At 41.3% G+C, this 72,089-nt stretch overlaps 1 protein-coding gene across 1 annotated transcript; it reads right to left on the bottom strand.

Moving 5' to 3' along the window:
• Nucleotides 1-37,181: 37,181 nt before the first annotated feature.
• Nucleotides 37,182-43,675, bottom strand: LOC311591693 (uncharacterized protein). Its single transcript, XM_084771600.1, has 3 exons — nucleotides 43,612-43,675; nucleotides 40,277-40,548; nucleotides 37,182-37,988 (listed from the first exon to the last, which is right to left on the bottom strand). The coding sequence occupies exons 1-3, from the start codon at nucleotides 43,634-43,636 to the stop codon at nucleotides 37,227-37,229; spliced, it is 1,059 nt and encodes a 352-aa protein (XP_084627726.1). The 5' UTR covers nucleotides 43,637-43,675; the 3' UTR covers nucleotides 37,182-37,226.
• Nucleotides 43,676-72,089: the final 28,414 nt, after the last annotated feature.

The following is a 72,089-nucleotide window of genomic DNA, read 5'->3' as shown; positions in this document are numbered from 1 at the left end:
GAAATTTCTCTCATCTTCTTTCTGAATTGCTCTTCTTTGCCTCATAGTAACTTTGGAAATGTATTGTGAATTATGGATCCTTCTCAATCTCTGTTTTGTTTTGTGTTCAGCTATGTATAGCTTCCTCTCTCTGAAATCGGTCTCTACAAAGCTCTCCTAGTTAAACTGCTTGTGAGTTCCACAAACTGACCTGTGATGAATTGCCTCTCACCTAGCTGAGTCTCCTGAACTGACTGAAAAGAACGGACTAGAACTCAGACCTCCATGATGCCTGAGAGCTGGGAATAATGGAGTGTTTCACCGTACCCTGGAGCTAAGCTTTCCTCTACCTGAAATTTGCTTTATTCTGCCTTCGCCTTGAACTCGGACATCTATTTGTCTGTCTCTTGGGATTAATGTAATTTCTGATTTCCAGCTGGCTTAAAAAGAGTGAGAAGAATTTTGGATGTGATCTCTTTCCAGTGTAGCCATGTTCTGATTTGAAATTTCTGTATACAGGTGGGGTCACTATCAGAGTGCAGGGTGGGCTCTGTTTTCAGTACTAAATCTACTATGCAGTGGGACACTCTCATTATTCTCTGTTCACCACTGCTCTATATCGGCATAAGCTACACAGTGGTTTGAAGTCCACATTAGCTCTGTTACTGAGCCTCACCAAGGCATTTTTGATAAATTTTGTACTAATTTGATAATGTAGTTAACTTTAATCCTTTTGTAGGTATCAAGAAACCTTCACATGACTTAGCAAAGTAAACTTGGGCCTTCCATGACACAGGTTTCCTGCACAAGTAAGAAGAGAGATGAAGCTTCCATGTTCACCCAGGTGGAAGTAATGAAACATTCAGGAAACACACTTCATGGATCCTGGGTTGGAGTAAAAGTTGTGCATCCTCTCAACAAAAAATCCAACAGCAGCTCTCTGTGGCCTCCTATTCATTATATGGCCAAGCAGTGACCAAACATTCCGTGATCTGGCCTGTGCTAATAGAAGAGTTCTAGGACAACTGTGGGACTGTAAGGGATCTCATTTTCCAGGGAAAAAGATTTAGGGTCTAGATGCTCCATGTACAAATAGCATGATAGGGGTGGTATCATGGCTGAAGAGTAGTTGCCAAAATTATCTAAGGCTGAAGAGGCAAATCCCCATCAAGAAGGGAGGAACTATTTGAGTGTTGTGGACTATCCTTTATCCCAGTCTATAGGAGGCAGAAGCAGGTGGATCTCTGGGAAGTGATGGCCAGACTGCTCTAGGTAGAGAAACTCTGTCTCAGTTTTATGAAGAGAGAAAAAAGGAGGAGTATCAGCCATGTCAATATAGAGCAGTAAAGGTGGGCAGTGTGCTGCATGACGGATCATTTCTTGAGATGGTCATCAACCAGTGGTGTCCACATTTCTTCTGAGTTGAACTCTTCACAGTGCAGGAGAACCAAGAGTTTTTGGCTAAGAAAGAGTTAACTCTTGTGTTTCCAAGCAAACAGGCAACCCCATAAGGTGGGGCTGCACACAGATTGAGGATCAGGGTGGGTGTCAAGTGTGCAACAGGGGATTAAGGGTGTGGTGGTGGGAGTGTCCGGGATGAAGAACCTATTTAAGGCCTGATTCCTAGAGTAGAGCTTAGAACTTGAGGTTGGATCTTCGAAGTCTGGAGAGCCTCCTGATATCCAAGGTGAGTTCGCTTGTAAGAATTCTGTGTGGAAGAGAATGTGACTGCCTGGAGCATGTATTCTTTTCAACATCTAGCTGCAATGAGTAAGAGTTATTCTTTCTCCATATGGTCCTCATCACAAGCTCTCGTTTGTTTTAATTAGCTTGGCCTTCTTGATGATGTAAAATAATATTTTAAACTGTTAAATTCATCCATGTGATGGCTACCCATGTTGAATATTTGTTTGTTTGCTTTCTTACCTTTTACTAATTGCGTATATCTATGTAATCCCGACTGTCTTTGATCTCTCTGTGGAATCCATAGTTGGAAGGACCTCAGAGATAAACTAATATTTCAGTCTTCCAAGGGTAGTATTGAATGCCAGAAAACAACAGTGAAAGGGTGTTAAAACCACATGTTTATTATCTATCATCATCTCCACCTCCCTCCACCCCCCACAACCACCGCTTTCATTAGCAGCATCTTTCTTATTATTTTATGAAGCATGGATTCTCTGAGAAGACCTGGATAGTCTGAAATTTTCTCTGAAGACCCATCAGGCCTCAAATTCCAATAGCCACATTTCTCTGCCCCCTTACTGGTGGGATTAAAGTTGTAATTCAGCCTATCTTCCTCCAACTGCTTGTTCTTCAAATTCAATGTTAAAATTTTTAGTATTTTGTAAATATTAATCATTGGATTTTGTTGTTTGAGAAAACTTTTCTTTGAGGATGACACACACAAATTCTAAGCTCCATAAAATGGAACCAATGACAGAACAAAGGTGAGATGCCACCAAAGTGCAATGTAAGAAAACATAATTTTGGACTTGTTACTTTTATGTTGAAAAACACTGGGTAGACCGGACGTGGTGGTGAATGCCTTTAATCCCAGCTCTAGGGAGGCAGAGGCATGCAGCTTTCTGTGAGTTTGATGAAAGTCTGGTCTGCAAAGTCAGTCTAGGACCGCCAAAGAAACAGAGGAACCCAGTATCAAAAAAAAAAAACAAAACAAAGATGAAGAAAGAAAGACAAACACTGGGTATCTGAAGGATACTTTAGTTTAGGCACAATGATCAGTTGAGAAGTTGCTGGATTTTGTTACCTCTCTCTTTATGTTTCTCTCTCTGTCTCTCTCTGTCTCTGTCTCTCTCTGTCTCTGTCTCTGTCTCTGTCTCTGTCTCTCTCTCTCTCTCTCTCTCTCTCTCTCTCTCTCTTTCTCTCTCCCTCTCTTTCTCTGGTATTTACTAATTTACTAACCTTTGACAAAAATGAATGAAGCAGATGTTCACAGTCTCTTGATTTAAGGAAGAATCAGGAGTAATTTTTTTTGAGACTGGGAATCTCTGTGTACCTTGCCTGGATGGGCCTTAGTTTGTAGACCAAGCTGTAGTGGAACTCACATTGTATCCAGAGTGCTCTGATTAATGGTGTGTGCAATTGTGCTCAGCTGAAAGAAATCTTTTCGAACTGTGTGTGTGTACCTGAGACTTTGGGTGATGGCATAGGGGTAGGAATGAAGTCTGAAGGCACCCATGTAGCAGATGTTTGCTCTCATTTACCTCTAGCCAAGCTTTCCTCTCGAAATTTTATCATTTCTTGTTTTCTGTTCTCTCTTTGCTTTGGTCTTTAGGGATGGAGATTGAATTAGGGTCATTTTCATGGTAGACATGGGAAGAGATGAATAAAAAACATAAATTTGTTACCTCCATCCCCTGTTTCTCCCCCATCAAGAAAGGGTTTGTTTGTGTAGTCTTGGCTGTTCTGGAACTCTCTTTGTAGACCAAGCTGGCCTCAAACTCAGTGAGATCCAACTGCCTCTGGACTATTGGGATTAAAGGCATTTGCCACCACATTAGCTCCTGCTTTTTTCCAATGAAAAGATTTAAGTCCTTTGCATTGCTTATCTCAAAATCAGTCTATCACAGATTGCTTTTTATTTAGTCTCCATCCAGATTAGGAGATAAGTGCCCACCTTTGTGCTGGGGTGAGAGGACTTGCTACTTTCACAAACACTGGTGTCCAGAAGGAGAAATACCTGACCCCACCTAGAAACTGATAAACCTGTGTCTTAGTCTTGGGAGTTGGGATTTAAAGGGTGGCAGTAATATACTCTGAGGCAGATACCTTTTGACCCCTTTTAGCTGGCATCCACGATAGGTATCCTACATAATTGGGCTTCCCTAGCCAACATTCTATAGCCTTGTAACTCTTGCAGATATCCCTCCACAGTCTTTTTCAACTGTTATCCCATGAAACCTCTAATGGTAAGGCACAAAGTCTGCATTTGTTGTCTTTAAAACTTGTAGGAAAACGGACCACTAATGTTGTCTGCTGTAACCTCCCACTGGGTATGTACATTAAAAGCTAAGATGGCTTCACTCAGCTTTGCCAATTGGAAGCTAAAGAAAACATCGTTCAGATTCAAGAGAATATATACTTGTTTCACTGGAAGCATCAGATTCAGGAGAATCAGAGTTTGCAGGTTTCTTAATAGGCTGGGGAGCCGTTTTCCAGGATGACTGGCTGGGAATCAGACGTATATATATGTCTGTGTGTGTCTGTGTGTTTGTGTGTGTCTGTGTGTGTGTGTGTGTGTGTATAGGAGGTAGTGCAGGAAGGAGCTGCAGTGACCTTTTTATGATTAGAGTCACACGTACTATTTCTTTTTAAACTCTGGCCAGCTGCTTTAAAACAGCTGTTCTTGCTGAAACTTCCCTCCTAGTCTCTCAGTCTGAATTTTCTCTCATCCTCTTTCTCAATTGTTCTTCTTTGCCTCATAGTATCTTTGGAAATAGGTTATGAACTTATGGATCCTTCTCATTCTCTGTTTTGTGTTCAGCTATGTATAGCTACCTCTCTCTGAATCCTGTCTCTACAAAACTCGCCTAGTTAAACTCTCTGTGAGTTCCACAAGCTGGACTGCCAGGAACTGAACTACACTTCACTGCCTCTCGCCTAGCTGAGTCAGCTGAACTGACAGAAAAGAACTAACTAGAATTCAGACCTCCATGATTGCCTGAGATCTTGGATTGACAACATGTGTCACCACACCCTGACATGAGATTATTTTATCTAAAACTTGCTTTATTCTGGGATGGCCTTTATTCAGAGATCTATTTGTTTGTCTCTTGGGATTGAAGTTATTTCTGCATTCCAACTGGATTAAGAAGAGCTAGAAGATTTTTGGATGTGATCTCTTGCCCGTTCAGCCATATTGTGAATTGAAATTTCTCTTTACAGATGGGGTCAGTATCAGAGTGTAGAGTGGGCTCTGTTTTCAGTACTAAATCTACTGTGCAGTGGGACATTCTTATTATTCTCTAATGAAAACTACTGTATGTCATCATAAGCTACACAGAGGCTTAAAGTCCAGATTAGCTCTGTCACTGAGCCTCACCAAGACATTTGTGATAAATTTTGCACTAATTTGATAATGTAGTTAACTTTAATCCTTTTCTAGGTATCAAGAAATCTTCACATGACTTAGTAAAATAAGGTAGGTCTTCCATGACACAGGTTTCCTGAACAAGTTAGAAGATAGGTGAAGCTTCCATATTCACCCAGGTGGAAGTAATTAAACTTCCAGGAAACACACTTCAGGGAGGCTGGATTGGAGTAAAAGCAGTGCATCCTCTCATAAAAATACAACAGCAGCTCTCTGTGGCCACCTATTCATTATAGGGCCAATCTGTGACCAAACAATCCATGATCAGGCCTATGCATATAGAAGATCTTAGGGGCAACTGTGGGACTGTAAGGGATTTAATTATCCAGGGAACAAGATTTAGGATCTAGATGCTCGATGTAGAACTAGCATGATGGTGGTGGTATCATGGCTGAAGAGTAGTTGCCAAAATTATCTAAGGCTGAGGAGACAAATCCCCATCAAGAAGGGAGGAACAAAGTGAGTTTCGTGTCCTTTATCTCAGTCTAAAGGAGGCAGAAGCAGGTGGATCTCTGTGACATGATGGCCAGACTGGTCTAGGTAGTGAGACTCTCTCTCAATTTCATAAAGAGATAAAAAAGAAGGAGTATCAGCCATGTCAATATAGAGCAGTGAATCTGGACAGTGTGCTGCATGAAGGCTCATTTCTTGAGGTGGTCATCAACCAGTGGAGTCCACATTTCTTCTGAGTTGACCCTTAATGGTGCAGGAGAATGAAGAGGTTATGGCCAAGAAAGAGTTAATTTTTGTTGTTCCAAGCAAACCAGGCAGCCATATAAGGTGGCGCTGCACACTGAGTGAGGCCTCAGGGTGGGGTTTTAGGTGGGCAAGAAGGGATTAAGGGTGTGTTGGTGGGAGGGTCCTGGATGAAGAACCTATTTAAGGCCTCATTCCTGGAGTAGAGCTTCGAGCTTCGAACTTCAGGAGGGATCTGGGAAGATGGCAGAGCCTACAGAAATCCAGGGTGAGTTTTCTGTGTAGATGAGAATGTGACTGGCTGGAGGCTGTACTCTTTTCAACTTCTAGCTACAATGAATAGGAGTCTCTCTTTCTCCACAGGGTCTTCATCACATGATTTTTAAAAAAAATTATCTTGACCTTTCTGATTATATAAAATAAAATTTTGAAATGTTTGTTTGTGTCCATGTGATGGCTACCTATGTTTAATATTTCTTTGTTGGTTGGTTTCCTTTTTACTAATCTGGGAAATCTATATATTCCAGACTGTCTTTGATCTCTCTGTGGAGTCCATAGTTGGAAGGACCTCACAGGTATCCTACTACCTCATGCTTCTAAATGTGGGAAAAAATGCCTGAAAGCAGCAGTAAAGGGGTGTTAAAACACGAGTTTAATATTTATCATCTTCCCCACCACCACTGCTAGCAGCAGCAGCAACAGCAGCACTCTGTATTCTCTGAGAAGACCTGGATATTCTTAAACTTTCTCTGTAGACCCATCTGGCTTCAAATTCAGATATCCACATTCCTCTGCCTCTTTAGTGGTGGATGAAAGTTGTAATTCACCATGTCCTCTGGCCACTGCTTTTTCTTGAAATTCAATGTTAAAATTTTAGTATGTTGTAAATACTAATCATCTATCTGATTTTGTTGTTTGAGTAAATATTTCTTTGAAGATGACACACAGATGTCTAATCTCTACAAACATGGAACCAATTTCAGAACAAAGTAGAGATACCACCAAAGTACAATGTAAAAACCATAATTTTGTACATGTTACTTATATGTTGAAAAACACTGGGTTTACCTGGCATGGCGGTGCACGTCTTTAATCCCAGAAGTCGGGAGGCAGAGGCAGGCAGATTGCTGCAAGTTCGAGGCCAGCCTGGTCTACAAAGTGAGTTTAGGACAGCCGAGGATGGACAGAAAAACCCAGCCTTGAAAAAAAGTCTCACTGTGTATAAGAAGGATACTTTAATTTAGGCACAATGCTCATGTGAGGAATAGTTGGGTTTCATTACCTCTCTCTCTCTCTCTCTCTCTCTCTCTCTCTCTCTCTCTCTCTCTCTCTCTTTCGCTATTATACTTACTAATTTGCTATTTTTTTTTATAAAAATGAAGGGAGTAGATATTCACAGGCTACAGATTAAGGAAGAATTTGGAGTAGGGAAGAATGTTTGTTGTGTTTGAGGAAAAGTTTTTCTGTGTTATCCAGCTGTCCTGGAAAGTGACACCCTGGAACTCTCAATGGTCATCCTGTTTTAGCAACTTGTCCCCTAGGATTAACAGAAGGCTCTATGCCATGTGATTAAAATATTTTGTACAACATTCTTTTAATAATGGGTCAACTCCCATTGTGGTGTGACTTACATATGTTGTTTTATTATTCTCCATTAAAAATGACTATCTTCCCATCATTACATCATATAAGGGACAATATAAATGTATATATAACACAATCAATATATAAATATTAACATACATGGCATGCTTAATATCTTGTTTCATTCGAATAGAGTATACTGTGTTCATATATGCACATTGTGGTTTGAATTGTTACTTTTAAAGATTTATTTACTTACTATGTTTAAAATGTTCTGCCTGCATGTGTGCTATCCTAGCAGAAGAGCGCACCAGATCCCACTATAGATGGTTGTGGTCCACCATATGTTTGTGTGAATTGAATTCAGGATCTGTGGAAAAGCACCCAATGCTCTTAAACTCTTAGCATTCTCTCCAGCCCTGGTTGTAATCATTAACTGTAATGAATTTTTTCTTTGGTGTGCTTCATATGTATTTGATTTTTACATTTTTCTTATTTAATCAATTTACAGCCTGATCACAGCCCCTTCCATTTTTACTTCTCAGCCCAGTTCTCATGAGCCCTCCCCTCATTCTCCTCTCCCCATCTCCTTAGAGAAATAGAGTCCCCTGTGGTTACCAACACAGGTGGGCATATCAAATTACAGAAGGACTGAGGGCATCTTCTGCCAATGGGCCCAGACCAGGCAGTCCAGCTATGGGAAAGGGTCCTAAAGGCAAGCAACAGAGTAAGAGACAATCTTTGCTCCACCTGATAGTGGACACACATATAGAACAAGCAGCATATCTGCCTCAAATGGGAAGTAAGCAGCCTTAGTAGAGCCCATTTGTTCTTTGTAGTTGGTGTTGTGGTCCATGTGAGCCACCATGGACCCAGTTAATTTGCTACTGAAGGTGTTCTTCTAGTGCCCTGACTTTTCTGTCTGCCTCAATTCTTTCTCCCCCTCTTCACAGGACTCCCAGAGCCTCACTTGTTTTTAGGCTGTGGGTCTCTGAATCTGTTTCCATCATCTGATGGAGGAGCCTTTCATAAGACCGTCATGCTGGGCTCCTCTCTGTAAGTTTATCAGAGTATTATTAGAAGTGTTAGAGGTAGGCTGTCTGTCGTGGGGTGGATCTCCAGTTAGGCCAGTCCTTGTTTTTCAGTCCCACAATCTCTGTTCCATCTTGATCCTACAATTCTTTAGGTTGAAGCCATTGTGGGTTGAAGGATTGTGGGAATTTTTCTGAAAATGATAGAAGCTTATGTGGGGTGGCTGTAGAGATTAGGAAGAGCTGGGGATGGAGAAATAATGAAGTTAAATACATATTCACATTAATAACTGACTGGTTTTATTTTGAGGAAGGGTTTTCTCTAATTTCCAGCTGTATTGTAAAGTCTTATGTAGAACAGCGTATCCTGTAACTCAGAGAGGTCCCCTTGCCTTTGCAAGGTGACTTCTAGGATTATATGTCATCTATATATCATGTGACTAAAATAATTTCACAAACAGTTTTTCCAAAAAAAAAAAAAAAAACAAAACAGTAATTGTTTTTCTGGGTTCCAAAGTTGGCTCACCCAGTGAAGGCACTTGAAGAGAAGAGATTTGAAATATGTCCACTGTCATAAACATGTGGCTTCTCACCCCCAATATGATATAATAGCGAAGTTAAAATATTGAAAGACATCTCCATGAACCTTCTGTGTAATTAAGGCTTAAGGTACTGGTATGGAAACAAGGATGAGGCCTGAATGTCCTTCTCTACAAAGTAGACATTGGCTCTGACTTGCTTCTAGCCATGCCTTCCTCACAAAACTCAATCATTTTCTGATTTCTCCTTTTTTATTCAGTCACCAACACTAGTGAGAGAAATAGATCTTATGCATAGTAAAAATGGAAAGAGATGTCTTAATAATATGAATTTATAGTCTCCACCCTTGGATTTTTTTTCAAAGAAAAGCTCTTGTCTCAGTCCTGGGTGTACTTGATGTCACTCTGTAGTCTTGGCTGATCTTAAGCTGAGAATTCTCCACCTGCATTAATGAAGGAGTTGGGAATACAGGCTGTCATTCCTCTTCTGACCCTTATGTAGTTTTGATAACACTAAGTGTTTGTCTCATTTGAAAACCTAGAGACTCACATAGAGAAATTTTCTGTTGTTTGAATATTTTATCTGTAGAGCTGATGTGATGATTTTCTCTCCTCACAGGTTCCCCAGTTGAAGAATGTATTCCAGTAGGACCACATTGTAGTAGGCTTCCATATCCACCAGTGTTTCGAATTCTGCCGTTTAATTCATCCTACCCAAGCAACTTAGGACCCAAAAGGTTCCAAGGCTTCCACCCGAATTTCCAAATGTCTTCATATGCACTCATGGACACAGGTTTTCAAATGCCACAAGAACGTGCAAAAAATGGACGTCTCCAAAGGACTCAATATCCTCTAGTGGCCACAGGATTTCCTACACAATCAAGCCTCCAAAGACATCCAGATTTGACAAGCAACTTAGATCACCAAATGTCTCAAAGTTTTCTACTTCCTGGAGGATCCGGGAATCAGACGCATCTCGAAAGGCATCTAGGATTTCAAAGCAATCAAAATCTCTACATGTCCCAAAGGGCCCTAGAGGCTCAAGCAACCACCAAACCACCAAGTCTCCAATGGGATTCAGAATATCAAAGGTACCAAGTTCCCCAAGTATCCTTTGGATCTTCAAGTAAACCATGTATCCTTATGGACCCAGATCTCGGAGGGAACTCAAGTCGGCCAACATCAAGAACTAACCCAGTTCACTCAATACCCCATATGCCCTCATCTTCCTCAGAAAGGTCTGACAATTACAGTGAAGTTCACCTCAGTACTCCAAGGCAAAAAAAGAGGCGTCGAATTAAGTATTCCGAAGAACAAAATCGCCAGCTGCAAGAGTATTTTGATGAGTGCATGTACCCAAGCAAAGAGCAACGCACAGAGCTAGCCCAGAATCTTGGAGTGACAGACTATCAGATCCAGGTATGACTTTTTCTTCAATCTTTCCCCTTGCACACAGAGTATTTTTCCTGTCAGCACCTTCACTGTTTTGGAAATCCCTCTCACTTTGTGCCTGTACAATCCTGGGAGATCATGCCATAGATGTTGACTGTAGATGTTTGTTCATCCAGGGCTAGATATGGCATTCTGCTTGTGCATGGGTACTTAGTTAGAGACACATTATCAGTATGTAGAGTCTCTGGGACCCAGACATTTATGTTTCTAGTAAAGACATAGAAAATCTTGGTGGTTACCCTAGGATTTGAGTGTTAGGTGGTATCTATCCTGACGTCCTAACTCTTTTTAGGCATCTACTACAACTTCCTATTCTGACCCAGGCTGACACACACAGGTCTTCCTATAACTCCTCTTTTTGTGTTTCCAGATCTGGTTCAAGAACCGCCGCGCTATGTACAAACGTAAAAATCTCCATTGTGACGGCCAAGCTCCTGCTGCTGCTGCTGCTGCTGCTGCTGCAATCTCTGGGAATTTTCTAGGAAGAGCGACCCAGAATGACCCAGCAGTAGCTGAGTGTACCTCCACTGAAGCTAAACTCGCTATGGAAGCTGCATTCCAACAAAAAGATGGTGCTGAGGACTCAACTGCAGATATTCAGGAACTCTGGAAAGAAATCCTTAAAGATCATGGTATAACAGAGGACACGATGGATCTTATTACATCACACTCTGAATGAACACATTGACCTTGGACTGGTTGAGGACCAGAAATCTGTAAAACAAAGAAGAGGGGTGGTAGTGAAAGCCATTAGTCTTCTTTTGTTTGTATAGATGCAATATCGTCTGTACTCGTTTCGTGACACTGTTATCAACAGAATGATAGGGTTTCCAAGGCTACTTAGAATATTCATCACTTATTGTTAAATTATACATTAAATAAAAGTACAAAACCTCTTTTTATGGTCTGTTCTTTCCAGATTCTGTTAGAGTTGCCTTTCCGTGTGTGTGTGTGTGTGTGTGTGTGTGTGTGTGTGTGTGTGTGTGTGTGTGTGTTGTGTTGTGTCTTGTGTGCCTATATCCATAGAAACTAACATCTGGTGCCTGGGAGGTCAGACAATGTTTTATGAGCTTCTGGGATTATAACTACTGACAGTTGTGAGGCAGAATACATGTGCTTGCAACTTAACTCAAGTCTTGTGCAGAAAGAACTTAGCTTGATGATTCCAAAGATGACTAATTGCTTTATATCTTCAGTGGAAATATCTAAATTAAAAAGGCTGTGGTGTTCTTAATCCTTTGCAAAACATGTTACCATTTTAAAATTTGTCTTTCATGTTTCAGTAGATAAAAGCAATATAATGGCTCACTATCAGCTTCAATTCTATTTCTAGTGTTTACTATGTCCTATTCTTGCCATCGAGGACAGGGTGCCCACCTTCTATATTTATATGAACGGAAAATGTTCATATACATAAAATAAAAGTACTATTTGAACTAACTAAATGGCCTAAAGCTGGCCCTTCATAAACTAAAACAGATTTATTTTGTAAAAGTTTAGTGTGTCCATGAAACTCATAGCTCGCTGGTGTGTACAAGTTATAGTTCCACATACAAGAATATTTTTTCTTTTTACACCCTGATTGTAACATCTGTAACAGTGTCATGTCACTGTACTCAGATAAATATGCTTTGGTGACTTGGGGCCTAAATCTGCATTGTGTAATCCATTCATAAATTTTTATATAGTTTCTATTTTATTATCTTAAGCAAGTTTGTTATAATATATTCACGGTATATACAGATTATAATCTGCTTGGTCTTCTTTTTTTGTTCTGACCCTCTCTCCCTCTTTAACTCTATTTTTCTCTTAGATCTCTTAACAGCTGAGGTCGTCCTGCTTGACAACAACCAATTAGGTCTAATCTGGATAGCCTGCTTCCTTTTCCTCTCAGTACCCCTACTGCCCCCTCTGTACAGGGGAAGTGATCAAAAGGCAGGAAATAGATGTCATGTCAGGAGCAGTCAACCCTGCTTCCCTACATGGAGAATAAGTTGTCCATCTGCTACATCTGTTGTGTTTTGTTTGGTTTGGTTTGAGACAGGGATATTCTGTTACCCCTTGGAGTCTTGGCCTAGCATTGTAGACCAGGCTAGCCTTGAACTCACAGTGACCCTCCTGCCTCTGCCTCTGGAGTGCTGGATTAATTGCATGTGCTACAACAACTGGCCTCATCTCCTGCATCTGAACAGGAGGTCAAGTTTCTCTGCTTGCAAACTCCATGGTTAGTGAAACAAATTGCACAGGTTTTCCAGCCCTGATAGCCTCCTGGGGGAAGTCTTGACATCACTATCCTCAACATTCATTTCACAACACATCTCTTCACTCAGAGTATGGCTGTGAGTCCCAGCATATGTCCACCTACCACTCTGGATAGAGTCTCTCAGAGGACATATGTGTTGGGCTAATATCCACTTGTATGTGAGTATGTAGCATATGTGTCTTTCTGGGTCTAGGTTACCTCATTCAGGATGATTTTTTCCAGTTTTATCCATATAGCAGCCAATTTCAAGATTTCCCTGTTTTTGGTAGCTGAATAATATTCCTTTCTATCAATGTCCCACAGTTTCTTTATCCATTCTTTGAGGAAGGGACATCTACCTTGTGTGCCAATTCTGGGTATTACAAATCAAGCTGACAGGAACATAGTTAAGGCATGAACATTCATGGGGCTTGGGAGGCCAAATGAGAGTAGCATTCAGCAGGATTGGGATTATAGGTGTTTTGAAGGTGACTTTTCATTGCCTTCAAGTGAACGCAGGTCCCTTACACAGGTTCCTTGAGTATTCAAATAGATCTGTAATACTATTAAATCATCTGTGGGAATCATTCACACCCCTCCATAATGCATGGAGACCATTGAAAAAAAATGTTCCCTTCTTTAGTTAACTTTGATGTCACTGTGCATTCAAGCCACATGGAGACTCATTTACCAGCTGCAACTCTGTTTATACATGTTCCTATGACCACTCTACTGTCTTGGCTTACACTGTGTATCTTTGGTGTACTTGTGTGCAGTACGTTTATTTCATTTCATCTCCTATATATAGCAAAGTATTTGTCAGCACCCTGAGTCTCTTTTTCATCTATCTCAGCCTGTCTGTGTATCTATCTATCATCTTCCCATTAACACACACACACACACACACACACACACACACACACACATGTATGTTATGGACCTTAGTGATGTATCTGCTTCTGGGATGAGTGCAGTGCTTGAAGGAATGCTACAGCAGGGAACTTCTGGCAATCTGTCCTTGGTTGACTTCAAAGGGACTTCATTGACAGTCAGCCCTTGAACTAGCAGTTCCTCTACTTCATCTCTCCATGTAGCTTTGCTCACATGTATGTACACTGATCTTTGGCCTTCATGTGATGGTAGATAACCTTAAGAGCGTACTATTAGTCCTGTCAATGGAATGCCTGCATAGAGTGTCATGGAAATTTTCCCTGTTGTTTAATGGTTTACTGCCTTTTCACCACAGTTTAACTGGAGCCCCGTTTTGTCTTTGCAGCTGCTGTGCAATCAACGCTTGCCTATAATGCTTCAAAACAAGCTGTAAATCCACTGTACAGACCACTGAAATGGGCCAGCATATGGTACTGTTCATAGGTGGTACATGCATATAATACGTATATTAAGTTTGCATTCTGTGAGGTTCCACATGAATAAATAAAATATAAGCAAATCAGTCCATAAATTATCTTAAAAAGTAAAAATCTAGACATGGTGGCTTATATTTTAACCTGGAATGTAGGAGAATCCCCAAGACCTCTGGAAGTCACAGGACAGTGTGAGCTACACATTGATACTTTGCCTCAGCAAACAACAAATCCCAGAGGGAAAGTGTTAATGTCCCTTATCGGTCTCAGTTTATGTGACTCCATCTGCTCACTTAGTCTTAGTCCTGGAGGCTTCTAGTCTCCATACGGTATAACCTAGGCCTAGAATGTTTTCTTTTTCTAAACTGTGGCTGGCTGACTTCAATCAGCTGTTCTTGCTGAAATTCCTCTCCTCGTCTCTCAGTCTGAAATTTCTCTCATCTTCTTTCTGAATTGCTCTTCTTTGCCTCATAGTAACTTTGGAAATGTATTGTGAATTATGGATCCTTCTCAATATCTGTTTTGTTTTGTGTTCAGCTATGTATAGCTTCCTCTCTCTGAAATCGGTCTCTACAAAGCTCTCCTAGTTAAACTGCTTGTGAGTTCCACAAACTGACCTGTGATGAATTGCCTCTCACCTAGCTGAGTCTCCTGAACTGACTGAAAAGAACGGACTAGAACTCAGACCTCCATGATGCCTGTGAGCTGGGAATAATGGAGTGTTTCACAGTACCCTGGAGCTAAGCTTTCCTTTACCTGAAAGGTGCTTTATTCTGGCTTCGCCTTGAACTCGGACATCTATTTGTCTGTCTCTTGGGATTAATGTAATTTCTGATTTCCAGCTGGCTTAAAAAGAGTTAGAAGAATTTTGGATGTGATCTCTTTCCAGTGTAGCCATGTTCTGATTTGAAATTTCTGTATACAGGTGGGGTCACTATCAGAGTGCAGGGTGGGCTCTGTTTTCAGTACTAAATCTACTATGCAGTGGGACACTCTCATTATTCTCTGTTCACCACTGCTCTATATCGGCATAAGCTACACAGTGGTTTGAAGTCCACATTAGCTCTGTTACTGAGCCTCACCAAGGCATTTTTGATAAATTTTGTACTAATTTTTTAATGTAGTTACTTTAATCCTTTTGTAGGTATCAAGAAGTCTGGGCATGATTTAGCAAAGTAATCTTAGGCCTTCCATGACACAGGTTTCCTGCACAAGTAAGAAGAGGGATAAAGTTTACATATTCACTCAGGTGGAAGTAATTAAACTTACAGGAAACACACTTCATGGACCCTGGATTGGGGTAAAAGTAGTGAATCAATTAAAAAAATAGAACAACAAAACAAAAGAAATCCAACAGCAGTTCTCTGTTGCTTCTTATTCATTTTATGTGTATCCTGTGCCCGAACAACCCATAATCAGGCCTGTGCTTATAGAAGAGCTTCAGAGCAACTGTGGGACTGTAAGGCATCTCATTTTATGGGGAAGAAGACTTAGGTGTAGATCCTCCATGTACTAATAGCATGATAATGGTGGTATCATGGTTGAAGAATAGTTGCCAAAATTATCTAACGCTGAAGAGACAAATCCCCATCAAGAAGTGAGGAACAACAGGAGTGTTGTGGACTATCCTTTATCCCAGTCTACAAGAGGCAGAAGCAGATGGATCTCTGGGAAGTGATAGCCAGACTGCTCTAGGTAGGGAGACTCTGTCTCAGATTTATAAAGAGAGAAAAAAAGGAGGAGTATCAGCCATGTCAATATTTAGCAGTAAAGGTGGGCAGTGTGCAGCATGAAGGGTCATTTCTTGTTGTGGTCATCAACCAGTAGAGTCCACATTTCCTCTGAGTTGAACCCTTCACAGTGCATGAGAACCAAGAGAATTTTCCTAAGAAAGAGTTAACTCTTGTGGTTCCAAGCAAACTCTTGTGGTTCCAAGCCCCACCTTATGTGGCTGCACACAGATTAAGGATCACGGTGGTAGGTCACTTAGGCAAGAGGGGATTAAGTTTGTGTTGGTGGAAGGGTTCTGGATGAAGAACCTATTTAAGGCCTGATTCCTAGAGCAGAGCTTAGAACTTGAGGTTGGATATTCGAAGTCTGGAGAGCCTGCTGATATCCAAGGTGAGTTTGCTTGTAAGAATTCTGTGCAGATGAGAATGTGACTGCCTGGAGGATATATTCTTTTCAACATCTAGCTGAATAAGAGTTATTCTTTCTCCACATGGTCTTCATCACAAGCTCTTGTTTGTTTTAATTAGCTTGGCCTTCTTGAGGATGTAAAATAATATTTTAAAGTGTTAAATCCATTCATGTGATAGCTACCCATGTTGGGGACTTGTTTTTTTGCTTTCTTACTTTTTACTAATTTGGTAGTCTATATAATCCAGACTGTCTTTGATCTCTCTGTGGAATCCATAGAAGGACCTCAGAGATAAACTAATATTTCCTCCTTCAAAGTGTGGTATTGAATGTCAAAAAAACGCAGTGAAAGGTTGTTAAAACCAAATGATTATTATCTATCATCATCTCCACCTCCCCACCCCCCACAACCACCGCCTTCATTAGCAGCACCATTCTTATTATTTAATGAAGCATGGATTCTCTGAGAAGACCTGGATAGTCTGAAATTTTCTCTGTAGACCCACCAGGCCTAAAATTCCGATTTCCACATTCCTCTGTCCTTTTACTGGTAGGATTAAAGTTGTATCAGCATATCTTCCTCCAACAGCTTGTTCTTCAAGTTCAATGTTAAAATTTTGAGTATTTTGTAAATATTCCTCATTTGATTTTGTTGTTTGAGAAAACTTTTCTTTGAGAATCACACACACAGTCTAAGCCTCATAAAACCAGAACCAATGGCAATGTAAGAAAACATAATTTTGAATGTTACTTTATGTTGAAAAACAATGGGTAGGTTGTGCATGGTGGTGAATGCCTTTAATCCCAGCACTAGGGAGGCAGAGCCAGGCGGCTTGCTGTGAGTTTGATGATAGCCTGTTCTGCAGAGCGAGTCTAGGACAGCCAAAGAAACAGAGAAACCAGGTATCCAAAAACAAAACAAAGATGAAGAAAGAAAAAAAAACACTGGGTATCTGAAGGATACTTTAGTTTAGGGACAATGATCACTTGAGATGTTGCTGGATTTCATTACCTCTCTGTTTCTCTCTCTCTCTCTCTCTCTCTCTCTCTCTCTCTCTCTCTCTCTCTTGTCTTTACTAATTTACTATTTTTGATAAAAATGAAGGATGCAGGTGTTCGCAGGCTATAGATGTAAATAAGAATCAGTAGTGGGTTTTTTGAGACAAGGAATCTTTGTGTAGCCTTGCCTGAATAGGCCTTAGTTTGTAGAGTAGGCTGGAGTAGAACTTCCATCTGACTCCAGAGTGCTCTGATTAATGGTGTGCGCAATAGTGCTAAGCTAAAACAAATCTTTTTGAACTGTGTGTACCTGAGACTTTGGGTGATGTCATAGGTGTAGAGATGAAGTCTGAAAGTACAGATGAACAGACGTTTGCTCTCATTTGCCTCTAGCTATGCTTTCCTCATGAAATTTTATCATTTCTTTTTTTCTGTTCTCTCTTTGCTTTGGTATTTAGGGATGGAGATTGAATTAGGGTCATTTTCATGGTAGACGTGGGAAGACATGAATTAAGAACATAAATTTGTTAACTCCATCCCCTGTTTTTCCCCTCACACTCAGTGAGATCCAACTGCCTCTGGAGTATTGGGATTTAAGGCATTTGCCAACACATTAGCTTCTGTTTTTGTCCAATAAAAAGATTTAAGTCCTTTGCATTGCTTATCTCAAAATCAGTCTATCACAGATTGCTTTTTATTTAGTATCTGTCCAGATTAGGAGATAAGTGGCCACCTTTGTGCTGGGGTGAGAGGACTAGCTACTTTCACAAACACTGGTGTCCAGAAGGAGAAGTACCTGACCACACCTAGAAAGTGATAAACCTGTGTCTTAGTCTTTGGAGTTGGGATTTAAAGGGTGTCAGTTATATGCTCTGAGGCAGATACCTTTTGACCCCTTTTAGCTGGCATCCAAGATAGGTATCCTACAATATCGGGCTTCCTTATCCAACACTCTATAGCCCTGGAACTCTTGCAGATGTCCCTCCAAAGCCTGTTTATAATCTGTTATCCAAAGAAACCTCTAATAGTAAGGCACAAAGTCTGCATTTGCTGTCTTTAAAACTTGTAGGAAAACGGACCGCTAATGTTGTCTGCTGTAACCTTCCACTGGGTATGTACATTAAAAGCAAAATGGGTTCACTCAGCTTTGCCAATTGAATGCTACAGAAGACATCTTTCAGATTCAAGAAAATATATACTTGTTTTACTGGAAGCATCAGATTCAGGAGAATCAGAGTTTGTAGGTTTCTTAATAGGCTGTGGAGCGATTTTCCAGGGTGACTGGCAGAGATCAGGGTATATGTGTGTGTCTTTGTGTGTGTGTGTGTTTGTGTGTGTAGGAAATAGTGCATGAAGGAGCTGCGGTGACCTTTTTATGATTAATGTCACACGTTCCATTTCTTTCTAAACTCTGGCTGGCTGCTTTAAATCAGCTGTTCTGGCTGAAATTCTTCTCCTAGTCTCTCAGTCTGAATTTTCTCTCATCCTCTTTCTCAATTGTTCTTCTTCGCCTCATAGTATCTTTGGAAATAGGTTATGAACTTATGGATCCTTCTCAATCTCTGTTTTGTGTTCAGCTATGTATAGCTATCTCTCTCTGAATCCTGTCTCTACAAAACTCGCCTAGTTAAACTGCCTGTGAATTCCAGAACCTGAACTGCCAGGGTCTGTACTACACTTCACTGCCTCTCACCTATCTGAGTCACGTGAACTGACTGAAAAGAACCAACCAGAATCAGACCTCCATGATTGCCTGAGATCTTGGATTAACAACATGTGTCACCACACCCTGACATGAGATTACTTTATCTAAACATTGCTTTATTCTGGGATGGCCTTTAATTGGAGATCTATTTGTTTGTCTCTTGGGATTGAAGTTATTTCTGCATTCCAACTGGATTAAGAAGAGCTAGAAGATGTTTGGATGTGATCTCTTGCCAGTGCAGCCAAGTTGTGAATTGAATTTTCTCTGTACAGATGGGGTCAATATCAGAGTGCAGGGTGGGCTCTGTTTTCAGTACTAAATCTACTGTGCAGTGGGACATTCTTATTATTCTCTAATGAAAACTGTTGTATATCATCGTAAACTACACAGAAGCTTAAAGTCCAGTTTAGCTCTGTCTCTGAGCCTCACCAAGATATTTTTGGTAAATTTCATACTAATTTGATGATGTAGTTAAATTTATTCCTTTTGTAGGTATCAAAAAACCTTGCCATGACTTACTAAAGTAAGGTAGGTCTTTCATGAAACAGGTTTCCTGAACAAGTAAGAAGATAGATGAAGCTTCCATATTCACCCAGGTGGAAGTAATTGAGCATCCAGGAAACACATTTCAGGGAGTCTGGATTGGAGTAAAAGCAGTGTATCCTCTCCAAAAATACAACTGCAGCTCTCTGTGGCCATCTATTCATTATAGGACCAACCTGTGTCAAAACAATCCATGAGAAGACCTATGCTTATAGAAGATATAAGCAACTGTGGGACTGTAAAGGATCTAATTATCCAGGGCACAGGATATAGGGTCTAGATGCTCCATGTCGAAATAGCATGATAGTGGTGGTATCATGGCTGAAGAGTAGTTGCCAAAATTATCTTAAGGCTGAAGAGACGAATCCCTATCAAAAAGTGAGGAACTACATGAGTGTTGTGGACTATCCTTTATCCCAGTCTAAAAGAGGCAGAAGCAGGTGGATCTTTGGGAAGTGATCCCAGAGGGGTAGGGAGACTCTGTCTCAGTTTTATAAAGAGAGAAAAAGGGAGGAGTATCAGCCATGTCAACATAGAGCAGTAAAGGTTGGCAGTGTGCTGCATGAAGGCTCATTTCCTGAGGTAGTCATCAACCAGTGGAGTCCACATTTCTTCTGAGTTGAACCCTTCACAGTCCAGGAGAACCAAGAGTGTTTGGATAAGAAAGGGTTAACTCTTTTTTTTCCTTTATTAATTTATTCTTGTTACATCTCAATGGTTATCCCATCCTTTGGATCCTCCAACTCTTCCCTCCCTCCTCTTTTCCCCTTATTCCCCTCACCTATGACTGTTCTTGAGGGGGATTACCTCTCCCTGTATATGCTCATAGGGTATCAAGTCTCTTCTTGGTAACCTGCTGCCCTTCCTCTGAGTGCCACCAGGTCTCCCCCTCCAAGGGACATGGTCAAAGGTGAGGCATCAGAGTATGTGAGAAAGTAATATCCCACTCTCCACTCTACTGTGGAGAATGTTCTGTCCATTGGCTAGATCTGGGTAGGGGTTTAAGGTTTACCACCTTTATTGTCCTTGGCTGCTGCCTTAGTTTGAGTGGGACCCCTGGGCCCAAATCTGCCTATCATAATGTTCTATTTGTAGGTTTGTAGGACCCTCTGCATCCTTCTACTTTGCCATTCTCCCATGCTTCTCTCATCTAGAGTCCCAATAGAATGTCCTCCCCTCTGTATCAGTTTCCTGGAAAGTGAAGGCTTTCGTGGGACATGCCCCTCGGTCTAATATGCAGATATAAGTGAGTATATACCATTTGAGTCTTTCTGCTTCTGGGTTAACTCACTCACTACGATCATTTCTAGCTCAATCCGAAAGAGTTAAGTCTTTTGTTTCCAAGCAAACCAGGCAGCCCCATAAGGTGGGGCTGCACACAGGTTGAGGATCAGGGTGAGGTGTCAGGTGTGCAAGAGGTGATTAAGGGTGTGGTGGTGGGAGTGTCCTGGGTGAAGAACCTATTTAAGGCCTGATTCCTAGAGTAGAGCTTAGAACTTGAGGTTGGATCTTCGAAGTCTGGGGAGCTTCCTGATATCCAAGGTGAGTTTGCTTGTAAGAATTCTGTGTAGATGAGAATGTGACTGCCTGGAGGATGTATTCTCTTCAACATCTAGCTGCAATGAATAAGAGTTATTCCTTCTCCATATGGTCTTCATCACAAGTTCTTGTTTGTTTTAATTAGCTTGGCCTTCTTGATGAGGTAAAATAATATTTTAAAGTGTTAAATTCATACATATGATGGGTATCCATGTTGAATATTTGTTTGTTTGCTTTCTTACCTTTTTCTAATTGGGTACATGTATATAATCCAGACTGTCTTTGATCTCTCTGTGGAATCCATAGTTGGAAAGACGTCAGAGATCAACTGATATTCAGTCTTCCCAGTGTGGTATTGAGTGCCAGAAAACAACAGTGAAAGGATGTTAAAACCACATTTTTATTATCTATCATCATTTCCACTTCCCCCACCACACACAACCACCGCTTTCATTAGCAGCATCTTTCTTATTATTTGATGAAGCATGGATTCTCTGAGAAGACCTGGATAGTCTGAAATTTTCTCTGTAGACCCATCAGGCCTCAAATTCCAATAGCCACATTCCTCTGCCCCCTTACTGGTGGGATTAAAGTTGTAATTCAGCCTATCTTCCTCCAACTGCTTGTTCTTCAAATTCAATGTTAAAATTTTGAGTATTTTGTAAATATCAAAATTTGATTTTGTTGTTTGAGAAAACTTTTCTTTGAGGATGACACACACAAAGTCTAAGCTCCATAAAAATGGAACCAATGGCAGAACCAAGGTGAGATGCCACCAAAGTGCAAAGTAAGAAAACATAATTTTGGACATGTTACTTTTATGTTGAAAAACACTGGGGTGAGCGGACATGGTGGTGAAAGCTTTTAATCCCAGCTTTAGGGAGGCAGAGGCAGGCAGCTTGCTGTGAGTTTGATGAAAGTCTGGTCTGCAAAGTGAGTCTAGGAGCGCCAAAGAAACAGAGAAACCCGGTATCAAAAAAACCAAACGAAGTTGAAGAAAGAAAGAGAAACACTCGGTATCTGAAGGATACCTTAGTTTAGGCACAATGATCAGTTGAGAAGTTCCTGCATTTCATTACCTCTCTCTCTTTCTGATTCTCTCTTGGTCTCTCTCTGTCTCTGTCTCTGTCTCTGTATCTCTGTTTCTGTCTCTGTCTGTCTGTCTGTCTCTCTCTCTCTATTGTATTTACTAATTTAATAACTTTTGATAAAAATGAATGAAGCAGATATTCACAGGCTCTTGATGTAAGGAAGAATCAGGAGTAATTTTTTTGAGACAGGGAATCTCTGTGTACCTTGCCTGAATGGGCCTTAGTTTGTAGACCAGGCTGTAGTGGAACTCACATCTGCCTCCAAAGTGCTCTGATTAATGGTGTGTGCAACTGTGCTCAGCTAAAACAAATCTTTTCGAACTGTGTGTGTACCTGAGACTTTAGGTGATGGCATAGGTGTAGGGATGAAGTCTGAAGGCACAGATGAACAGACAGTTTTTCTCATTTGCCACTAGCCATGCCTCCCTCACGAAATTTAATCATTTCTTGTTTTCTGTTCTCTCTTTGCTTTGGTCTTTAGGGATGGAGATTGAATTAGGGTCATTTTCAAGGTAGACGTGGGAAGAGATGAATTAAGAACATACATTTGTTACCTCCATCCCCTGTTTTTCCCCCCCAAGACAGAATTTGTCTGTGTAGTCTTGGCTATTCTGGAACTCTCTTTGTAGACCAAGCTGGCCTCAAACTCAGTGAGATCCAACTGCCTCTGGAGTATTGGGAATAAAGGCATTTGCCACCACATTAGCTCCTGTTTTTGTCCAATGAAAAGATTTAAGTCCTTTGCATTGCTTATCTCATAATCAGTCTATCACAGATTACTTTTTATTTAGAATCCATCCAGATTAGGAGATAAGTGGCCACCTTTGTGCTGGGGTGAGAGGACTTGCTACTTCCACAAACACTTGTGTCCAGAAGGAAAAATACCTGACCACACCTAGAAACGGATAAACCTGTGTCTTAGTCTTTGGGTTGGGATTTAAAGGGTGGCAGTAATAGGCTCTGAGGCAGATACCTTTTGACCCCTTTTACCTGGCATCCAAGATAGGTATCCTACAAAATTAGGCTTCCCTAGCCAACACTCTATAGCATTGTAACTCTTGCAGATGTCCCTCCACAGCCCTTTTAAAACTGTTATCCCATGAAACCTCTAACAGTAAGGCACAAAGTCCACATTTGTTGTCTTTAAAACATGGAGGCAAATGGACCACTAATGTTGTCTGCTGTAACCTCCCACTGGGTATGTACATTAAAAGGAAAGATGGGTTCACTCAGCTTTGCCAATTGGAAGCTAAAGAACTCATCTTTCAGATTCAAGAGAATATATACGTGTTTCACTGGAAGCATCAGATTCAGGAAAATCAGAGTTTGCAAGTTTCTTAATAGGATGGGGAGCCGTTTTCCAGGGTGACTGGCTGGGAATCAGGATATGTGTGTGTGTGTGTGTGTGTGTGTGTGTGTGTGTGTGTGTGTGTGTGTGTGTGTGTGTGTGTTTAAGAGTTAGTGCAGGAAGGAGCTGCGGTGACCTTTTTATGATTAGAGTCACACTTTCTATTTCTTTCTAAACTCTGGCCAGCTGCTTTAAATCAGCTGTTCTTGCTGAAACTCCTCTCCTAGTCTCTCAGTCTGAATTTTCTTTCATCCTCTTTCTCATTTGCTCTTCTTTGCCTCATAGTATCTTTGGAAATAGGTTATGAATTATGGAACCTTCTCAATCTCTGTTTTGTATTCATCTATGTATAGCTTCCTCTCTCTGAACTCTGTCTCTACAAAACTCTCCTAGTTAAACTGCCTGTGAATTCCACAAACTGAACTGCCAGGATCTGAACTACACTTCACTGCCTCTCACCTAGCTGAGTCACCTGAACTGACTGAAAAGAACTAACTAGAATTCAGACCTCCATGTTTGCCTGTGAGCTTGGACTAACGGCATGTGTCACCACACCCTGGACATGAGATTACTTTATATAAAACTTGCTTTATTCTGGGCTGTCCTTTAATCAGAGATCTATTTGTTTGTCTCCTTGGATTAAAGTTATTTCTGCATTCCAACTGGATTAAGAAGAGATAGAAGATTTTTGGATGTGATCTCTTTCCATGTTTTGAATTGAATTTTTTCTGTACAGATGGGGTCAATTCAGAGTGTAGAGTGGGCTCTGTTTTCAGTACTAAATCTACTTTGCAGTGGGACATTCTTATTATTCTCTAATGAAAACTGCTGTATGTCATCGTAAGCTACACAGAGGCTTACAGTCCAGTTTAGCTCTGTCACTGAGCCTCACCAAGACATTTTTGATAAATTTTGTCCTAATTTGATAATGTAGTTAACTTTAATCCTTTTGTAGGTATCAAGAAATCTTGCCATGACTTACTAAAGCAAGGTAGGTCTTCCATGACACAGGTTTCCTGAACAAGTAAGAAGAGAGATGAGTGTTATGGTCTATCCTTTATCCCATTCTAAAGGAGGCAGAAGCAGATGGATCTCTGGGAAGTGATGGTCAGACTGCTCTAGGTAGGGAGACTCTGTCTCAGTTTTGTAAAGAGAGAAAAAAGGAGGAGTATCAGCCATGTCAATATAGAGCAGTAAAGATGGGCAGTGTGCTGCATGAAGGCTCATTTCTTGAGGTGGTCATCAACCCGTAGAGTCCACATTGCTTCTGAGTTGAACCCTTCAGAGTGCAGGAGAACCAAGAGTGTTTGGCTAAGAAAGAGTTAACTCTTGTGGTTCCAAGCAAACCAGGCAGCCCCATAAGTTGGGGCTGCACAGAGATTGAGGATCAGGGTGGGGTGTCAGGTTTGCAAGAGGGGATTAAGGGTGTGTTGGTGGGAGTGTCCTCGATGAAGAACCTATTTAAGGCCTGATTCCTCGAGTGGAGCTTAGAGCTTGAGGTTGGATCTTCGAAGTCTGGAGAGACTCCTGATATCCAAGGTGAGTTTGCTTGTAAGAATTCTGTGTAGATGAGAATGTGACTGCCTTGAGGTTATATTCATTTCAACATCTAGGTCCAATGAATAGGACTCTTTTTCTCCACATGGTCTTCATCACAAGCTCTTGTTTGTTTTAATTAACTTGGCCTTCTTGACGATGTAAAATAATATTTTAAATTGTTAAATCACATCCATGTGATGGCTACCCATGTTGAATGTTTGTTTGTTTGCTTTCTTACTTTTTACTAATTGGGTAAGTGTATATATTCCAGACTGTCTTTGATTTCTCTGTGGAATCCATAGTTGGAAGGACCTCAGAGATAAACTAATATTTCATCCTTCCAAGTGTGGTATTGAATGCTGGAAAGCCGCATGTTTATTATCTATCATCATCTCCACCTCCCCCTAACCCCCAGAACCACCGCTTTCATTAGCAGCACCTTTCTTATTATTTTTTGAAGCATGGTTTCCCTGAGAAAACCTAGATAAGTCAGAAACTTTCTCTGTCCACTCACCTGGCCTCAAATTCAGATATCCATATTCCTCTGCCTCCTTAGTGGTAGGATTAAAGTTGTAATTCAGCATATCTTCCTCCAACTGCTTGTTCTTCAAATTCAATGTTAAAATTTTTGGTATGTTGTAAATATTAGTCATTCAATTTTGTTGTTTAAGAAAACTTCTTTGAAGATGATACACACCAAGTCTAAGCTCCATAAAAATGGAACCAATGGCAGAACCAAGGTGAGATGCCACCAAAGTGCAGTGTAAGAAAACATAATTTGGTACGTGTTACTTTTATGTTGAAAAACACTGGGTAGTCTGGGCATGGTGGTGAATGCCTTTAATCCCAGCATATGGAGGTAGAGGCAGAGGTAGGCATTTTGCTGTGAGTTTGATGACAGCCCAGTCTGCAAAGTGAATCTAGGACCGCCAAAGAAACAGAGAAACCCAGTATCAAAAAAACAAACAAAGATGAAGAAAGAAAGAAAAACACTGGGTATCTGAAGGATCCTTGGCTGAATGGGCCTCAGTTTGTAGACTAAGCTGTACTGGAACTCACATCTGCCTCCAGAGTGCTCTGATTAATGGTGTGTGCAATCATGTTCAACTAAAACAAATATTTTCGAACTCTGTGTGTACCTGAGACTTCGGGAGATGGCATAGGGGTAGGGATGAAGTCTGAAGGCACACATATAGCAGACGTTTCATCACAAGCTCTTGTTTGTTTTAATTAGCTTGGCCTTCTTGATGATGTAAAATAATATTTTAAACTGTTAAACTCATACATATGATGGCAACCATTGTTGAATATTTGTTTGTTTGCTTTCTTACCTTTTACTAATTGGGTACATCTATATAATCCAGACTGTCTTTGATCTCTCTGTGGAATCCATAGTTGGAAGGACCTCAGAGATAAACTAATATTCAGTCTTCCAAGTGTGGTATTGAGTGCCAGAAAACAACAGTGAAAGGATGTGAAAACCACATTTTTATTATATGTGTGTGTGTGTCCATTCCAGGAAATATGGAGGAATGAAATTCACTTTTTTTCAGGTCCATTCAAGTCCATTTCTTATTATTTGATCAGCATCGAGGTATCTGAACTGCTTAGTTGAACAATTATAGGATCTTAGTGTTGGGTCAGTCCTGGGGGTGTGGGTTTTGCCCATACCTGCATCGAATATTTAATGTAACTCTGAGAAATATTAAATCTGTACATATTTTTTAAACAGAACTTTTATCTATCAGTTTTTTTGTTATAGTAGTTTGTGTGTGTTGTTTTCTTTTGTGTGTGTGTTTTGACAGCTGGTAAAATGTCAGAATTGTTCTGGGTATATGTAAGTCTAATTGCATCTGTATTTCTTTTGTGACAAGGTGTTTTATTTTATACAAAAGATCTTTCCCCATTTAGTTATCTTTTGTTAAACACTTTGCTCTACCATCCTGATACTACATTGAATTTTCAGGATCCCAGTGTAGACTGAGACTTTTCAGTATGAGATCTTAGACAAAAAAACCTTGTTTTGGGATTACCTATATCAGATAAGAATAACAGTTACCCAGAAGGAGAATTACAGGCACCAAAAAGACAAGGTTATATTTGAAGACTTTCCCTTAACTATGGACTTCAATGGATCAGGTCTTTGTTTTAGGGTAGAAAGGGGCCACTGGATATAGCCTGTATCTTACAGTGGGATTGGCATTTCCATCATGGACACAGATTGCTGAAGTCAGAGCTTCAAAGAACAGAATGCTGTTACAGAGCAGGTTGCTTTGGACAAACATTCTGATCAAATGCTTGATATTTTAAACAGCAAAGGCTACTCAAATACAGAAATAATACATATGTTTTCTTAAGGATATATCTGTACTGTTCTGTAATTTAATATTTGTGTTCTTTCACTTTTTTCTTTGGGTTTTTCAAGAGTGGTCTTCTCTATGTAACTGTTCTTGACTTCCTTGTGTTCTTTCACTTTTAATTTCTTTCTTTAGGATGTATAGTTCTGTGACATTTTAGAATGGGAGAAATACAATTCTTGAGGAACAGCAACAATAACATCTGCTTTTTCAAGAGGGGATGAGAGAGCCCTGAGCTATTGCACAATTTCCCATGTTCTCATGGCAGATATTCCTAGCCTTGACAGAACATTTTTCTTCCTATTAAGTCAAATATTGTTGCACTTTCCATAGTTTCTTGGTTTTTTCTTTTGAAACATATTTTTATCATTACTGTCATATAACCATGAAACCATTTCTAACATAAACCTGAGTAGATTTTTGCCTTTTATTATATATCTTTTCTCTTTCTAATTTGTAGCTTTTGCACATCACCAACTATTGAAACATTCAGAAGTCACAAGACAGAAACTAAATTGGCGGAACTGCATCTTCCTGATGAACCTAACCAAAATGGCTTCACAGCTCAGAAAAACCCTTACGCCTGAGTCACTACCAAATGACCTTGAAACAGACAATCTAGAGTCCATTCCAAGCTGTGGTTCTGTTGTGAATTCTGGAGAAGACAACTTTGACTCGCCAAGTCTTCAGCTGATCTTCTCCCCAAATGACAATGGCTCTTTGGCAAAGCAAGAGCTACAAAGACTCTGGGAGATATTCACCTCATGGTTGCAGCCAGAAAAACGGAGCAAGGAGCAGATGATTTCTCAACTGGTCTTGGAGCAGTTTCTCAGCAGTGGGCACTACAAGGACAAGGATGCCTTATTAGAGAAGTGGGAATCAAGTGGTGAAAACATGGAGAGATTCATGGAGGGTCTGACTGATGAGTGCTTGAAACCTCCTGTCATGGTGAGTACCTGGGGTGAGGGATGACTAAATTCAGAGGAAAGACAGTCATTTGGGATTTGGGAAAAACAGGAAGGCTAGGCTGTTTGTGTTATTAGTGAAACCATCCTCATCCCAGTTCAGAGAAATCATATGCCTTTTACTTGTCAGGTGCCAGATTGAAAATTTAGGATACCTTATCTTTTTGGTTGTGAGCGTAGACTTTAATGACTTAGCCAAGAGTTTTGAGTGACTGTTGAGGCAGCAAACTGTCTCTGTCATCTTCTCATTTCAGAAGCTGTCAATGTGCAGGCCTTAAATAATCATGAACTTAATTTTTTATTCCTTCTCAAGTGTCTGATGTGGTTAAGAAGAGATAGTATAGTTTTCCAAGTAAGCTTAGGGGTTAAGATATTTTCTATTCTATATAGGTGTTTTAAATTGGCAATGATGAGCTCTGATAGATTTGGATTTACATTCAGAATTTTTGATGCACCAAGATTGTGATTTTTTTCAAAGCTGCCAAATACAAAAAGCCAAAAGTCTGAATGAAACATTTACATAATTCCTGATTGTTTCATAGTGTTTCTTGCTGTAGGTAGCTTATTGTTTATATGTATAAGAACATAAATGTCTATGTGAAAAAAATTAAAAAGATAAAAATATGGTCTACAACAACCTGCTGTTTATTTGAATGTTTTAATGTATAAAACAGTTATCATTTTATAATTTGTTTTGTTCCACATTTTCAAGTCTTTGTGCTTTAAGTTTAGAATTTCGTGAATGAAACTGAATTCCCAGTAATCTTCTACCACATTGTTCATTCATGTTCCACAGAGCAGAGGCAAAGTTATCTTGAGGAGACCAATGTAAATGTTGGACTTATTTCAGTCAGAAGTGAATTCTGTTAATTACACAATAATAAATGCACAACCTACTAAATTGAAGTTTTGATGATAAAGTTATATATATGGTCTATGGAAGTTGTGTAGACTAGTATTCAGTAGCGAGGACAAAGAATTATATGGGCTAGAAATAAAACCCACTGACCCAAATGTATGCGGGACATTGACAGGAAGAAAGAAAGAAAGAGAGAGAGACAGAGAGACACAGAGAGAAGCCACTGATGACTAATGACTAGGGGGTGTTACAAAAGCCCCAGTTTTCTCTAAGTATGAATACAGACAACAGGGAGCCTGGAATACCAAGATTCACCTAGTAGAGAACATGACTACACACCTTAGAGATTCCTGATAGAAAATAGCAATTACAGATCACAGGGTGAAGCCAAAGGAAGAGCTTCCTCGAGAATAGCAACAATCACAGAGAAACAATGAAGGGACTTCAAAGGTTCTGAGCACAAAGTAACAGATATCAATCCTAGAGTCAGCTGAGAAATGAAAACAAACATTAATAAATCAATGAAAAGAAAAATGTCATCCGTAGAGAAACTTTTCTGTAGTTGAAAGGATACACTTTATTAGAACAGAAACACAGCTCCTTTGAATGGATTAGGGAGGCTCATCCAGGGAAGGTGACCAAAGGGGATTCTGTGTCTGAAATGTTATAGGGTGGTCTATGCAATCCAACTCTTCAGAATTCCACTAGTTATGCATGTTCCAACCCAGCCGTGTTCTCTTCCCGTACTGCTGGCCATGTTGGAATCTTTCCAGAATGTTTGGGGGATGGGACACAATGCCTGGAACAAGGGGCAGCCTACTGGCTTTCAAGATTTGCAAAGCTCCTTATGGTCCCCCTTCAACGTACTGAGCATTTGAAAAAAATTTTCCAAAGCTCCATAGATGTCTCACATTGTCTTTTATCTGGAGACTGACACAACAACATGAGCCAACACAGTGTCAGGAGTGCCTTGAGAGTACAGAACTTGTGAGTGCCAGGATAAAATCCTTAGAGAGAGAGAGTTAAGAGAGATGATCTAACCCACAGTCTAGTGATTCTGCACAAAGAGGCTAAGGGCAGGTATTACATCATCCACTGGTTCTTTGACAATGGTCATTTGGTTTTTGATTACAGGTCCATGTCTCTATGCAGGGGCAGGAAGCCCTCTTTTCTGATCATCTTTCCTTAAAACAAGTCATCAGTGAATTTAAACAGCGGCAATCAGCAATATCTGCAACAGAAGAGGAGGCAATTACATCCCTTCAGACGCCACATGGCATGATCTTCGCAACAAGTGAGTGTGGATACTTGACAGATAGGGATGTGGTGTGAGATCACTTCTGGCGTATAGTTTCATAGACTGTTTTAATTCCACAGGATATGAAGACACTCAAGATGGCTACAAGAACCCCCAGCACACCAGTGAAGTAAATAGTGGTGTTTATAGTCTGGAAAATGAGATGGATCCCCTTCCTTTTATCCAAGGATATCAAACTCCTGAGCCTGAAGAGGGCAGTATTTTTTGTGGAATCCCCCACGGTGCCAAAGGGACAAAGCAAGGCTCCTCCAGGTACCAGGATCAGTCCCTCTGGGAAAGATTTCCTGAAGCTGTACCCATGGAGTTACAAGCAGGATTGTCCTCTAGGCTAGACCACACTGAAGACAATGAAGATGGCTGCAACGCGTTCTGGAATTCTACTGAAGTAAATGCTGGTGCTAGCAATAATGGAAATGAGATATACCCCCTTCTCACTATTCAGACAGAAGATCCAGAGACTGAAGATGGATGCTTTTCTCATGGAAACCTTGACAAAGCTACAAGAGGGAGTCAGGGCCCCTTCAGGTCCCTAGGAGAGTCACAAAGTGCACCTTCTCCTGAAGATGTCGCAGTGGAGGTGTTAATGCTCCTCTCTAAGCCACAGTGGCCTCCCTCTCAGTCTGTCTCTCTGTGCCAGAATCTTGAGGCCAACTCCACAGGTACAGGGCAGCAGGAGAGACTCCACAGAGACCTGAAAACACACACATGTGATGAATGTCCCCAAACTTTCAAGTACCGGTCTAGACTTTTAGCCCACCAGAGAAAACACAGGAACGAGAGGACATTTTTCTGTCCCTCGTGCCATAAAGGCTTTTATAACCACTCAGACCTTCGTGTTCATCAGATCATCCACAAGCAAAAGAAGCCTTTCACATGCAACACATGCAAAAGGTCCTTCAGCCACAAGACTCATCTCCAGGCTCACGAGAGGATTCACACAGGAGAGAAGCCCTATACCTGCTCCCTGTGTAACGGTAGCTTCCGCCAGTCATCCACCTACAACCGACACCTGAGGAACTGTCACAAATGATACTGAACTCTAAATCTCCCCAGTCCAAGGCCAGCACAGCTTTAGCCTCGAATTCTCATCTGTACATGAAGAGACACATCACTTGTAAATGACAGTTAGCCAGTGAAAATGTAACATGAACCTTCTGGGTTATTCCTTCCACCTATAGTTTGTCCCATTCGACTGCCACGTGAGGGCAAAGAAGGTGAGTCATTTGTCAGAATACACTGACTCCCTGCGGAAGCTCACATATGTTCACATACCATGTAGAAATGTTGGGGGTGAATGATGTTAACCCCGGATGTGCTTGGTGTAGCCTTTCATCATGCCACCAGGATTCTTCAAAGTCATGGAGATTCACTAGCCTCTATCTCCCCTAGTTCTGGGGTTATAGGTCTGTGCCACCATGCACAGTTTTATTTTTTAAAGCATATTTATTTAGTCATTTATTATGTATAGAGTATTCTGCCAGAATGTGTGCCTCCAAACCAAAGGATGGAACCAGATCTCATCATAGATTGTTGTTAGTTTTCATGTTGCTGCGGGCAATTGAACTCAGGACCTTTGGAAGAACAGACAGTGCATTGACCTCGGAGAAATCTCTCAAGGACTGAGCCCTGAAATCCCGGCAAGCATACCAGCAGCTGTCCATGCACAGTGTTCTTGCTTCCACACAGCTTTGAGTTCCCAGGTCCTAAGGACTTGGGCCAGCAGATTTTATCAGAGCTGCAGGGAGGTTGTGGTGCTAAGAGAAAGATTTTTGCAATGAAAAATTCTTTTGCATAGTGCTCAAAAAAGGGTAAGAAATGATCTCAGACACCATTTCGTAACTGAAAGGTGCTTCTTCAGAAAGTGAAGATGTTGGACTGTGAAGGAAACTGTTTGACCCTGTTGTGTAAACTGTAATCTAAGGCAAAGAGCAGGCACAGACATTGATGCTGACATAGGCAAAGGCCAGAATTTGACCTGATGCTTAATATTTTGACATCAGTTACTAAGTTTTCCTCTGTAGACATCAATTCTTGCAAATCAGCCTCAGAAACCCCAGGACCTGCACATCTCCCTTCCAGAGGGAAATGAAGAGACACTGGAGGCTGGGTGTCCAGTAAACACAGGCACAGCTCCCAGCACCAGAGCAAGGATACCCTTATCTGAAGTTAATGACCATCTCCAGCACCCTGTTGCAAGTCAAGTGGAAGATATTTATAGCACTAATTTGCAAAAGATCACAATCTCAGACCAAAAGGAACCCTCTTAGGAGTGAGACTCCAGAGAATTGTCATTACATAGACGTGCTAGAAACATGAGTCAGAAACCCACTGCCCACTCCTCATAATTTTAAGGCCAAAGTCTTAACAATACATCAGGATGACTCATCAACTCACTATCAGAGAGTCCAGTCTACTGTTTCCTCAGAAGTACAGCGATGCAGGCATGGAATCATGTTGATGACATGACAGGAGCATGCCTCCTTCCACTCCTCCATGTGCCTGCACAGCTGCTCTCTATAGGAGAGTCACTGGCACTGCAGAAAAAGCAGATGAAGAATGGTTATACTATGAGTACTGAGTCTTCAACCCCATCAGAGTCTTAAGAAGGAAATATTATCTAATATGTATGAAGTGAAGGCAAGCAACATGTAGAAGTACAGAAATTCCAAAACAGTTGGCAACCTGGAGGGTCCGTAATGATGATGGGGCATCCAGCGTTCCTCCTGCAGCACAGGACATCGGACACACATTTCTGTGAATGAGGAATTTTGAAGGACTTGTGTATCGAATATCTTCAAAGTTTAATAGGTTATTTCCCAGTGTCATGCTTCTTCATAGATTGGACAGTCACCCTGCTATCAGCAGTAGAAATAAGAACAGTTTTCTTCCAGTGGCTTTATATGCCACATTTGTTTCTTTGATGCCCACAATCTTCCTTCAAGTAGATTGGAATATTTATATCTGAATCTCTGCATGATTTTTGAAATAAAATTCTTTTTACATATCGTTTTCAATTAATTAATTCATAGTACATCTCAATTGTTATCCCATCCCTAGTATCCTCTCATTCCTCCCTCCCTCCCACTTACCTCTTACTCCCCACCCCTATGACTGTGATTGGGGGGAACTTTCTCCCCATGCCTAGGCTCATAGGGTATCAAGTCTCTTTTTGGTCGCCTGTAATCCTTTACCTGAGGGCAGATACAAAGTCAGACTAAATTTCATATCATGCATGAAATCATCAATACCTAGGTATTATCTCCCTGCTGGCTTGTTACCTCCTGGCTTACCAAAGAAATATGGCTCCCATTGTTTGCTGCAGGGCCTCGAGTTGACAGGTCCCTAATTTCATTAAACAATGGCAAAAGGTTACTTCTTATGTCTCTCTTGGACTTGCAATCCTTAAACCAATGATTTCCCTTCACACTGCAGCTACATTACACTGTAAATCTTGACATACTGTTACCATTATGGTCCTAAGTTCCTTGTACTCTTCTGTGAATATCTACTTATCAAGAGTCAATATACACCTGTTGCTTTGAGGTCTGGTGCTTTTAAATATATATACATATATATAAATATGTATATGTTTTGCAAATGGCCAAATTCAATGCAAGTAAGGCCCTGGGTGTCTTGATATATGAGATCTCTGCTAGGACTTGTCCTACAATATTGGTATTATACTCCTGCAAAACAATATCAGTTGTGTCTCTTATCAGTTGATCTATTGGTGCTGTTTTAATAGCCTAATTACTTTCTGACATTCACTATTGGCATTTTCAAATGCCAAGGTCTTTATCAACTCATATCTGGCCTCAGGGTGTAGTTGACAGCTGAAGTCAATCTCAGTAAAAAGTCTGGGAGCGTCTTTCCAAGACCTGGTATTGCCTCAGTTATGGAAATAAATCACTGCCATGGACCTTCAACCATTTCCAAACTATTAAAGATGCAATGCAACATGCTTCTATCACAATGTTGTCAGGATGTTTATCAGCTGGCAAAGACCATGACCCAGCAAGACGTAGTTCCCTTAGTAGCTGACAAGCTCCTGTCCTTTCATAAATCTTGTTTCAGCAGGCAAACACTGCAGGATCTCACAGCAGTCTGTTTCACATGCCAGACTTGGGATAAAGTAACATGTTTACATCCACTACATGTTTTCCCAAATTTTTTGTTTATTTGGTTGCTTTTTGTTTGATTTTTAAAATATTTTTTTCCTTTATGCATTTTACGTACTGATCACAGTTCCTCTCCCTGCTCTCCTCCCATTCCTTCTCTCACTTCCCACTCCACTGTGCTCTGAGACACGAAATCTCCCATGGGATATCTACCGTCCTTGGTATATCTAGTTGGAATGGGACTACGCACATCTCCTATTTTCCACAGACAATGTGACTGAATTAGGAGAAAGAGATTTACAGGCAGGCAACACAGTTAGATACAACCCCTGTTCCTGTAGTTAAGATTTTTCATGTAAAGACTATCTGCACTTCCCTTATATATGTCTAGAGGGCATAGTAGAATCACAAGCATGCTATTTGAGTGGAAATTGAGTCACTGTGGACCCACGTGAGTCGATTGTGTGTCTCCTTGACATCTCTGGCTCCTTCAACTCTTCTCTCTGTGCCATAAGCTTTCTGTGTAAACTATTGTCTGGGTGTGTATCTCTGCATCTCTTTCCGTAAGCAGCTGGGTGAAGCATCTCAGAGGACAGTTCTGCTGCTCTCTTGTCTCCAAGTATAGCAGAGTATCCTTAAGAGTGTGAGGTGTGAGCTAACTCTCATGGCATGTGGGTCAAGTCTGGCCATTCATTGGCTGGCTGCTTTCCTTAATCTCTGCTCCATCTTTATACGTGTACATCCAAATGGCAGGCAGTACAAATGGTAGGTCAATGGTTTTGTGGGTGTGTTGGTGTCCCCATCCCTCCAATGCACATCTTGCTTTCTTCCAGGTGGTAGCTGTTTCCGCATCCATATCTCCTACTGCTAAGGGTCTTAACCTGAGTCATCATCATAGACCCTGGGCATTTCTGTTGTTCCAGTATTATAGCTCATCTAAGTGATATGCCCACATGTTGATTTCATTTCTCCATCCAATCCTTGGCATGATCAGTACTTTCTGTTCCTCACCCACTCCCACACACCTGTCCTCTTCCTCCATTTCCTCCCCACATGACTAATTTATTTTCCCCTCTTAGTGAGATCCAGCATTTATGAAGCATTTATGGTTTGTAATGGAAAATGCAGAGAAGACAACCATAAATTTAACTAAAAATAATTTATTTGAAAAAAAGAGATAAATGACATCTTAGGTATGAATAGAAGTTCATAATAACACAGGCATTTGGCATACATCTGGAATCAGTCCTCAGGATGAAGGATGACTGTCACCGGAACCTGAGGGCCACCTTGGTCTGCCTAGGGAAACACTATCTCAAATGTGAGGATATATTTAACTAATTATCTCATATATCTCAAAATTCTACCCAGTGTGACTGACAAAAGAAAACTCCATGTGAAATTTCTAATTGCTGTCCAAATTATCTATCACCAGATGGAATTCCAGCAATCAGGGGGATAAAAGCAAACAGTTCACAGAAATTTCAAGGTTAGCCATGGGAACGCAGAGGTATAGCCAGTGTCAAAAAAGCACACATATCTGAGCGCAGTGGAAACATGTTCCTATAACCCATATACCTTGAAGGATAAGGGGATGTGTACTAGGGAGATCAGGATGGCATACCATATAAATGATTAAATAAAACCTCAAGTTGGATACAATTATTTGGGCAAGTGAACAAATTCTTCAGTTTGAGAGATTTTCTGAGCTCTACAAATCAATATCTGGGTAGGAAACAAATCTATCAATTTCCCCCGAGCCTGCATCTTCAGAAATGTCCTGTCTTTTGTGTGATGTGCCTGCCACACCTTCCTTTTTACACTGATTTTTTGGACAGGAACATGGGTTCTTAGGAAAGAGAGTGTGGGGACAATTTGGGCAAAGATGTGTTTTTAGGTCTATAATAGTAGCCAATTCTTGAAGGACACTCAGGTGGAGTACCTCAGCAGATGGATTTTCGCTTTGAGCAACATGTGTGCCTCAGCTACTGCTGTTTCAGTCTTTGCTTCAAGAGGTGTGGCTTGACCAAGGAAGGAAGCTACAACTTTGGCTTGCCATCCAGCACCTTTTTGGGGCACAAAGGCTGGCTCCCTCCCAATCCACATCTCCATGGGTGGAACCCTTCAGGCTGGAGCTGAATATTGGTATGGAGTTCTCCCTAAATACTCAGAATCTTCGCTGGCAAAGGCAGTGAAAGTTCAATGGCCATGGGTGTTGCCTAATCCAACATGAGCTCCAGGGCAACAGTGTATTTCTGGCAGTACTCTAAAAACAAGGTGGAAATCTGGTGGATATGGGAGTGATTCAGGTTGAATCCAAGTAGCAGATGTCATGGAGTCTTCACTCTTGGGAGAGGACTCCCAGAGTAGGGAGATAAAAACAACAGATAAAAACATCAACAACAAATTTTCTCTGGCTACAAGATGTTTATGGCCAAATATAGTCCCTCTGAGAGACTTCCTTCTGTCAATGATGCTTCTGTGGCTTTTGAACATGTTCCTGATGTACCTTTCCAAGGAAACTATGTGCACTCCCATGATCCAGGCTCCCACTGAATGCAAATAGGAGGAAGGCTACAATTGCTGTAATATTAATGATTGCAGACTCACATTTGAGAGGGAGGGACATGGAAGGCTTTGACTTAGTGTTCCCTAGCACATTGTTAGCCATGATCAGTAGTTACAGGACACACTAGATCAAGATTTTTAAAAGAAATCCGAGAGTGAAAAGGAATCCCAGACGTCAGGCGGTGACAGGGCAACTTCAGCAGCCTCCAAATCACTGAGCTCTTTAAGGAATTGCTGGTCTTTGATGAAAGTGTCATCTTGAACTCGTTCTGTGAGTTTAGTTGTTTTGACTGATGGAGTCTTTGTTGGGTTTCCAGCTGCACTTGTGTCTGTTGTGGAAAATGCTGATGAAGGTGTGCAGAAAGAGGAAGGCTGGACTGAGGCTGGAATTCGGGCTGTAGCTGGGTGTTCAGAGGATGGACATGCTGCTGATAGATCTGGGATTCTTTCTCCTGTTCCTGTGGATTGCCCAACCTGTGCGAACATCAGGGTTTCACATGCAAGACTCTTATTGTTCTCATCAGGGATGAAGATGGATTCTGGGTCTGGGAACATAGTGGGATGGAATGGAGGAGGAGAGCTGACACGTGATGGTCTCTCCCCCAAGGAAGAAATGGACTCTGAATCTAAGGACATACTGGATGGGGTGAGTGGAAGAGAGTTTGTGGAAATAGACTGTTTCTGGTAAAAAGAATCTGCACAGACAGAAGCTAGAGGAATCCCAGTGCCTTTGGGGATGGCAGATATGTCACAGGAAGCTTGGCCTTGCTTCCCAAGTGGTACACTAGATGGGCGGGCAGGTCTGTCGCAGGAAACGTGGTCTTGCTTCCCATCATGATTCCCAGGTAGTTTCTCAAGTTTCCTTCGATTCTGCCTAGCTCGCTTATTCTTGAACCATATCTGGAGAGAAAAGGGAAAGCAGAAATCAAAAGAAATTAGCTATATCATTAAGCTCCCAAATAATATGATACTTTGTAAAAATTCTGGCTATTGGTTGCTATGCAACACATATCCCAAATCTCTCACATTCTTGAACCCAAGAATGATGGCCTTTGGAGCTGGAGATAAAAACCAACAGACTAAGGTAACTTCTAGTAGGAGTTGCAATTGTGATGTCTGACTAAAGTATAAACTTTTCAGATTAGAGATTGAGAAAAGATTTTCAACAACCCTAATCTAACCAAGAGATAAATATCATACCTATTTGACAAAATTCACCCTAACAAATCTAATAACCCTTTTATAAATGGGGCACATGTACAGATCTACCAAAAGACCATAAATAACAAACCTTGGCATATACCCAAAATATTCTCCTCTTTACTGCATGGCCACTTGTTCCACTGAGTACATTGGAAAGTTAAGTAAGAATGGAAAAAATATATGGTGCATTTACACAATGGAATACTACTCTGAAATCCAAAAGCAAATCTTCAAATGTTGAGGATGGTGGAAATAAAATGATCATTTTGAGTAAGGTATCTCAGACCCATAAAGACACCCTATGTATAAATGCCTGGTATTTATTAACTTATATGTGGATATTAGCCCAAATAGATGATCCCTGGGAAACTCCAACCTGACATGATATCAGCACTGACAATGGGACTGATAGGAGCATACTGGGTGAGTGGGTGATGAGAGTTGCATGGAAGCGGTGAGCATACAAGTAAAGGGAAGGGTTAGGAGTTCTACAAGGGGCCCAGCATATCTGGAACGAAGGGAGCTTGCAGAAAATCATACAGCAAGCAAGGACATGGCAAGCAGAGAACTGAGACACCATGTTCAGACACAGCCAAGGGTCAAATCATTCCTCATGTTCTCATGGGGGAGGAAAAAAGAAACTGCCTCTAACATGAACTCTGGTGCAAATGATATGATCACTGCCCTTTGGTCAGATGGCCTTGAAGGTACACAGAGGAAAGAGATGCATACTATTCTGATGAGAACAGAAAAGCTGAGTTCAGACAGTAGGAGAAAAGGGCCCACCCTTTTTCAAGTCTAGGAGAGCAGAGTAGGGCAGAAGAGGGAAGACAGTGGGAACAGAAAGAGAAGAGTGTAGGGATTACATTCAAGATGTACTATGGATAATTACAATATATAAAATAATTTTAAAGATCATTCTTAGTGAGGTAAACTAGAGCCAGGAGGAAACACGTGACATGTACATACTTATAAGCAGTTATTAGAAATATAGTGAAGAACTAAATTCCACAGACCCAATGAAGTTAAGCAGATTCCAAAGGAAGATGCTTGAAACTCACTCAGAAAAAAAAAAAGACCATCAACATCCAAAGTAGATAGGGGCAATGAAGTGATTTGGAGCTTTGGAGATGGGTTGGGAAGGATAAAGGGACTGAGGATAAAATTGGCAAAGAGCTGAGGAGGGTGTGTGAGGAGAAGAAAGAGGAGAGAAAACAGAAATCTGGGGAGAGAACATCCCTGGGTAGGGGAGGCAGACAGCATAACTGTCTTCTGAGAGGCTTCAATTATCAACTGATCGGGACATACACAGTAACCCTGGCAACAGGCTGAGTTGAGGGACTGCTGTGGCCATGTAGGAGGAAGAATGAAGGGAGCCAGATGGGTGTGAGACCCCATGAAATCCTTCAGAGTAATCTTACCTGGGTATTCAGGCTGAGCCACCCAGCAAAACAGACAGAATGTAGATCTTCTATTCTTTGATAACAAATGTGCAGCTTTGGGCACAATGATGGTCCCCTATCGGAATGAGTAGGAGCTGTCTCCGACTCTGATATCTACTGCTGGGTAATTCTTACTAGCTGAGCTTCCTCATCACTCCCAGGTGGGAAAGGATGTGCTTTGGCCTGTAGTGAGTTGAGATAATTGGCTGGATTTGTTATGCTTGGGTGCCTCCCCTTAACTTGGAGGAAGGAATCAGAGCATAGCATGGGGAATGGACTGAGGGGAGAGTAGGGAGGCACGGGAAATTTGGGTATAAAGTGGTCAAATAAATGAATTAATGAGTGGAGAAAGAAGAAATCCAAACAGATGCAAACCTAACCATACACACAACTCCACCAACCTTGTACAACCTGGAACTAATCAAAGGAACTCCAAGCAATGGAGAGAGACCTGAAATCAAGCATTCAGGGAAGTGTGCCCTAGGCTGGTTAGGGAGTGGCTATCTGACTAGTAGAGAGAAGGAGACACAAGATGGCGCATACCTTGATCTGGTGCTCTGTCACGTGGAAACTCTGAGCCAGTTCCTTGCATTGATCTTTAGTCAGGTACTTGTGTTTATCAAATTTTCTTTGGAGTATCTGGTTTTGTTCCGTGGTAAACACAGTGCGTTTTTTCTTTTGTCTTGGATCATGGAGGGAAACCCATGATTCTGGATGCACTTGAGAAGACATGAGACCTTGTGAACTTGATAGACCTGAGGTACCTGGGGAACACTGGAAGCCCAAATTCACTGGAGAAAAAGAGGATGTTTCGCCTGGAAGGAGAGAAGATCATCCGATCATTTGTACATTTTTTTGGCAACAGAAAACCTTGGGAATCTAGACATCCTGAGACATCATTGAAATTTGTTCTCATTTGGAGACCATGTGGCACAAAATCAAGCTTAGACATGTGAGGTTCCACACTCTCTATCTCTTACACTCAAACCCCCTGAAAAATTCCTCTAGACTTTCTATACAAAAGTCTCACTCCTGTTCCTTCTCTGGTGAACTGTGCACAAAAGCACTTAAGAATGGCCTGCACTATGGAGTCTCACCAGTACTTGGCCTCTGTCTTTCCTGAACTGTGCAATCTTCTGGTTCCCACTGTTCACATATAGAAAAAATTACAAACACCTTCCATATTTTCTTAGGACCCTCTACCCATCAAATAGCAGTTTTTGCGGTACCAAAACTTCCAACACAGAAATAAGCTCCAGAATGATTCCAAAGACTTTTCTTCTATGAGATGCCTTTCTCCCTGAAGATGGTAACTCTCCCACCATAGTCATTAAATACAAACATTATTAAGGACACCAACTCACCAGGAATCTAGGAAGTTGTATTTTTCTTTGGTTCCTCCCTGTGTTTGATCACTTCTACATTAACCAGAGCTAAAATATCATGTCCAGGCAGTAAATGCTAAGATGCACCCATACTTTGGCTTCTCCCACAATCCCTTAGCCACACCCATCTGTTTGGTGACACTTATATCGTTTCCCACCTCAGACTGTCCTATTCTTATATATTGCACTTCAAGTGCTTTTGATTGTTTTTGAATCAGGGTCTCATCATGTACAACTAGAGCCTGCTCTAAAATGCACTATGTAGAGAAGCCTGGCTTCAAACTCACACAGATTGGCTTTCCTCATCTTCCTGAATGCTACCATTATAGGTATGCTACACCAGGACCTTCAAAATTTTAACCATTGTTTACAGAACATGTGCTGCGTGGTATATGAATCATTAATAAAATGTATGCTGACTAAGAGGCAGGTGAATCTCTGAGTTCTGGTATAGCTTGCTCTATATAACAGGGAGGCTAAATATCTAATATATCTAAAAGACACCACAAAGTACAAAAAACACACCAAATAACACATTTACAATTGGGGACCATGTATAGCGGGACCTCAATATCCAGCTATCCCACTTCCAATCAGAGCTGCCAATATCTAGAAAATCAATGATTCCTAATGCTGGCAAAGATTTTGGCAAGGAAGTTTACTCATTCATTGCTGTGCATGTGCAGCCTGGTGTACCACTAAAGAAACTATATGGTTATTCCTCAAAAGGTGCAAAATGAGACTTCGGTTACATATCTGTCATGCTAGACACTGAGGGCTGAGGCTTTCAGACAGCAATTAATGGCTGCTTTGGCAGATTAGACTGACCCAGGTCAAAATAAAAGTGTAGCCAGGTGGGATGGTGAGTGACTGAAATCTCAGCATTCCAGAGATAGAGGGAGGCAGATCTCTGTTAGTTTGTAGCCTGCCTGGCCTACACAGCAAGTTTTTCACAGTCAGGGCTACACAGAGAAACCTTGTCTCTGAAAACCAAAATGGCCCACAGACGGTGCTTCTTGTAGTGAAGGTGTGTACAGCAATGCCTGTTTTCCTTCCCTGGGACTAACACTGTTGGAGAGAAAAACTAATTCCTCCTGTGGGCCAGCCTGGACCCCACAGCACCTCCAAAGCCTATATGTGCTAAAGAAGACCCTGATTAAAAGGGAAAAGCAATCAACCAACAACACACAAAATCTCTCCATGAGCCTCTCCTGCTTTTCAAATGAAAGGAACAGTCAGTACACCTAAAGTTGTCAAGTAGATACTAGAACTTAGACCACAGACCTATAATACAAGATTATTTATAAATTCAGCAGAACTTCCACATTATGGGCAGTCTACACTATAGTTTGACTTTGAGGTAAACAGTAGATATGGCTCCAAAACTTTTCAATTGAAAAATAAAAACACTCTTCAACATGTTCGGTTGCTTTTTTTTTTTTTTTTTTTTTTTGGTTTTTCAAGACAAGGTCTCTCTGTGTTAGCCTTGGCTGTCCTGGACTCACTTTGTAGACCAGGCTGGCCTCGAAGTCACATTGATCTGCCCACCTCTGCCTCCCGAGTGCTGGGATTAATGTCGTGCACCAACACGCCCAGCTTCTAAACCAACAACTCAGATAATCTGAAATAGTCAATAGAAATTAGTCAAAAATGAAACCTTTGGGTTCCTTTCAAAGTCTTGTTGTTTTTTTGTATGTTTCTTTGTTTTTTGCTCTGCTTTCAAAGAAAGCTGAAAATCTTAGATCACAGATGTTGGTACAATTTGGGCAAACTAGCTGTCTTAAAGTCCAAACAGGACACTCTTGTTCTCACCAAAAATTGTTGACCAAAAGTCCAAGATTGACCCCCTTTTATAATAATGGAAAATTGTGAATTTTTAACACTAAATTTCAAAAACAAGCAGTTCTAGGAGGATTTGGCCTTATACTTTAACCCCACCACTAAGAGGCAGAGGAATGTAAATCTCTGAGTCAGAGGCAGGATGCACCTACAGATAAAGTTTCAGAATATTGAGGTTTTCTCAGAGAATCAATGCCTCATAAAACAATAATAATGTTGCTGCTGAGGGTGTTGGTGCTGGGCATGATGATAGGATCAAACATATGGTGCTAACACCACTTCACACCTGATTTCAGGCCTTCAGTACCACACTTAGAAAGATAATGGAGTAGGATATCTGTGAGGTCCATGCAGCTATAGAGCTACAGAGAGATCAAAGAAAGTCTGTAATATATAGACTTTTTCTGGTTCATAAAACCTAAGCAAACAAACATATATTCAAAATAGGTTTCCATCACATAGGTGCAGATTTATACTTTAAAATATTATTTTATATAATCAAGAAGGCCAAGATAATTAAAACAAACAAGATCTTATGATGAAGACCATGTGGAGAAAGAGAGACTCATATTCATGGCAGCTAGAAGTTAAAAAGAGTACATCCTTCAGGTGGTCACATCCCCATTTACACAGAATCCTTACAAGCAAACTTACCCTGGATATGAGCAGGCTCTCCCATCTTCCCAGATCCGTGCTGATGGTCTAACCTCTACTCCAGGAATCAGGCCTTAAATAGGTTCTACAATAAAGGACCCTCCCACCACCACACCTTTAATCCTCTGACACCTGGCAGACCCTCCCACCCTGTGGCCTTACACTGTCTGCAGCCCCACCCTATGGAGACTTGCTGGTTTGCTTGGAACCTCAGAATTAACTCTTTCTTGGTCTAACTCTTTTGCTTCTCTTTCAACCTTAGGTGTTCAACTCAGAACACATTTGGACTCCACTGATTGGTGACTCCCTCAAGAAACAAGCCTTCCTGCCCCACACTGCCCAGCTTTACTGCTGATACTCCTCCTTTTTTCTCTTTGTAAAGATGAGACAGAGTCTGACTACCTAGTCCAGTCTGGCCATCACCTCAAAGACATCCACCTGCCTATCACTCCTGTGTCCTGGATAAAGGATAGTAAAAAACCCCACTTCATTCATTTCCTGATGGGAATTTTCCCTCAGCCTTAGATCATTTGTTAATTCAGTGATTTCAGCCATGATACACTATGACACTATTTCTACATGGACCATCTAGATCCTAATTCAGGTTCCCTAGACAATTAGAGCTCTTACCATCCCACAGTTGTTCTTGGATTAGTGACATGTGCCATCATGCTCTGTTAAAACAAGTCTCCATGAACTCCATTTTTAAAATTATTTATTTATTTATTTTTAATTTTATAAATTTATTCAGATTAGAACAGATTGTTCTCCCATCACTTGTATCCTCCCACTCTGTCCCCCTTCCCTCTTTCACCCTATTCCCCTCCCCTTGGTCTATGACCCAGGGGAACCACCTCCCCCACTATATGGTCATAGGCTATCAAGTCTCATATTGGTATCCTGCTTATTCTTTCTTTGAGTGCCACCAGGCCTCCTCAACAAAGGGAGGTTTGCAAATATGGACCACTGGACTTCATGTCAAAGTCAGCCCCCCCCTCTCCACATAACTGTGGAGAATGTCCTGTCAATTCAGTAGATCAGGGTAGGGGTCTGATGTTTACTATTGTATTGCACCGCGTTTGTAACAGCAACATTGGATGCTGGCCTAGGGGTAGGCATGAAGACTGAGGATCCACACATAGCAGACATTTGCTCTTATCTCTCTCTAGACATGCCTTCCTCACAAAATTGAATCATTTCTTGTTCTCTCGTACCTTTTTTCTTTGGTCCTTAAGAATGCAGATTGAATTAGGGTCATTTTCATGGTAAACATGGAAAGAGATGCATCAAGAATATAAATTTATATTCTCCACAACAATATTGTTTTGTGTGTGTGTGTGTGTGTCTGTGTGTGTGTGTTCAACAAAACATAGGGTTTCTCTATGTAGCATTGGCTGTCCTGGAAGTCTGTCTGTAGACAAGCTGGACTTGAACTCACAGAGACTTGACTGCTTCTGCCTCTGGATTAGAGGAAGTAAAGGTGTGTACCACCACACCTAGCCCCGGTTTTTGTCAAACGAAAAGATTAGGTGATTTATATTGTTTACCTCAGCATCACTCAAGTACAGATTGCAATGAATGTTGAAGTTATCTTACTGCATTTATAAATTACCTTGCACTACAGGTCTGTGCTCCGGGGTCAAGCTTTCATTTGCCATCATTTGGTGTATGTGAATATTTCTTTTATCACAAAAGCTAGAGCCTCATGGAACGATCATTTTCTTTTGTAGGCTGATTGCTTTTTCTTTAGACATGGTCTCCTGTAGGCCAGATATGACTTGGAACTGCTTTGTGGTCCAGGCAGGCCCTCAAGGCCTGATCCTCCTTTCTCCACCCCTGAGGCAATACACAGCTGATATGTCAATTAACAGTTTGACATGTTTTAAAGGTGTGACAATTAAGTGCTGTGCCCTTCAAAAAGGGCATCCTGGAGAACTTGTAGGTGGCCATTCCCATGGGCCCTATGTGTTGTAATTTCATGGTTCAAATGATGCCCTATGACAAAATAAAAGTAACACAAAATATAAATGTAATATATCCTTATATAGTTTAGGCTGGTGTCCAACTCATAGAGATTCATGGAACTATGTGTCCTCTTTGATAGTGTTAAAGTTCTGCTCTATCACACAGAGTTAGGTGACCTTTCTTGCTGAGATGATGTTTCCTTAGCCTTACATCTTCCTACCTGTGTCTCTTTCAGCAATGACAGCTCAACCCAGGCTTCTTTACTGAGTTTATGGAGCCAAGTCCCAGGAAGCTTTCTCTAAATCTACAGAAGATTAAGATCACCTCTTAAAGCTGAATGAAAATTTAAGCTAGCAGAGTCTGACGCTTTATACAAGCCTGGCCTTGAACTCAGAGATCTGTTTGTCTGTCCCTTGAGATTAAAGTCATATCTGTATTCCAGCTGAATTCCAAAGATCTAGAAGGATTTTGAATGTAATCTCTTGCCAGTAGAGCCAAGTTGTAAATCGAAATTTCTATATAAGGATGGTGTCAATAACAGTAGGCATTGTTGGGCTTCCTTTTCAGTACTAAATCTACTGTGTAGTGGGCCATCCTTACGATCTTCTAATCGCAGTTTCTATAGGTCATCATCATCACCACATGGGCTTGAAGTCCAATTTCTCTCTGTCAGTGAGCCTCACCAAGATGTTTTGGATACATTTTGTATTAATTTGATAATATATTTATTTTTAATCCTTTGTGGGTATCAGGAAATATTCCTAAGACTTAGTACAGTAAACCTAGTTCTTCCATGACACAATTTACCCTAACAATAAGTAGATAGATGAAACTTCCATATTCACCTAGGCAGAAGTAGTTAAACTGTTAGGAAAGCAACTTCAGAGAGCCTGGGTTGGAGGAAAAGCAGTGCATCCTCTCCAAAAATACATCGGCAGCTGTCTATGGATTCCCATTTACTATAAGGCCCATCTGTGACCAAAGAATTCATGATCAGGCCTATACAAGAGCTTTGGGGCCACTGTTGAACTGTAAGGACTCCAATTATCCAGGGAGCAAGATTTAGCATGAAGATTGCTCACTTAGAAATAGCAATATAATGGTGTAATCATGGCTGAAGATTAGTTGCCAAAATTATCGAAGGTTGAAGAGACAATTCCCCATCAAGAAGTGAGAAACAAAGTGAGTTTTGTGGACTATTCTTTATCCCAGTCTAAAGAGCCAGAGCTAGATCGATCTCTGTGAGATGATGACCAGAGTGGGCTATGTATGGAGTCTCTGTCTCAATTTTATAAAGAGAGAAAATAGGAGGAGTCTTAGCCATGTCCATATAGAGAAGGTCAGCTGGGCAGTGTGTTGCATGAAGGCTCATTTCTTGAGGTGGTCACCAACCAGTGGAGTCCCACTGTCTTCTGAGTTGAACCCCTAAGAGTGCAGGAGAGTCAAGAGAGTTGGTCCAAGGAAGAGGTAATTTTGTGGTCCCAAGCAAACCAGGCATCCTGATAAGGTGTGGCTGCAGACAGAGTGAGGCCACAGGGTGGGAGTGTCTGCTGGGCATGAAGGGATTAAAGGTGTGTTGGTGGGAGGGTCCTGGACTGAGAAAGTATTTAAGGCTTGATTCCTGGAGTAGAGCTTCAAGCATCAGGAGGCATCTGAGAATATGGGAGAGTCGGCTGATACCCAGGGTGAGTTTGTGTGTAAGGATTCGGCGTAGATGACTTGAGGACTGTGGGGAGGATGTACTGTTTTCAAATTCTACCTGTAATGAATATGAGTCCTTCTTTTTCCACATGTTCCCCACCACAAAGTATTGTTTGTTTTAATTATCTTTGCTTTTAAAATTATATAAAATAATATTTACAGTGTAAATTTGCATCCATGTGATGACCACCTGTGTTAAAATTTCTTTGGTCTGTTTGCTTACTTTTTAAAGATCCTGTAAGTCTCTATATCACAGACTGTTTTTGGTCTCTCTGTGGAGACCATAGGTGGTACAATATCACAGATATCCTATGACCTCCTGCTTCTAAGTGTGCTATTGAAGTCTGGAGAGTAGGAGTGAGAGGGTGTTAAAACCACCATCAGCAACATCAGTATTTTATTAGGCATGGATTCTCTGAGAAGCCCTGGATATTCTTAACCTTCCTCTGTAGATCTATCTGGCCTCAAATTCAGAGAGCCACATTCCTCTACCATATTAGTGGTGGGATTAAAGGTGTATGTCACCAAACCCTCCTAGAACTGCTTGTTCTAAAATTCAAAGTTAAAGTCTTGGTATATTGTAAATTTTTGTTTGTTTGTTTTTGTTTTTTGTTTTTTTGAGACAGGGTTTGTCTGTGTATCCTTGGCTGTCCTGGATTCGCTTTGTAGCCCAGGATGGCCTCGAATTCACAGTGATTCACTTTCCTCTGCCTCCCGAGTGCTGGGATTAAAGGCGTGTACCACCACTCCAGGCTTCCTGTAAATATTAATAATCTATCTGATCTTGTGTAATCTCCAAAAATGTGGATGTGATGGCACAACAAATTAGAGATAGCACCAAAGCACAACATTTTTTAAAAGCATGAATTCAAACAGATTACTGATAGGTTGATAAATAGTAGGTATACAAATTACATTGTAGTTTAGGCACGATGATAATGTCAGGGTTACTTTGATTTCATTAACTACCCCCCCATCCCTCATTCTCTCTTTCTCTCTCTCTCTTTTTCTCTGTGTATTGCTATTGTATTTATTTCTTTATTTATTTTTACTAATTCATTAGACTGTCTGAATCTCTCTGATGCATACAATGACCAGGAAGTTCACCTCAGAGCACCAAAGAAGAAGAGAAGGCATCGCATTAAATATTCTGAAAAACAAACCTTAGAGCTGCAAACTTATTTTAATAATCACATGTACCCAAGCAAAGAGCAACGCTTGAAGCTGGCCCAAAATCTTGGAGTGACAGAGTACCAGATCCGGGTATGACTTTCTCTTGTCTCTCTCTCCCTGCAGCCACAATAGTTCTCCAATTTTCACCTTCACATTTTCAAAATTTCTCACATTTGGTTCTTGTACAATTCTTGGAGTTGTTATTTGTGGACTGGAGATATCTGTTCACCCAGAGCTGGACTTGGCATTCACCTTCTGCATGGGTACTACCCTGGAGCGACATATTCCCATGTAGGGTCTCAGGGACCCAGGCATTAATGTTTCTAGTAATGACCCAGAAGATGTAGGTGAAGTTTCCCTAGTTGTTAGTGTCTGGTCCTAGGCACCCTGACTTCCTATCTCTTTTATGCATCACCTGCAACTTCATATTGCTAAACTTCTTTTTTTGTCTTTCCAGATCTGGTTCAAGAACCAACGAGCTAAGAATAAAAAGAAAAATCTCCAGAATATTTCAGAACCTCCAGCGAAAATGGAAATCTCTAAGGATGGTGGATCAACCAGTTCCCAAGGTTGCTCATCTCTTATTGATTCTACCACTGGACAGTCCATGTCTTCAGGCACATCTTGTGTGGGCTCCATTCCCCAAATTTATGCCAGCCTGGAGGAAACTCTCCACATTGAGCAAGGCTAGGATGGTGCCAGGGATGGACTCCAATAAGGCCATTGTGTTGGACAAGCTCCTGCTGAAGGTGCAGGCCCTGGTCATTTTTTAGTAACTGAAGGTGAGAAGACCCAGCAGTAGCTGAAGGCGCCTCAGTTGAATCTACACATTTTACTTAAGCTGCATTCCATGAAACAGAGGCTGCTAAAGACTCCAGTCCAGAAGATAAACTGCTCTTGAATCAAATCTTTAATGGTCTAGGTCTATCAGTTGGCTAGATGAATTGTGGTACATCACACCCCCAATGAACACTTTGATTGTGGACTGGTTGAGGCCCGGACATCTGTAAAACAAAGAAGTGGTGTGGTAGGGAAAGTCATCACTCTTAAGACTGAGGGTGTAGATGCAAGCTACTCTGTGTTAGTTTCATGTCAGTGTAATCCACACACTGAGACTGTTTCAAGCGCTATCTGTAGCATTCTTCACTTGTTGTTGTATTATATATTAAATACCTTAAAAACATTTCAAAAATATTTTTTAATCTTCCTTTCATTCCAGAATGGCTGATAGATTTACTTTACTCTGTGTGTGTGTGTGTGTGCGCGTGTTTGTGTTTGTGTGTGTGTGTGTGTGTGTTTGTGTTGTACATTTTTATCCATAGAAACCTATATTTGGGGCCTGGGAGGGAAGAAAATGGCTTAGGAACTTCTGGGATTATAACCAATGACATTGTTGAGGCAGCATGTGTGTGCTTGCCACTTAAAGCATGTCCTCTGCAGTAAGAACTGAGCTCTCTGATTCCAAGGATTACTAATGGCTTTACATGAACTGTTGGAATAGCTAACAACTTCCGAGATGTATGTTGTCCTTTGCAAAAGGAGCATAGATAAAAGCAATACAACGGCTCACTATCAACTTCAATCCTATGACCTGTTCATGCCATTGAGGTCAGGGTGTACACTTGCTATGTTTATGTGTAATTTGAATTCTCATATACATAAAATAAACATATATGTACTAAATAAATGCTCTGAAGGGGACCACATATAAACTGAAACAGATTTCTTCTGTCAAATTGTTTAGTGTATCCATGAAAACTCATAGCTCTCAGGTATGTCTATGTCATAGGACAAAATTACAGGATTAGTTTTTCTTTTTACACCCTGTTAATCCCAGGAACGAGGCTAGGTAATAACTCGATGGTTACAGACAGACATGGTGGCTGCCTGCCCTTGTAAGTATTTATCTTGACACATGGCCTCATTAACCTGCCCAATCAGCCCTGCTTTACATCCTGGCTACTTCAGATTTGAGTGACTGATATTCTAGACTTGTATCCAAGACCTGTCTTTGTCACCTTTTTGGGAATGTACACATTGTTTCTAAAGTACCTGTATAGATTCCAGCTACACCAGCAGTAAGGAATTATTTGTCTTTGCCCACATTTTTTCCAGCATGAAATGTCCTTAGTTTAATTGATCTTAACAATTTTGACAAAACAAGATAAACAATGTTATAATTGAAAATCCCAGATCATTCTATTTTTTCAAAATAATTTTTTTATTAATTTATTCTTGTTACATCTCAATGGTTATCTCATCCCTTGTATCCTCCCATTCTTCCCTCCCTCCCATTTTCCCCTTACACCCCTCCCCTATGACTGTGACTGAGGGGATTTCCTCCCCCTTTATATGTTCATAGGGTATCAAGTCTCTTCTTGGTAGCCTGCTATCTTCCTCTGAGTGCCACCAGGTCTTCCCTTCAGGGGACATGGCCAAATATGAGGCACCAGAGTAGGTGTGAAAGTCATACCGCACTCTCCACTCAACTGTGGAGAATGTCCTGTCCATTGGCTAGATCTGGGTAGGAGTTTGAAGTTTCTAGCCTGTATTGTATTTGGCTGGTGTGATAGTTTGAGTGGGACCCCTGGACCTAAATCTGCCTATCATAATGTTCTTCTTGTAGGTTTCTAGGACCATTTGGATCCTTCTACTTTGCTATTCTCCCATGCTTCTTACATGTAGAGTGCAAATAGGATGTCCTCTCCTCTGTACCATTTTCCTGGTAAGTGAAAGCTTTCATGGGACTATGAGTATATACCATTTGACTCTTTTTGCTTCTGGGTTAACTCACTCATTATGATCATTTCTAGCTCAATCCATTTGTCCACAAATTTCGGAAATTCCTTGTTTTTAATAGCTGAGTAGTATTCCATAGTGTATATGTACCACAGTTTCTTTATCCATTCTTCTACTGATGGACACAGGCTGTTTCCATGTTCTGGCTATTATGAAAAAGGCTGCTATGTACATGGTTGAGCAAATTTTTTTGTTGTGTGCTGGAACATCTTCTAGGTATATTGCAAGGAGTGGAATAGCTGAGTCTTGAAGAAGCCCTATTCTCAGGTTTCTAAAATAGCCCCAGATAGATTTCCAAAGTGGCTATACTAGTTTGCATTCCCACCAGCAATAAAAGAGTGTTCCTTTCTCTCCACATCCTCGACAGCATGTGGTGTCCTTGCATTTTTGCAGATCATGCTATTTTATCAATAAAGACTTAGGAGCCCAATGCTGTGGTGTAAACCTGCCAGCTCAGAGAGTCAGAGAAGTCACCCACCTGTATTGCTTGAGCATCTCGAGCATCTAGCTGTTGTTTTAAAAAGATAGTGAGGCGTCTAAAAGCTCAGGGACCAAAAGAGATAAGGAGGAGAAATTTTACCAGGGTGCCCAGAATGGAGGGTAACAAGGTACTAAGCCAAGGGGCGGTGGAGAACCAATTGTGGAACCAACTCTGCTCCTGTTCTCGTTGTCTTACTTTTTTTTTCTAAGCCTTCTCTAACCTTGGCCACGTTATCTTTGACTACCCCAGAGTGGTCCATATAAAAGCAACACTCTTCTTTGAGGGCAGCACAAAGTCCCCCTTGCTGAAGATGTAGCAAGCCTAGACCTCTCCTACTTTGTAGATCGACCTCACTGAGGAAGGACAAGGATTTTTCATGGTGGGATATGGCAGCTTTCATCTGCTCCAAGTCTTCATCAATTGACAGGTGAAGATCTAAGTAATGTTTGTTGGAGAGAACAAGAGAGGTTATGTCTACTCCAGTACATGTAGTGCCCAATCCGAGGAGGACAGCAAGGGTAATTGCTGTTATAGGCTCACATTTGGTTCTAAGTAGGGCTTGTTCAGTAACAGGATCCCAGTAGTGGGAAAATGTTCTTCAATATAATATATTAAGTGGAGGACTAATTGAACCAGGATACAAAAGGTGGTCTTACTGTTTTTTAAATGGGGGGAGTATATGAAGGGAGTGAAACCATTGTTACAGGCCCACCAAGTGTAATTACTGAGAAGGATATAATCAGAAAGGGAAGATATCTCGGTGATGGTTATATTACAGAGATGTTGATAAGAGAAGGGAATAACTTTACCTAAACATAACTCAGAGACTGATAGGGAACTCAAGGATAGCTTGGCGTTATCTAGTTGGGCCCTTTGGCATTTAGAATGGTCAAAGGAATTGGAGATGTTTTCAATTACTGCAATTCCTTTATAAAAACGAGGGTTGGCATCTTGCATAACCAAATTGAATCAGTTAGCTCAGGGTGAGAATGATTTAAAGTCAAGCAAGTGAAGTTAATGATATTCAGTAGCAAATCACGAGTGCTTATCAATTCTACCTTCTGTAGTGGAGTTTCCATGTAGGAGATACTGCAGGAAGGAACTGCAGTGACCTTTTGACGATTAGAATCACACTTTCTATTTCTTTCTAAACTCTGGCTGGCTGCTTTAAATCAGCTGTTCTGGCTGAAACTCCTCTCTTAGTCTCTCAGTCTGAATTTTTCTCATCCTTTTTCTCAATTGTTCTTCTTTGCCTCATAGTATCTTTGGAAATAGGTTATGAACTTATGGATCCTTCTCATTCTCTGTTTTGTGTTGAGCTATGTATAGCTTCCTCTCTCTGAATTTGGTCTTTACAAAACTCTCCTAGTTAAACTGCCTGTGAATTCCAGAAACTGAAATGCCAGGAAATGAACTACCCTTGACTGCCTCTGACCTAGCAGAGTCACCTGAACTGACTGAAAAGAACTAACTAGAATTCAGACCTCCATGATTGCCTGAGATCTTGGATTAATGGCATGTGTCACCACACCCTGGACATGAGATTTATTTTATCTAAAATTTGCTTTATTCTGGGCTGGCCTTTATTCAGAGATCTATTTGTTTATCTCTTGGGATTAAAGTTATTTCTGCATTCCAACTGGATTAAGAAGAGCTAGAAGATTTTTGTATGCGATATCTTGTCCGTTCAGCCATATTGTGAATTGAATTTTCTCTGTACAGATGGGATCAATATCAGAGTGTAGAGTGGACTCTGTTTTCAGTACTAAATCTACTGTGCAGTGGGACACTCTTATTATTCTCTTATGAAAACTGCTGTATGTCACCATAAACTACACAGAGGCTTAACGTCCTGATTAGCTCTGTCACTGAGCCTCACCAAGACATTTGTGATAAAATTTGTACTAATTTGATAATGTAGTTAACTTTAATCCTTTTCTAGTTATCAAGAAATCTTGCCATGACTTATTAATGTAAGGTAGGTCTTCCATGATATAGGTTTCCTAAACAAGTAAGAAGATAGATGAAGCTTCCATATTCACCCAGGTGGAAGTAATTAAACTTCCAGGAAACACACTTCAGGTAGGCTGTGTTGGAGTAAAAGCAGTGCATCCTCTCAAAAAATACAACAGCAGCTCTCTGTGGCCACCTATTCATTATAGGGCCAATCTGTGACCAAACAATCCATGATCAAGCCTATGCTTATAGAAGATCTTAGGCGCAACTGGAGGACTGTAAAGGATTTAATTATCCAGGGAACATGATTTAGGGTCTAGATGCTCCATGTAGAAATAGCATGATAGTGGTGGTATCATGGCTGAAGAGTAGTTGCCAAAATTATCTAAGGCTGAGGAGACAAATCCCCATCAAGAAGTGAGGAACAAAGTGAGTTTCATGTCCTTTATCTCGGTGTAAATGAGGCATAAGCATGTGGATATCTGTGACGGGATAGCCAGACTGGTCTATGTAGGGAGACTCTGTCTCAATTTCATAAAGAGATAAAAAAGGAGGAGTATCAGCCATGTCAATATAGAGCAGTGAATCTGGGCAGTGAGTTGCATGTAAGCTCATTTCTTGAGGTGGTCATCAATCAGTGGAGTCCACATTTCTTTTGAGTTGAACCATTAAGGGTGCAGGAGAATCAAGAGATTTTGGCCAAGAAAGAGTTAATTTTTGTGGTCCCAATCAAACCAGCCAGCCTTATTAGGTGGGGCTGCACACTGAGAGAGGCCTCAGGGTGGGGTGTCAGATGGGCAAAAGGGGATTAAGGGTGTGTTGGTGGGAGGGTCCTGGATGAAGAACCTATTTAAGGCCTCATTCCTGGAATAGAGCTTCGAGCTTCATGCTTTAGGCGGGATCTGGGAAGATGGCAGAGCCTACAGAAATCCAGGGTGAGTTTTCTGTGTAGATGAGAATGTGACTGCCTTGAGGATGTACTCTTTTCAACTTCTAGCTACAATGAATAGGAGTCTCTCTTTCTCCACAGGGTCTTCATCACATGATTTTTAAAAAAAAATTATCTTGAACTTTCTGATTATATAAAATAATATTTTAAAATGTTAGTTTGTATCCATGTGATGGCTACCTATGTTTAATATTTGTTTGTTGGTTTCCTTTTTACTAATCAGGGAAGTCTATATATTCCAGACTGTCTTTGATCTCTCTGTGGAGTCCATAGTTGGAAGGACCTCACAGATATCCTACTACCTCATGCTTCTAAGTGTGGGAATAAATGCCTGGAAGCAGCAGTGAAGGGGTGTTAAAAGCACGTGTTTAATATTTTTCATCTTCTCCACCACCACTGCTAGCAGCAGCAGCAGCAGCAGCAGCAACAGGCACAGTCTGGAATCTCTGAGGAGACCTGGATATTCTGAAACTTTCTCTGTAGACCCATCTGGCCTGAAATTCAGATATCCACATTCCTCTGCCTCTTTAGTGGTGGATGAAAGTTCTAATTCACCATGTCCTTTGGCAACTGCTTGTTCTTGAAATTCAATGTGAAAATTTTAGTATGTTGAAAATACTAATCATCTATCTGATTTAGTTGTTTGAGAAAACATTTCTTTGAAGATGACACACAGATGTCTAAGCTCTACAAACATGGAACCAATTTCAGAACAAAGTAGAGATACCACCAAAGTACAATGTAAAAAACCATAATGTTGTACATGTTACTTATATGTTGAAAAACACTGGGCTGGCCTGGCATGGTGGTGCACGTCTTTAATCCCAGAACTCAGGAGGCAGAGGCAGGCAGATTGCTGCAAGTTTGAGGCCAGTCTTGTCTACAAAGTGAGTTTAGGACACCCGAGGATACACAGGGAAACCCAGTCTTTATAAAAAGTCTCACTGTGTATAAGAAGGATACTTTAATTTAGGCACAATGGTCATGTGAGGAATAGTTGGGTTTCATGACCTCTCTCTCTTTCTCTCTCTCTCTCTCTCTCTCTCTCTCTCTCTCTCTCTCTCTCTCTCTCTCTCTTGCTATTGTACTTGCTAATTTGCAATTTTTTAAATAAAAATGAAGGGAGTAGACATTCACAGGCTACAGATTAAGGAAGAATTTGGAGTGGAATGGTTGGTGTGTTTGAGGAAAAGTCTTTCTGTGTTATCCAGCTGTACTGGAAAGTGACAGCCTGGAACTCTCAGTGGTCATCCTGTTTTAGCAACTTGTCTCCTAGGATTAAAGCAAGGCTCTATGCCATGTGATTAAAATATTTTGTACAACATTTTTTTAATAATGGGTCAACTCCCATTGTGGTGTGACTTACATATGTTGTTTTATTATTCTCCATTAAAAATGACTATCTTCCCAACATTACATTATATAAGGGACAATATAAATGTATATATAACACAATCAATATATAAATATTAACATACATGGCATGCTTAATATCTTGTTTCATTCGTATTGAGTATACTGTATGAATTCATATACGCATATTGTGGTTTGAATTGCTACTTTTAAAGATTTATTTACTTAATATGTTTAAAATGTTCTGCCTGCATGTGTGCTATCCTAGCAGAAGGGGGCACCAGATCTCATTATAGATGGTTGTGATCCACCATATGTTTGTTGTGAATTGAATTCAGGACCTGTTGAAAAGCACTCAATTCTCTTAAACTCTTAGCATTCTCTCCAGCCCTGGTTGTAATCATTAATTGTAATGAATTTTTTCTTTGGTTTGCTTCATATGTATTTGATTTTTACATTTTTCTTATTTAATCAATTTACAGCCTGATCACAGCCCCTTCCATTTTTCCTTCTGAGCCCAGTTCTCATGAGCCCTCCCCTCATTCTCCTATCCTCATCTCCTTAGAGAAGTAGAGTCCCCCGTGGTTATCAACACAGGTGGGCATATCAAATTACAGAAGGACTGAGGGCATCTTCTGCCAATGGGCCAGACCAGGCAGTCCAGCTATGGGTAGGAGACCTAAAGGCAAGCAACAGAGTAAGAGACAATCTTTACTCCACTTGATAGTGGACACACATATAGAACAAGCAGCATATCTTCCTCAAATGGGAAGTAAGCAGCCTTAGTAGAGCCCATTTGTTCTTTGTACTTGGTGTTGTGGTCCATGTGAGCCACCATGGACCCAGTTAATTTGCTACTGTAGGTGTTCTTCTAGTGCCCTGACTTTTCTGTCTGCCTCAATCCTTTCTCTCCCTCTTCACAGGACTCCCATAGCCCCACTTGTTTTTAGGCTGTGGGTCTCTGAATCTGGTTCCCTCATCTGATGGAGGAAGCCTTTCATAAGACAGTCATGCTAGGCTCTTCTCTGTAAGTTTATCAGAGTATTATTAGAAGTGTTAGAGGTAGGCTGTCTGTTGTGGGGTGGATCTCCAGTTGGGCTAGTTATTGTTTTTCAGTCCCACAATCTCTGTTCAGTCTTGATCCTACAATTCTTTAGGTTAAAGCCATTTTGGGTTGAAGGATTGTGGGAATTTTTCTGAAAATGATAGAAGCTTATGTGGGTGGCTGTAGAGAATAGGAAGAGCAGGAGATGGAGAAAAAATGAGGTTATATACATATTCACATTAATAAAAGACTGGTTTTATTTTGAGGAAGGGTTTTCTCTAATTTCCAGCTGTATTGCAAAGTCTTATGTAGAACAGCATATCCTGTAACTAAGAGAGGTCCTCCTGCCTTTGCAAGGTGACTTCTAGGATTATATGTCATCCATATATCATGTGATTAAAATAATTTCACAAACAGTTTTTCAAAAAAAACAGTAATTTTTTTTCTGCGTTCCAACGTTGGCTCACCTGATAAAGGCACTTGAATAGAAGAGATGTGAAAGATGTCTACTGTCGTGAACATGTTGCTTCTCAACCCCATTATGATATAAAAGCGAAGTTAAAACATTGAAAGACATCTTCGTGAACATTCTGTGTAATTAAGGCTGAAGTTGCTGGTATGGAAACAAGGATGAGGCCTGAATGTCCTTCTATACAAAGTAGACATTGGCTCTGACTTGCTTCTAGCCATGCCTTCCTCACAAAACTCAATCATTTTCTGATTTCTTTTTTTTTATTCAATCACCAACACTAGTGAGAGTATTAGATCTTATTCATAGTAAAAATGGAAAGAGATGTCTTAATAATATGAACGTATAGTCTCCATTTTCTGTTTTTTTTTTCAAAGAAAAGCTCTTGTCTCAGTCCTGGGTGTACTTGATGTCACTCTGTAGTCTAGGCTGAACTTAAGCTGAGAATTCTCCTCCTGCATTTATGAAGGAGTTGGGATTACAGGCTGTCATTCCTCTTCTGACCCTTATGTAGTTTTTGATAACACTAAGAGCCTATGATTGTTTTTCTCATTTGAAAACCTAGAGACTCACATAGAGAATTTATCTGTTGTTTGAATATTTTATCTGTAGAGCTGATGTGATGATTTTCTCTCCTCACAGGTTCCCCAGTTGAAGAACATATTCCAGTAGAACCACATTGTAGTAGGCTTCCATATCCACCAGTATCTCGAGTTCTGCCATTTAATTCAACCTACCCAAGAAACTTAGGACCCAAAAGGCTCCAAGGCTTTCATCTGAATTTCCAAATGTCTTCATATGCACTCATGGACACAGGTTTTCAAATGCCACAAGAGCATGCAAGGAATGTATGTCTCGAAAGGACTTAATATCCTCTAGTGCTCACAGGATTTCCTACACAATCAAGCCTCCAAAGACATCCAGTTTTGACAAGCAACTTAGATCACCAAATGTCTCAGAGTTTTCTACTTCCTGGAGGATCCCGGAATCAGACGCATGTCGAAAGGCATCGAGGATTTCAGGGCAATCAAAATCTCTACATGTCCCAAAGGGCCCTAGAGGCTCAAGCAACCACCGAACCATCGAATCTCCAATGGGATTCAGAATATCCAAGGTACCAAGTTCCCCAAGTATCCTTTGGATCTTCAAGTAAACCATGTATCCATATGGACCCAGATCTCGGATGGAACTCAAGTCTGCCAACATCAGGAACTAACCCAGTTCACTCAATACCCCAGATGCCCTCATCTTCCTCAGAAAGGTCTGATAATAACAGTGAAGTTCACCTCAGTACTCCAAAGCAGAAAAAGAGGCGTCGCATTAAGTACTCGGAAGAACAAAATCGCCGGCTGCAAGAATATTTTGATGAGTGCATGCACCCAAGGAAAAAGCAACACATGGAGCTGGCCGAAAATCTTGGAGTGACAGAGTACCAGATCCAGGTATGACTTTTTCTTGACCATCTCCCAAAGCATGCAGAATATTTCTCCAGTCCTCACCTTCACTGTTTTGGAAATCCCTGTCAGTTTGTGCTTGTACAATCCTGGGAGATCATGCCATAGATGTTGACTGTATGTTTGTTCATCCAGGGCTGGACTTGGCATTCAGCTTGTGCGTGGGTATTGCCCTGGAGACACATTATTACCGTGTGGAGTCTCAGGACCTAGACACTTATGTTTCTAGTAAAGACATAGAAAATCTAGGTGGTTACCCTAGTTTTTGAGTGTTAGGTGGTATCTATCCTTACACCATACCTCTTTTTAGGCATCTCCTTCAACTTCCTATTCTGAGCCAGGATGACACACACAGGTCTTCCTATAACTTCTCTTTTTGTGTTTCCAGATCTGGTTCAAGAACTGCATAGCTAAGTACAAACAGAAAAATCTCCAGAATGTTTCAGAACCACCAGAGAATATGGAATGCTCTAAGGATGTTGAGGGATCAACCAGTTCCCATGGTTGCTCATCTGTTCTTGACTCTGCTACTGACGAGTCCACGTCTTCAGGGACATCTTGTGTGGACTCCATTCCCCAACTTTACCCCAGTCTGGAAGAATCTCTCTCTGCTACTGAAGAGTCCTTGTCTTCAGGCACATCTTGTGTGGACTCCATTCCCCAACTTTACCCCAGTCTGGAAGAATCTTCCCACAATGAAGAAGCCTCAGAGGCTGCCAGGTGTGGACTTCAAGAAGACCACTGTGATGGCCAAGCTCCTGCTGCAGCTGCAGGCTCTGATAATTTCCTAATAACCACAGCTCAGAATGACCCAGCAGTAGCTGAGTGTGCCTCAGCTGAAGCTCCACCTCCTATTGAAGCTGCATTCCATGAAGAAGATTATGCTGAAGCCTCAAATCCAGTTACCAAGGAGCTCTGGGAACAAATCCTTAATGATCTTGGTGTATCAGAGGACTGGGGGGGATTTTGATACATCACTCCTCTAATGAACACTTTGACCCTGGAGTGGTTGAGGCCCAGAAGTCTGTCATACAAAGAAGAGGTATGGTAGTGAAAGCCGTCAGTCTCAAGTCTGAGAGGACAACTGCCAGCTGTATTAGTTTCATTCCTGTGCTATCCACAGAGTGATAGTGTTTCAAAGGCTACTTAGAGTATTCATCTCTTATTGTTGGATTTTACATTAAATAAAAGTATAAAACATCTTTTTATGATCTGTTCTTTCCAGAATTTGTGTGTGTGTGTGTGTGTGTGTGTGTGTGTGTGTGTGTGTTGTGTGATGTGTGCCTGTATCCATAGAAACTTACATCTTGTGCCTGAGAGGTCAGAAAATGTTTTAGGATCGTCTGCGATTGTAACTAGTGACAGTTGTGAGGCAAAATACGTGTGCTTGCACCTTAACTCAAGTCCTGTGCAGTAAGAATTGAGCTTATTGTTTCCAAAGATTATTAATGGCTTTGCCTTTTCAGTAAGAATGCCTAACAATGGCCGTGGTGTTCTTATTCCTTTGTAGAAGGTGTTACCATTTTAAAATTTGTCTTTCATGTGCCAGTAGGTAAAAGCAATAAAATGGCTCCCTATCAGCTTCGACTCTATTTATAGTGGCTACTATGTTCTATACATTCTTTGAGGACAGGGTGTACACTTCCTATATTTATATGAACATAGGATGCTCATGTACATAAAATAAAGTCAATAAAGGCCTCTCTGAAGCAGGTCATTTATGAACTATAACAGATTCATTCTTGTGAAAATTTAATGTATCCCTGAGAGCTCCTAGCTCACAGGTGTGTAGATGTCATAGTTCAACATGGAGGAATATTTTTTTCTTTTCACACCCTGTGAGTCCTAGACATAAAACACGAGGCTTCGTCATAAACTCCTTTATGAAAAGACTCACCTGTAGACCCTCTACCCTTGTAATTATTTATTTTGACACATGGTCCCATTAACCTGCCCAATCAGCCCTGCTTTGCATGCTGGCTTCTTCAGATTTGAGTGACTGGTATTCCAGACATGTATCCAAGCTTTTTATTTCTTTGTCTGGTTTGAGGATTATACATAGAATTTCTATAGTAGCTGTTATAGGTTTGCACCCACACCAGCAAAAAGTAAGTATTTGTCTTTGCCCACATGAACAATAAACAGGTTCTTCACTTGCTTGGTTAGAGTTACTCCTAGATATTGTTTGTGGCAATCATGAAGGGTGGAGTTTTCCTAACATCTTCCTCTGTATGATTGTCATTTGTATCTAGGAAGGCTACTAACTTTTTTGAGTTAATTTTGTATCCGGCCAATTTGCTAAAGACGTTTATCAGCTCTAGGAGTTCTCTAGTGGAATTTTCGGGGTCACTTATACACACTATCATATCATTGGCAAATAGAGATAATTTGACCTCCTCCCTTCCCACTTGGATCCCCTTGATCTCCTTTTGTTGTTTTATTTCTCTGGCTAGAATTTCAAGAACTAGATTGAAGAGATATGGAGAAAGTGGGCAGTCTTCCTCAGTTCCCGATTTTAGAGGAATTTCCTTGTGTATCTTTCCATTTATTTGATGTTGGCTATTGACTTGCTGTATATAGCCTTTATTATGTTTAGATATATGCCTTGACTCCCTGATCTCTCCAAAACTTTAAACAAGAATGGGTTTTGGATTTAGTCAAGTGATATTTCTGCATCTAAGGAGATGATCATGTAACTTTTTCTTATAGTTTGTTTACATGGTGGATTACATTGATAGATTTCCATATATTAAACCATCCTTGCCTGCCTGGAATGAAGCCTACCTGGTCAAGGTGAATGATATCTTCATTTTGCCAATATTTTATTGAGTATTTTTCCATCAATGTTCATAAGATGGTCTATGGACATTTTCAGTATCTCTGTGAGGCAGGACATTGGGGACACCATCAGTTATCTTTTCAGCAGGCCAGTGACTGCCTGGACCAAGCACTGTATAGGGTAAAATATGAGCACGTAAGACCTCATGGCTCTCAGTCTCCCTTACCACAGTCTTGTGGTAAAGCAGGATTCCCAGCACAAAGGGTTAATGTCTAAGTCTTCCTATGTCTGCATTGTGCGTTAGACTTGTACCTCAGGGAGATCAAGCGGGATTTTGTTAAGGCAGGAGAATAATATCTAACATTCAGTGTGACTGTAATCCAGTGTAGATTTTCCAGTGCATGTGTAACACAATTCTTTGGTCCACAAGGGATTGAGGAACCATGTCTAACATGGCAACAAGTCTTCATCCAAACAGTTGCTGATGCCTGAGGACACAGACAGCCAAGAGCCTGGCACTGTCTAAGGTCTTTTCTCCTTCTCCGTATGATCTGCACATATAAATAAGGATCGCAGCAAGAAAACTGCAGTTGGCATCAGTTCTCCAGCAAAGGCCTTAAGAGTGAAGTTTAAAGACCATGAGACCCTCAGGGGCCATGTTCATTAAAGATGGAAAATCTGGCAACCATAGAAGTAAATGTTTGAAAATGGAGGCCTCATTTCACAGGAGAGCCTGTGCGGTCACTCTCCAGGACACCATCGATGGTGGAGATCATCACTGCTGTTGGGCTTGCCATTGGCATATGAGTTAGAGCTAATTTGGAGAAGATGTATCTGACGAAGATGAGGAATGGAAACTGTGCTCAGAACCCTGGATATGACAGGAGGCAGAGCTGGAGGAACTGGTGTAGGGAATTACACCTCCTGCATTCCGTCCATGGTGCTTGGTGGAGTGATAACAAAGGTGATGTGTCAGGATGCTTTAGAAGCCAGCTTCTCCCTTTAAACCTGAGACAACATCATGGGAAACAGGAGGTGCTCATGCCTAGCACAAAGAGACAGAAGGAACTGTGCAGGTGACAAGGTACATGCCAACCACCGTTAGATCCCCAAACACAAAGGCTATGAAGGAAAAACTGCCCATTCCATGTGGAGAAAGGGGCAGGTTGAAAATAGCCACAACAAATATAAAAAACCAGGTACCCATACAACTCATTTATAATACAAGGTTTTCTTCCTGTGTTTTTAAAGTTGCTATCACCAGCTGTTTAGGATAAGCAAATAAAGCACGGTAATATTAGTTGATCAGCTCATGGTTAAATTTCTAGTCTAACTTCTCACAGGAATATATGTCCTAGGAATAACAGAGATAGATAGATAATGTAAAAATTGATAAATTGGTGATCTTCAAAACCCCGTACACCTACAGAAAATGGCTATGACATAGACACATTTGTGATAATGGGGATGACCATGGTAAATGCTTTTCTAAGTATTTTTCCCTATGGAGTCTGACTGAGGGAGAGAGTCTGTGATGACCTACAAACACATCCATAGCTTTGGAAAAAGAGCTGAAAATTCAAAGGTGTTATTTTTCCATGAGGGAGGTTCCTAGAATGCTCCCCTGCCTCCTTTCTCCATGCTAAGTTTCCAAACTGCCGGCCTCTATGAAACTAAGCCTTGCCCAGTTAAATGCTTTCTTTGGTCAGAATTGCATTGATCATGGTGTCTCTTCACAGCAATAGAGACTCACCAAGACACTTGCCTTTGGGATGGAGAGATGTCTGAGAGTTTGAGCACCGAGGCTGCTCTTCCAGAGGTGCTGAGTTCAATTCCCAGCAACCACATGGTCGCTCCCAGTCATCTATAATGAGACCTGGTGCCTCTTCTGGAGTACAGGCCTTCATGCAGGCAGCTCCCTGTATGTAAATTGCCTTCTATTAAATTCTCCTAAGCTGAGGCTAAAGTGTAGAGTCCTCAGCATACTAGGCTGGGTATCCTATTATGCAGATATATCCCCAGCCCCTCACAGGTCCTCTATCACTGAGCCACAGACCCAACTCCTCACTGGGGATTCTAGGTAGGGGCTCCCCAAAGAGCCATGTCTCTTTCACTCACTGGGAGAGTCTAGGGAGGTGCTCTACCACTGAGCCATGGCCCCTGGCTCTCAGTGTGAGATCTAGGAAAGTCCTCTGCACCTGAGCCATGATCCCAATACCCAGCTGATATTCCTGCAAGGAGTTGGTTTTTGAGTGTCCTCTCATTGACAGCTGCTAGCAGAGGAGTCACACACTAAACATCACAGTTCAAAAGGGGGAAATAGGTCCATGTGAGTCTCCATAGAGCATGCAAGAAGAGACATCTATATGGATAAACAGGCACTGGCAGCTTGTGCTGAGAAGTGGCTAATACCTGTAGATTTCTGTTTTCCTCAGGAGGGATGGCGTTACTCTTTCATTTGAGCTTGGCAGTTGCGTTTCTAACTCCCCTGCATCAGGGAGTTATCTGGACAGGAAATGCAGTTCTGAAAGCCAGGTACTGGGAAGTCTTTCCAGGTAATGACTGCTCTGGATGGAAACAGGTTAAATCATCCCACACAAATGCATGAAAATACTGATGGATAGAAAACAAAATGAGCAGGAAGCTCTGCAGAAAACCTGACATCATCTCTCAGGACACAAATCAGAGAGAAAGTGAGCAGAAAAATATTGCTACTTAATTGAAAACACCTGTATAAAATGCAGGGGATTCATAACCTAGGCTGTCCTACTATAGTACCAAAGTCACACACAGTGACTGAGACATCTCACTGTCAGCTTTCCTGCTGTCTAGTTCGAGCCCTCCAAAGAACACCTGCAAATCCCCAGTCATTGTCCTAACTAAGCCTGAAATCACTTTGATTTTGATGAACAGCAGAGCCTTGAAGTGTGATCCTGAACTAGTGTAGCACTAAAGCAAGAAAGGCCGTCTCCTTAGAAATGGCTTTTCACCTCACGGAAATACATCTTGTTACATAGATGACTTATACACACACTTGTGTACACACACACACACACACACACACACACACACACACACAAATACATACATCTATAATAGTGTCCTATGACATCTTCTGTTATGCAGATATCCATGCAATTACAGCATTCATAAACATAAAAGAAATATATAAACATTCTTTTGTAAAGAGTTCGGGGGAACAGAACATTTCTGGGAGTCCCAGCACAACATACTATGCTCTGCCACTGTCTCTAGACACTAAATAGAGGTGAGGCATGTTGGGATTTAACACAGACACATAGGGCAGGCTGAGCCCAAGGATGGAAACCCATTCTCTGGGTATCAACATACTAGTTTTTAATTTTCGGGGTGTGTGTGTGTGTGTGTGTGTGTGTGTGTGTGTGTGTGTGTGTGTGTGTACCCTGAAGTGTTTATAGAATTCATCAATTTAGCAAGGTGTATTTGCTTCAGGGGAAAAGTTTTTCAGGTTATAGCCTTTCTTTCTTTAGTTTTGGGCTTGTTTCAGATCTGTTTTCAAGACTTTGCTGTTCTTCCAAATCATAGTGAAATCAGTCTCAGGACAATGAATGGCGATTTGCACTTGCCATTTGGAGGGCTGTTTAGTGAGACCCTGTTTCAGGAAGCCTAACACTTGTCAGGTGATGGTGGTGGAAGCCTTTAATCCCAGTACTCAAGAGGAAGAGTCAGAGAAATCTCTGTGAGTTTGAGGCGACCCTGGTCTACAGAGCTAATTCTAGGACATCCAGAATTATACAGAGAGATCCTCTGCTTTAAAAATAAAAAAGTCCAAACTAACAAACAAACAAAAAAACAAAAATGGTGTTAAGGGTGACAGCTCCAGAGCATACAGCTCTGTAAGAAGACCCTGATTTGGATCCCAGCATCCACATGGTTGCTCACAGTTGCTTTTAATTTCAATCCCAGGGAATCCTTTGCCCTCTGTGGGCACCAGAACACAGGTCACATACAGAGACTCAGATGCACATAGAAAACAGCAGCTGGTGTAGCTATCAGAGACTGAGGCCTCCCCACCTCAGTAACAGCTGCCCTATGTCCACAGGCTGTGGGGGAAGCATTCTGAAGTCCACCATCATTACTGTCTTTGGGATATTAGTTGCCATTGCCATAATCTGTGCCAAACGGTCCTCCCATGGCTGTGTTCAAGGCTGCAGAGGCAGTCCCCTGCATCGTCCTGCTGCCTGTGGCTGAATTCCTGGGAGACAGGACTGTGTGAAACCAGATTTCAGATTCTGGAAACATATATTATCTGGGCACCTGTCCATCTACTTGATATGAGGAGAAATACTTATGTGTCTGCCTGAGTGTGTGTACAGATGTATGCATGTATGTATGTATGTATGTATGCTTGTGGGTTTTTAAAAATATAGTCTCGTCTCATGTACGGCTGTCTGTCCTGGAACTCTGTATGTAGACCAATTCTGCTTGGAATACACAGAGATTCCTCTGCATCTGCCTCTCAAGTGCTCGGATTAGAAGTGAGTTCGAGGCCAGCCTGGTCTACATAGTGACTCCAGGACAGCATGTGCTACACAGAGAAACCCTTTCTCATAAAAATAAAAACAAACAAACAAACAAAACAAGAAGTGAGCCCTGCAGGGCCTGGCTTGTCAGGGTTAATTTAGAAACAGGGTAGCATGTAGCAGGCTGGCTTCACACATTCAGTGTTGGTGAAGCTGGCCTCAAGCTAGTTCTTCTACCTCCACCTGCAGGATATTGGGTTTCCAGGCTCACACCACTATGCCTCATTTTGTAACTTTGTTTTAATTCTTGTTGGGGCTCAGGTGAGTTGTATTTTAGTGGCTCCCACTTTCACTGTATGAAGTAACACCTGGAATCCTAGGTATTGAGTTCACGTTGAAGAACAGATTTTTTTTGCTAAGAGTGGGTTTTTTGGGTTCACCAAGTCATGAGCCATATAAATTTATTTTTCCTTTTTTTTCTTCTTTTTCCCCCCTGACGCATGGTCTCTGTGTGTAGCTGTGGCTGTCCTGGACTTACTTTCTAGACACTTTCTCTTTACTATGTTTTAACTGATAAACAAAATCTGCAACAGTGTGTGTGTGTGTGTGTGTGTGTGTGTGTGTGTGTGTGTGTGTGTTGAGCTGTGAATGTCAGTGCTGCTGTGTACATCAGGATAGCTAGCCTGAGAGTTGCCAGTTCTTCGCCTTCCACCTCTGATGTCCAGAAGTGCTTGGGTCACACATGGATCCACACACTGTATCCATGTGTATATTGGTTCTGAGGACCCCCCCCACATTGTGACTTTTCCCAGTTCCCTCTTACTGTTTTACTTTAAAAATTAATTGTATTTGGACAATTTAATGTGTGTGTGCAGGTAGTTTGATTTCAAGTGTTCCTGGATATCCGAAGAGCATAAGGGGTCCCTGAGTCAGAAGTCTTAGGTGTTGAGAACCACACGAGATTCATTTCCAAGAGCAAAATACGATCAATACTGGGGACATTGGAGCTAAACATTGTGAACAGGTTCCTATGTGAGCTGGGGACAGAACTGAGGTCCTCTGTAAGAGCAACCGGGGCTCTTAGCCGCAGAGCCATCTCTACAGTCCCATGAAATATTTAATGTACCCTTAAAAATAGATTTAGCCAGGTGGTAGTGGCACAAGCCTTTAATCCCAGCACTTGCGAGGCAGATGAAGGCAAACCTCTGAGGTTGAGGCCATATTGGTCTACAAAGTGAGTCCAGGACACAGAGAAACACTGTCTCAAACAACAACAACAACAACAACAAAAAAAAGACATGTGTCACCACTTGATTTCTCTCTCTCTCACATTCTTCCTGGCACTCTTCTTTCTTTCTTTTTGTTTGTTCTTTTTCTTTTTTGATGTGGGTGAGACAGAGTCTCTCTCTCTCTCTCTCTCTCTCTCTCTCTCTCTCTCTCTCTCTCTTTCTCCTTTTTTCTGAGACAGGGTTTCTCTGTGTAATCTGTCCTGAACTCGGTTTGCAGACCAGGCTGATTTTGAACTCCCATAAATCCACCTACCTCTGCTGGGATTAAAGACATGCATCACCACATGAATGCCTGGGGCCTGGGTGGGAAACAAGCTCTAAAGCAGTGAGCTCTACTTCCAGAATTACTGAATTTTAGATAAAACTCCAATTCAGCCTAGAATTAGAACTGGCTGCCTTTTATCCCAGCCCTAGGGAGGTAGAGGCTGATGGATCTCTGTGAGTTCAAGGCCAGCAAGGTCTGCAAAGTGACTTCAAGACCAGCCAAGATACAGAAGAGCCTTGCTGGAAATAATGTAAAAACAAGCTCTGTGAGTTTGAAACCAGCCTCCTCTACCAAGCAAGTCCAGAACAGCGGAGGCTACACAGAGAAACCCTGTCTTGACAAAACAACACAAAACAAAACAAAACAAACCAACAATAACAAAACAAACAAAAACCAATTGCAAAAAACCCATCAAGCCAAACCTGGTTCTGTAGAGTTTGCAATGGAATAGATTTATCCTCCTGGATTAGGGAGGGTTTGGGGAGTGGCATGTTGATGGAGAAGATAAATTGCCAAGTCCTGGAAGGAGGAGCTCACAGTCTCTGAGGATCCAGAGCGCACATCCCAGCCAGGAACAAACCACAGGGAGACAGGATGCCCCGTGAGTAAAGGGCAGGAGCCAGAATTGGGGTGCAGATGGCTGTGGCTGTGACAAAGACGTGAGGCATTCTCCTTCTCCTGGGGTTCCAAGCTAGGTCCCATGGGGGCCACACATTTCTTTTTCCCTAACCTTGTTGACTTCTGGTAGTGTGTTGTAATTTTCTGTTTCTTTTTCCTACTGAGTCTAGAGCCCTTGGCGTCACCTGCGTAAGGAGGATTCCACGGCTGAGCCATGCTCCAGCTCTCTGCTCAATATTTTAATTAATACCAGTATGTGTCTGTGAGTGTGGGATTTTGAGTGTTCCCGGAGACCTGAAGAGGGTGAGGGGTTCCTGAGGTCCTCTGTAAGAGCAGCCAGGGCTCTTAGGCACAGAGTCATCTCTACAGTCCCATGAAATATTTAATGTACCCTTAAACATATATTTAGCCAGGTGGTAGTGGCACATGCCTTTAATCTCAGCACTTGAGAGGCAGAAGCAGGCAAATCTCTTGAGTTTGAGGCCAGATTGGTCTACAAAGTGAAACCAGGACACAGAGAAACGGTGTTTCCGAACAACAAAAAGCAAAAAAACAAACAAACAAAACAAAATCGTGTGTCACCATCACTTATTTCCTCTTTCAATCATTCACATTCTCCCTCCCTCCCTCTCTTTTTTCTTTCTTTCTTTTTTTTGGTGTGGGTGAGACAGAATATCTCTCTCTCTCTTTCTCTCTCTCTCTCTCTCTCTCTCTCTCTCTCGTTTTTTTGAGATAGCATTTCTCTTTGTAATCTATCCTGGACTTGCTTTGTAGACCAGGCTGAGTTTGAACTGAAATAAATCCACCTGCCTCTGCCTCCAAGTGCTGGGATTAAAGGCGTGCACCACCACACCGGCTCGGGTAACAGTCTCTATGTAGCCCTGAGTGCCCTAGGACATCATTTGTAGACCAGTCTGGCCTCAACATCTGAGAGATTCACCTGCTTCTGCTTCCTGAGTGCTGGCATTAACCATGGGTGTCACAATGCCCTGCCAATTTACTAGAGGACTGTGTGAAAGCAGATTTCAGATTCTGGAAACATATATTATCTGGGCACCTGTCCATCTACTTGATATGTGGATAAATACATATATATCTGCTTGTGTGTACATATGTATGTAAGTATGTATGCTTGTGTGTGTGTTTTTTAAAATAGAGTCTCGTGTAGCCCTGTCTCTCCTGGAACTCTGTATGTAGACCAATCCTGCTTGGAATACACAGAGATTCCTCTGCATCTGCCTCTCAAGTGCTGGCATTAGAAGCAAGCCCTACAGTGCCTTGATGTCATGGTTAATTTGGAAACAGTGTAGCATGTAGCAAGCTGGCTTCAAACATTCAGTGTTGGTGAAGCTGGCCTCAAACTATTGGGATTCCAGGCTGACACCACCGTGCTTTTTTATGTAACTTTGTTTTAACTCTTGTTGGGGCTCAGGTGATCTGTATTTTAGTGGCTCCTGATTTTGCTGTATGAAGTAACACCTGGAGTCCTAGGTATTGACTTCACCTTGAAAAATAGATTTTTTTTGGCCTAAGAGTGTTTTTCTGGGTTAAGTATGTCATGAATTTCTTAAATTCATTTTTTACGTTCTTTGCTTTTTTTGTTTCTTTTTCCCCTGAGGCATGGTCTGTGTTTGTAGCCGTGGCTGTCCTGGAACTCAATTTGCTGAGATTAAAGTACTGCGCTATCATAAAACTCAGCATTTTTGTTTTTTAATTTTATTTAAAAAATTTTAAATGTTCACAACTTTAAAAGAAAGATTTTCTTTATTAAGTATACAGGCCTCTGCCTGCAAATACACATGCCGGGCAGAAGAGGGCACCAGATAACTTTATTGATGATTGTGAGCCATCCTGTAGTTGCTGAGAACTGAAATCAGGACCTATGGAAGAGCAGCCAGTGATCTTAACGTCTGAGCCATCTACCCATCATTTTCTTAAAATTTTCTTTAATAATTCAACCCAACAAAAAGAAATTCATGTTTTGGGGAAATAGCATTTAAGGATAGAATGCTGCCTACTGTATTGTTTATAAATAAACACCCTTTGTACAGATGAAAACCAAAACCAAAACCAAAACCAAAAACGAATGAAAATATTCTTTTCTCCTCTGTGAACAGGAAAGCCAGTGCAAGATGAAGGATTCTGGACCATAATCAGTTTTGAGCAACACTTGGCACTGCAAGATGTCTTCTATGGAAACATGTTCCCAAACCTACAGGAAACCCAGCAACTGGCCTCAAGACTCCAGCTAAAGGACATGGTAGTGGAGGTTGGTGCCTGGGTGTGTCTCAGGGTAGTCAGCTAGCCCAGGGCCTCCTGTGGGCTTTCCTTTCTTCTAGTCATTTAAAGGTGTAAATATATCCGGGCATGGTGGGACATGCTTTTAATCCCAGCACTCAGAAGTCAGAGGCAAGTGGATATCTGTGAGTTCGAGGCCAGCCAGGTCTACCGACTCCAGGACAGCCAAGGCAAACACAGAGAGACCCTGTCTCAAAAAACCAAAGAAAAAATGTTGTAAAATTTTCATGTGTACTTTTGCATGACTTCTCTATATGTGCACCATGTGCATGCCTGGTTCCCAGAAGGCTAGAAGAGGTTGTCCTATCCCATGGAGGACGAGGTACAGGTGGTGGATGCTGGGAATGGAACACATGTATTCTGCCTCACAACTGTCAGTAGTTATAATCCCAGAAGGTCCTAAAACATTGTCTGACCTCCCAGGCACCAGATGTAAGTTTCTATGGCACACAAGACACAACACACACAGGCACACACACACACACACACACACACACACACACATACACACACATGGAAAGGCAACTCTAACAGAATCTGGAAAGAACAGACCATAAAAAGACGTTTAGTACTTTTATTTAATGTATAATCCAACAATAAGTGATGAATACTCTAAGTAGCCTTGGAAACCCTATCATTCTGTTGATAACAGTGTCACGAAAGTAATACAAATGATGTTGCATCTCTATACAACCAAAAGAAGACTAATGGCTTTCACTACCACCCCTCTTCTTTGTTTTACAGATTTCTGGTCCTCAGCCAGTCAAGGGTCAATGTGTTCATTCGGAGTGTGATGTAATAAAATCCATCACGTCCTCTGTTATACCATGATCTTTAAGGATCTCTTTCCAGAGTTCCTGAATATCTGCAATTGAATCTTCAGCACCATCTTTTTGCTGGAATGCAGCTTCCATAGTAAGTTTAGCATCAGACGAGGCACACTCAGCTACTGCCTGGTCATTCTGGGTCGCTCTTCCTAGAAAATTCCCAGAGCCTGCAGCAGCAGAAGCAGGAGCTTGGCCATCACAATGGTCTTCTTGGAGACAACACCTGGCACCCACTGATCCTTGTTCAATGTGGAGAGTCTCTTCCAGGTGGGGAACGGAGTCCACACAATATGTCCCTGAAGACATGGATTCTCCAGTGGCAGAGTCAAGAACAGATGAGCAACCATGGGAACTGATTGATCCATCAACATCCTTAGGGCTTTCCATATTCTCTGGTGGTTATGAAACATTCTGGAGATTTTTCTGTTTGTACTTAGGTCGACGGTTCTTGAACCACATCTGGAAACACAAAAAGAGGAGTTATAGGAAGGCCTGTGTGTGTCAGCCTGGCTCAGAATAGGAAGTTGCAGGAGATGCCTAAAAAGAGGTATGTAT

The sequence above is a fragment of the Acomys minous genome (genome assembly GCF_964271855.1).
Source record: "Acomys minous genome assembly, chromosome: 20".
NCBI classification, from domain to species: Eukaryota; Metazoa; Chordata; class Mammalia; order Rodentia; family Muridae; genus Acomys; species Acomys minous.
The sequence above is the reverse complement of the archived record's forward strand: the minus strand, read 5'-3'. Positions and strand labels throughout refer to the sequence as shown.

What these genes read in the sequence shown, in the direction of transcription:
- LOC311591693 (XM_084771600.1), bottom strand. Translation starts at nt 43,636, where the DNA reads ATGGGAGAGCCTGCTCATATCCAGG. An exon ending in AGAGCCTGCTCATATCCAGG is followed by an intron (nt 40,549 to 43,611) that starts GTAAGTTTGCTT and finishes CTCTCCTTCCAG; the next exon opens with GCGAAACATCCTCTTTTTCT. An exon ending in TGACAGAGCACCAGATCAAG is followed by an intron (nt 37,989 to 40,276) that starts GTATGCGCCATC and finishes TTTTCTCTCCAG; the next exon opens with ATATGGTTCAAGAATAAGCG.